The 72,089-nt window shown below is 42.7% G+C and overlaps 1 protein-coding gene across 1 annotated transcript; it reads right to left on the reverse strand.

Annotated features, from left to right (window-relative positions):
- Nucleotides 1-27,983: 27,983 nt before the first annotated feature.
- HS3ST1 (heparan sulfate-glucosamine 3-sulfotransferase 1) lies at nt 27,984-55,940 on the reverse strand. The gene is made up of 2 exons (XM_061191244.1): nt 55,751-55,940; nt 27,984-29,205 (listed from the first exon to the last, which is right to left on the reverse strand). The coding sequence occupies exon 2, from the start codon at nt 29,094-29,096 to the stop codon at nt 28,161-28,163; it is 936 nt and encodes a 311-aa protein (XP_061047227.1). The 5' UTR covers nt 29,097-29,205; nt 55,751-55,940; the 3' UTR covers nt 27,984-28,160.
- Nucleotides 55,941-72,089: the final 16,149 nt, after the last annotated feature.

Consider the following 72,089-nt stretch of genomic DNA (forward strand, 5'->3'; position numbering starts at 1 on the left):
TGGGAGGGAGATGCAAGAGGGAGGAGATATGGGGATATTTGTATATGTATAGCTGATTCACTTTGTTATACAGCAGAAACTAACACACCATTGTAAAGCATTTATGCTCCAATAAAGATGTTAAAAAATATTTTAATATTAATTACATATTTATTTTAATGTGTATCTTATATGTTTATATATAACACAGTAAGCCCTTAATTATATATATTGTTTCTCAAGACAACTCTAAGTAAAATTAAATCAGTTTAAGGAAAATATCAAATACAAAGGAAATACAAGTGGTAGGTATATGTGGCCCAGACTGTGTAGGTGATACAGGAATTATTTGGGAAACACTTAGGCAGACAAATAGCTCAATGGAAGATATTCAGTCTCCTCATTCTTAAAATAGGACATAATAACTACCTCATGGGTTTTTATAAGGTTGAAATTAGATGACAAATGTGAAACCTCCCCAGTGTTCTCAGCTTAGGCGTACAGATGGAATCCCGTAAGCATCATTTACCTAACTTTCCAGCATAATCATATGACCTCAGTTCCCTTCAAAGTGCCCCCTATGTTGCAGTATTATTTCTAGGAATTTTTTGAACCACTGACACCCAAGATGGAGACATCGTCCAGGGCATCTCAAACCTATAAAACCCTCAAGTGCCCAGGTGGGTTGGTGCAAACTTCCAGCCCTCCAACAGGCTTCCAGAGAAGAGTTCCCTTTGGCTTCTGCTCCAGATTCTTCGACTTCTAAGTTTGGCCCATAGTCTGTGACTATGGCCATAGCTATGACTCCCCCATTGCCTATTCCTCCTCCTCAGACTTCAGCCAAAAAAGGAACAAGTCCAGTGTGAGCAAATTGATGCTTGCAACCCAACCCACTCAGCCCCTTTTAGATAGAGCCAGGCAAACCTGAGTTCCCCATAAGAACAACTAGAGTCATACTGGCACATGGTAGGGGCTTACCAAAAGTTCTTCACTTCCCTTATTAGGGTTTGAAATCCAGGTGCCCTGACAACCCCTCCAGGGCTCTCACACGCATGAGGCATGGTGACATCTCCCTGGCCTAATACCCATGAGTAGCACTTGGGCAGTCACAAAGTACCTTTCCATATATCTTCAAAAATTCTCATATACCTCCTGGGAGGTTTGTAGTATGAGCTTCCTCTCACAGATGAGGCAACTGAGACTGAAGAAAGGTCAAATAACTTTGCCATCACTAGAGATAGTCACTGGAAATGCCAGATATTATAAGCTGAATTGTGTCCCTCTCCCCCAAAATCCATATGATGAAGTCCTAACTCCCAGCACCTCAGAATGTGACTATGTTTGGAGATAGGGTCTTCAGAGAGGTAATTAGGTTAAAATGAGGTGAATGGAGTGGGCACTAATCCAATAGGACTGATATCCTTATAAGAAGAGGAAATTTGGAGACAGGTATGCACACAGGGAGAATGCCATGTGAACATAAAGGCAGAGATCAGGGTGATGCTTCTATAAGTCATGGGATGCCAAAGATTGCCAGCAAACCCCAGAAGCTAGGAGTGGGGCATGGAACTGACTCTTTCTCACAGTCCTCAGAGGGAAGCAACCCTGCTGATACCTTGATCTTGGACTTCTGGCCTCCTGAAAGGTGAGATGATACATCTCTATTGTTTAAGCCCTTAGTTCACAGTATTTTGTTATGGAAGCCCTAGCCAACTGATACAGCAGGATTCAATCCCAATTCTCTCTTTTTCTTTTTTTTTTAATAATGATAATTAGAAAGTCAATCTTTTTTTTTTAATTAATTAATTTATTTATTTATTTATTTATTTTTGGCTGTGTTGGGTCTTCGTTTCTGTGCGAGGGCTTTCTCTAGTTGCAGCAAGCAGGGGCCACTCTTCATCGCGGTGCGCGGCCTCTCACTATCGTGGCCTCTCTTGTTGCGGAGCACAGGCTCCAGACGCGCAGGCTCAGTAGTTGTGGCTCACGGGCCCAGTTGCTCCGCGGCATGTGGGATCTTCCCAGACCAGGGCTTGAACCCGTGTCCCCTGCATTGGCAGGCAGATTCTCAACCACTGCGCCACCAGGGAAGCCCCCAATTCTATCTTAAAGCACAGCACTCACCACCCACCTACAAGTAGGCTGAGAACAAAGAATACACATATGTGCACACACACACACACACACACACACTCCTTTTAAACCACCAAAAAATTTCAGAAACTAAAGTTCATGTACAGCTTTCAAAGGACTACTACTCAGGCCAGCATGTAGCACCTGTTAAATTTTATTTTATTCACAGTTCTAAGTAGTTTGACAATATATTTTCCAGCCAGTTAGGAAAGAGATGAACTAACATGTACCAGGTACTGTGTTTATGGTTTACAGTTACTGTAGACCATTTGCATCTAACAAAACTCCTCTGATTTAAAATGTTTATTCCAACGTTTATGATAAGTTGTGTCTAAGCAGAGACAGGAATTCCAAAAAAAATAGTACCCCAGAGTAAATAAAGGGAAAATCTTACGTACATAAACATATCCTCAGGGGACTACGCATTTCAATGCAACTTAAGGGTACATACGATGATTGTACAAATATCGTGAACATGAAAATAATTTTCCAGGAAAAAGTTTTTCCATCTAAGAACAAAGGAAAATGTGCTTCATTGCTATGAAAGAATCCATCAAGAATAGTATCATTCTAAATGTAAAAGTTTAAAGGAACCAAGTTTTACCAATACCAAGAAAATGATTCACTCTAGAAAAGGTAGTTTCCTGAGATTCAAGAAGGTAAGCATTGTGTGAACTCACATTACCATGTTCTCTCCTGCAATATTACTTAGGCATAATCACCTGGAGAACAAGGCAAAAGAACTTAAGTTACAGCGGTGTAAACAGTGTTCCCAGGAAGGTCTCACGCTCCAAGGTCTCCAAGATACCAGAAAGGATATCTCCTCCAGTCCACCATGGTATTTGGAAATAAAACATAATTCCTCTAGTCATCTTTTAGAAATGTTCCCTATTTGATGAGTTATCAGGAACCAAGTACAAAATAAAACAACAAAGACCCAAGAGAGTGACCTGAAGAGACACTAGGATGAAACAACACAAGACAGGAACAACTTTTTTCAGTACATAAACTTGGGTGCAAAACAGGCAATTTTATTTTTCTAGAAATCAGCTAAATCTTTATACCTTTGCACCTGGTAGCTGAAAACTCCAGCTAGGCACTTCCAGGTAAACATTGTTGTGTTAGTTTTCTGTGGCTGCTGTCAAAGTACCACAAGTTCCTTTCATTTTCTCATAGTTCTGGAGGCTAGAAGTCCAAGATCAAGGCATTGGCAGGGTTGACTCCTGGCTGTAAGGGAAGTATCTGCCACAAGCCTCCCTCGTTGGTTCGTAAATGGATGTTGTTTGAGTGTCAATTGTATCCCCCCAAAATTCATATGTTGAAGTCTTAAACCCCCAGTACTCCAGAATGTGACTGTATTTGGAGATAAAGAGGTGATTAAGTTAAAATCAGGTCCTGTGGGTGGGCCCTGATCCAATAATACGGCTGAAAGAGGAGAGTAAGAGATAGACACAAACGGGGAGACCGTGTGAAGACACAGGAAGAAGACAGCCTTCGACAAGCCAAGGAGAGAGTCCTCAGAAGAAATCCACCCTGCTGACATTTTGATCTCAGACTTCTAAAACAGAATCATGAGAAAATACACGTCTGTTTTTCAAGCCGCCCAGTCTGTGGCACTTTGTTACTGCAGCCCAAGCAGACTAATAGAGTCATCTTCTCCCTCTGTCCCTTTACATTGTCTTCCTTCCACATGTGTCTGGCTCTGTGTCAAGAATCTTTCTTTTTACTGGGATAACAGTCATATTGTATTAGCGGCCACACTGATGGTCTGATTACCTCTGTAAAGACTCTGCCTCCAAACAAGGTCACGTTAAGAGGTACTGGGCATTAGGACTTTAACACGTACCTTTTGGGGTCACACTTCAACCCATAACTGTTATTTCAGCTTTAAACGCTGTTGAACTATTCTTTTTTTCCAAACTACACAACTTGGCCAATAAACATCATAGGAGAGAGGGCTTTAGTTTCTTCATCTATGAGGAAATGAGGGGAGTGAACACGTGACACCGAGCTCTGAATTTCTATGACCCGAAGCCACCGTGACTTTCCTTGAATGCCTGCACTGTTTCTCTTCAAGACAATGAACCTGATTGATTCCAGCTAGATTTAAGGAAATGGCCTCTGGGTTTCCCTTAACTTTAATTTAGAGTGATTCCAGTGTGGTAAAGGCCCCGTTCATATTAGTGCTTTGCTGAGGGCTACGTACAGTATGCTTGCTCACGGGAGGAGGACAGGAAAAGTGCCAAGAACAGTATCACAGGCGGCAGGTTTGGGCAGTGAGTCAGTGAACAGAGGCTAACGCCTGCAGGAGGGATTTGTTGTAGAGTTTGGCTGACATCCTGCCATCAGTTAGGGCAGTTACCAGTGTTAATATCTCCGCTTGGCAGGGTGTAAGTGAAGGAAACCCAGGCTTCAGAATCAGACAGCCCTTAGTCACGTTCCTGCTCTGAGATGCTTGAGCCCTGTAACTCTGTCCAAGCCAACTCCAACCAAAATGGGTTAGTGATTCCTAACCCATTAAATTAAATTAAATGAGGTATGCTCATTGACTTTTAGTAAATGTCAAAAACATACCAAAACCCAGCAAATCAAAAGATACTGTGTCCTTTCCCTGTCGTGCAACTTACGTGAGTCTTCGCTGAATAATCAGTACAACTTTAGGACAGTTATAAAGAAAAGGAAAACACACTAGCTATACCTTCCTTGCCTCCATGTTCACTGTTCCTGTATTAAAAGTCTTCAATGAGGAAAGATCAGTATAATAAGCCATTCAATTATGAATTCATTTTTAAAGCAGGGAAAGCTGATTAATTTGTTAATGAATGAATGTACTCACTGGTTAATGAATTTTATAACTTGGTTAAATTCTGTACCTGTTTAATGAGTTTTTATTTTATGCATATTCACTTAGCACAGGTATTCCTTTTGTAAATGGCATTTTATGAATATTTAGCAGAGTTTCACTTTCCAGCATAGCAATGTATTTAGTGCCCCTGTATGAATTTTGCCATTCTATGGAAGCAGTAAGAACGGGAGTTGTGATGCCTGCTCTGTGCCTCTACCCTCAAATTAAGGGCTCTGTTTTTCAGAACATGGCCTGTTTCGTAAAAACAGAAACAAAAACAAAACACAGTGCAAGCTGACTATTATAGGAATGAAAGAATGAACATCAGCAGCTAGGCACAAAGGTGGGATTCTTCAGAGAGCAGACCCAAAATACTGTGGGTTCAAAGATTTATATAACTCAGTTTTGCATACATTTTGATATAAATTATTGAGTAGCAAAGCTGCAGGGGAATTTTATTAAACACTTAACATGAATTAGCTCACGTAATCTTTACACTACCACTAATGATGGTATGATACCCCTTTTACAGATGAGATAAGTAAGTTGCAGATGAAATAAATTTCCAAAGTCACTAAAAGTGGTGAGGCTTATAGCATGACCCCATGAACTCTGAGCCAGTGGGTCAGTCATTCTTTGTACAAGAATGGGGACAGGCTTGAAGCAGAGTAGATGGATTGTGACTCAGTAGCAGGGGCCACCTGGAGGGAGAGGAAAAAACAATAATGATGAGAGTTTACATTTATTGAGGGATTATTATGTATCAGGCACTTTACATGTAATATCCTGGTTAGTCCTCAGAGTAAACCACTGAAATGGGTGTTATATTCTCATTTTACAGAAGAGGAAACTGAGGCACGGAGAAGTTAAGTAACTTGCCTAAGTTCAAAGAGCTTACAAGTGATGGAACCAGGATTCCAGGGTCACTTCCACTCTGCTAGACTCCCACTGGAGACTGGGGCTGAGGCTGCAGACACGTTTCCTGTCCTGAGCGGACATAGCTCAGACACAGGGACAAGTCTTGTTCTTAAAGGATGTCCTGGGGTCCATTCAGGAGCTGGAGTGTCACAGACTCAAAGGTAGGGCTTACAGATTCTTCTCAGGAGCTGAAAATATTTTATTTGCCTTTTAGTTTATTTCTCACTGGAAGACACATGTGGGAAGACTGTCTAAAGTGGCATACTATAGTATAGAATAGTATTGAAAAGCAATTAACACAATCGTATGGTTCATGAAAGCCACCGATTATCATAAGAGCCCAGAGCCCTTGCACCCCAGCCATAAGTCCGCCTCCCTGTGATGCAGTCACCTACTCAAGACCCAAAAACTCCCATACACTTAATATTATGAAGGAATCATGGCACATCACGTGCATATACCGATGCTTGTCAACATCAGAGCTTGCCATGCAGAGAGATACATTAAGAAGTAAGCTAGAGAGCAAAAAAAATTTTTAAGGTTTTTAGAAATCATGACATATTCAACAAAATCCCTTTTAAGAAGATAATTCAGTAAGATGCATTGTTCTTCAGAGAATAGTATAATTCTTCCAGAACTTATAGGAACAGGAAACAGTACCTGCTGTCTGTATTTCACAGTGCAGGTAATACCTGAGGGACCATCCAGTGGGACTTTCCAGGTGTTCTAGTATATTCCAAAGGATCCCTTTAAAGACCAGATAAGCAAAGAAATGGACACATCCGAAGGAGTACTGTGTGGGACCTAAAATTTGATTTCTCAACAAAACCTATATTTGATGGAGACAGTTAATAATTATTTTAATTTAAAATAAACAACCAAAGGAACAAAAACCTATAACAGTCTATTAATTATATAAAACACGAGTGGAATTTCCAAGTTCTAACAGGTCATCCTAGACTTTCTTGGAAATAAAAACAGTGGAAATTCTTTATTAGAAGTTCTTGAAAACCCTGAAGAGCTTTGAACACTTAACAATATGGAAAGAGAAGAAATGGGTACCAAATTAATGAAAATATCATGCACAATACCAACAACCATTTATTTAGGTGTTTCTGCCTGTCAGCAAGGAGGCACTTCATTCATAATTTCATTTAATCCTCCCAAGAAGAAATCCCAAGAGAGGGAACGTTATTATCTTTCTCCAGTGGCAGGAAACAAACACGGAGAAGTTAAGGAAAATGTCTAAGGTAACACAGCTCGTTATCAGTACAGCCAAATTCTCACCTATGTTACTCTAAAGGTCATTCCAGCCCCCAGGATAGCACCCCGCTTCTCGTTTTCGATTTTCAAAATGGCCTAAAAATTGTTTTTTTTTTTTTTTAACTTTTTAAGATGGATTCAAGTAAAGAATGATTAGAAATAGTTGAAAGTACAGTACTTTGTTGAAGATCAGATCATAATGAGAAAAAATTACCTCCATGACTCACTTTTTTCCCTTAGAAAAAGCAACTTCTGCCATAAGCTGAGACTGTAACTCAAGTGCTTGTATGAACTTGATTATCAGGTTCATAAGATGTTCTGGGAATGAGATAAACAAGTGGGGAAATCAAAATGAATTCTCTTGAATCCCAGGAATATAAGGGAAAATGTCAAATCTAGACAGAGCTTCTGAGTAGGGTGTCCTGAGTATATTCATTGGCAATTTCATGAGGGGAGGAGTATTGCAAATGATAATATCGTATGCACTTGTGGGCAATAGATTCAAGAACAATCAATTTAAATAAATCAAAAAGTGGGTCCAAATAGGGGAGAACCGTATTATTTATAAATAGCTTTGTGGATCAGCTAGTGTCCTAGACCCTTAAATGTTCACTGAATCTTCCAAGGAACCCATGAGTTGGGAATGGAGATTCTCATTTTTTTTTTTTCAAATAATTAAACAAAGCCTCAGGGCAGTCAGTGTGTCTGAGGTTTCACAGCTGGGAAATGTTAGAACTGGTTACATTCACATCTGTCTAAGTTGCCTCAGGAGAATGAGAGTGAAGAGGCATCTGAACACTGCTCCATCATGAGGAATGAAAGAAAGTACCTGAGGTGTTTTCCTGAAGTGCAGAAGTCTCGGATCAGATACAAGAGATGTCTGACTTCAAGTCAGGTGAAATAGATAAAGAAAGCAGAAATGCTTTGGTTAAATGAGGATAGAAGGGGTTCCAAAAAGGTGTTCCTAGGCAAGTTAAACTAGTCAGTAACACAAGAGGCAGAGTAGTAAACAGGTAGTTGAGTCCAACTGCCTGGGTTTGAGACCCAGCCTAGGTCTGTGAACTTAGGCAAACACCTGAAACTCCCAATGGCGCATGCGTTAGTTTGGGTCCACTGAGAACCAGATGTCAAGATGGGATTGTAGGTGTAAGACATTTATTGCAGGAGTGGATTAGTATCAGCACAGGCTGCCATAACAAAATACCATAGACTGGATGGCTTAAACAACAGAAATTTATTTTCTCACAGTTCTGGAGGCTGGGAAGTCCAAGATGAAGGTGCTGGGCAACTGGGTTTCTAGTGAGAGCTTGCTTCCTAGCTTTCAGATGGCCACCTTCTCGCTGTGTCCTCACATGGGAGAGAGAGCGAGAGAGAGAGAGAGAGGGAGAGAGATTAGGAACAGGGGAAGGGGATACAACACAGTCCATAGCATGGAGGGAGCAGAGAGTAGGCAGAGCCTTCCCCCTCTGTGGATCTGATATCTGTGAAAGAAGAAAAGGGAGGAAGAAGATTTGAGTAGGAAGGATCTTTTACTGCAGCACACTTTCAAGAGAGGTTTGGCCAGGCTAATAAGTAGGGTTTTTTTTCTTTTTTTAGCTTTATTGAGTTAAATTTGACATATAAAACTGTAAGATGTCTAAAGTATACAATGTGATGATTTGACATACATAGACATTGTGACAGCACCCCCATTAAGTTAATTCGTACATTCATCACCTCACATATATACCTTTTTAAATTTTTTTTAATTTTATATTGGAGTATAGTGGATTTACAATGGTGTGTTAGTTTCAGGTGTACAGCAAAGTGATTCAGTTATACCTATACATATATTTATTCTTTTTCAGATTCTTTTCCCATTTAGGTTATTAGAAAATATTGAGCAGAGTTCCCTGTGCTATATACTAGGTCCTTGTTGATTATCTATTTTATATATTGATATAATAGTGTGTATATGTTAATCCCAAACCCCTAATTTATCCCTCCCCCCCCCCAACCTTTCCCCTTTGGTAACCGTAAGTTTGTTTTCTAAGTCTATGAGCCTGTTTCTGTTTTGTAAATATGTTCATTTGTGTCCTTTTTTTTTAGATTCTACATATAAGTAGTATCATATGATATTTGTCTTTCTCTGTCTGACTTACTTCACTTAGTATGATAATCTCCATGACCATCCATGTTGCTGCAAATGGCATTATTTCATTCTTTTTTATGGCTGAATAGTATTCCATTGTATATATGTGCCACATCTTCTTTATCCATTCATCTGTTGATGGACACTTAGGTTGCTTCCATGTCCTGGCTATTGTAAATAGTGCAGCTATGAACATTGGGGTGCATGTATCTTTTTGAATTATGGTTTTCTCCAGATATATGCCCAGGTGTGGGATTGCTGGATCATATGGTAGCTCTAATAGGTGTTCTTGAGATAGTCACTCTCTGGAGGAGTCTTGCATCTCCCTGTGCAGTACAGTGTCCTGTCATTGGGCTGGGAGTAGCCCAAGGGAAGTGTGGTTTTGGCACACATGGTAATGCAAGCAAAGGGGCAGTAGCTGGGACTATCAGCCAATTGTGCTCTTACAGAAGAAATCTTAGTGGTACATTTCCTTGGCTGCTTCTGGGCACAGATTGGAAGATACCAACAACAGTGCATAGTTCAAACAACGCTTGGCAGGATGAAATGAGTTAATATAAAGTACATGGCTCAATGCCTAGTGCATGGTGGCCATTTAATATTCATCAGCTCTTATTAAAATGTGCTTCTCATACACCCTGGTCTTTGGGTGACAAATGTAAAGAGTGCTAATTACATATTCATCCCAGGTTGTGTTTGTTGATCATCAACACCCACACTTCAATTAAATATATCATTGGTTTTATTGCTTTGTAAAAATCTTCCAAAGATAATCAGTGTGAATGCTGAAAATTGTTATTGCTCTGTAAAAGGAATAAAGAGCTCAATTTTCCTGACTTGAGGCTGGTGATCATAATACACAATTGCAGCTGCATTGGTTATTTATATGTTTCTAGTTCAGTGGCGATACCTTAGAATTACCAAATCTCAGAATTAAATGGAAAATTTTAAGCCATCTGGTCCAAACACCATGCTCTGCTTGGATTTCCCAAAGAAATGATCCTTCAGCCTCTCTTCACCAACAGCAATGATGAAAAACGTACTCTTTGATATGGTTGGATATTCCTTTTTTGACATGCTTTTCTCCATGAGGATGATCTCTATGGACCGTATTCTTGTTTCCAGTTAGATTCAGCCAATAAATTTAGCCAACATCCAGCAGGATATTGGTGGGTGAGAGGAGACAAGTCAGGCTACTTCTTTCCTTGGGTCCTGTCCTAAGGGTAATGTAGGACAAGCGAGTCCCCGATTGAAGTCACCGCTCCTCTCAAGCTAGTGGGTGCTGATAACCATCTCATCCTGCTCTTTATTAGCTGTGATTATCACATTATCCTTTGTGGTTCTCCCATACCTCTGTAGTTGGCTCCATTCATAAGCCCATTTCAAATAACCCCAGTTTGGATTTTCCATCTGTTTCTCATTGGTACCCTGACTACCACAGACTGTTTGTAACTAATAGAAAGGCCTCCCTTACCAAGGTGATGGGACCCCTTGTTCCATTCCTTGGAGTCAGGCAGAAAGGGTCTCATGTATCTTTCCAAATAAAAGTTCTTCAAGTCCACAAGGCAGATCTTAATAGAAACCTAAAAATCTGGACACGTTCAGTCTGAGGCTTTTGTGATAAAGATTTCAAAAGCATTTCAGGAAAAATCAAATTTGAAGCTAAGTACTTTCCTTAAATATCCTGCTGAGCTCAACAATCCTTTGTACACCTTCCATTCAAAAAATGTCTAAGACTTTTAATAGTCTACTTATATTTCCAGTCTTCACATCTTAGGAAAACACATTCCCTTTGCTCATTCTTTTGCGATGCTAGATGCTTTCTCTGTGTTGAATACAGTATTATAGCCTTTAATTTGCCCTCAGTTGAGTATGCAAAAGCTTTCCCTGAAGACAAACTCTACATCTTTAATGTTATTATATGTTTTCATTTGAAGAGACCAGTAAAAATCGGGGGTGGGGAGAAAATGGAAAAACAAAAAGAAAGAAAGACAGAAATCTACAACCTCACTATGCAAACCACCCAGTTAATAGTTTCCTGAATAATTTATAGTCCTCTGAATGTACAGAGGAGTATTTTTTACATATAGTAATCACATATTTATTTTTAGCCTGAATTTTCTATTTAACTTTACAAGCATTTTCCCATATTTTCATGTAGCTTTCTGAAAAGCTGCTTGAAGACAACATAATACACCATTGCATGTCTAGGTCACAAGTTACGTGACCATATTCCACCATTTGATAGGTAGGTTGTTCCTATTTGATTTTTTAGAAGCTTTGAGTATTATAATATTTGTTACAGTGAATATTTTTGTAAGTAAGACTTTCCGTTGTTGTTGCCCATATTTTTAGTTTTCTTCCTCAGGTTTCATTCTCAGGATTAACCCTAAGTACCAAAATGTTTAACCAATCATCCATCTCTCCCTGGGATGTGTAAGACCACATCTTGGCCGGCAAGATGTTGCTATCAATGCAAACTCTGCTAGTGTTTCAATTCCACCATTTCTGGAATTGTTGTGGTCTTGGCTAATACTGAGTCAGTTACACAAATGATTACTGACCCAGAAGCTTGAAAAATTAATGGTTAGAGAGTGTTTTCTTCACATAAGGATTTATTCAGACCTTATGCCAGGTGGGCTGATGTTTGTAAAGTGTTCAAGCAAGATCTCTCATTTTATATATTTTGTAATAAATACATTTTAGATTGATAGATAGCACATGTGTGTCTTAATAGACACAGTTGCTTTCAATATAACTTTTACAATATCTGTATTACAATATCACTTCAATGCAATCTTTGTTTATAAGTCTTTGCTTCAGATATTGCTATTTTCTTAAAAGAGATTTATTGCAGCAGAATTAGTGAGCAGAGGACTCTACTCATTATTAAGGACCTTGATATATATTGTTCAATTGCTTTCTGGAATGTTTTCACCATTTGAACTTGAGATTGTATGAGCATGTCCTAATCTATCCACAGATCTTTATCAGTGTTAAACATTACATACATATAAATTATATATGCACATATATATTTAAATATTTAATAATTTGGTGGGTGAAATCATCATTCACTTTTATTACAATTAATTTAAAACATATTCCTGGAGTGTTGGAGCAATTATCTATATTTTTGTTTAGTAAGTATTTTACCTTTAGGGAGTATACATTTTTCCCTCCTGCTCCTGGAATTATAGGTGGACCTTGATAGAAAATCTCCTTACTCTACATATACATTTCTTAAATTTGGCTACACAGCCCCTCAGTTTCTCACTTTTCAAAATGAAGAGAACAAATAGCATAGGAGCCCCAGAAGGACAATGTCCAGCTTGCAGCTGGCTGGTGGTTATCAATGCATGTCTTGCTAATATTCTAATTCCTCCCTCTCTGGTGCTGTTTGTGGTTTTGGCTAATGCTTGTTCACTTACACAAATGGTTACTGACCCAGAGGTTCAGGATATCAAGTTTTCAAGTGTAGCCCATTGTGGGCTTGGGATGCCCCTGGATTCAAAAGCAGGTCCTTCTCTCAAAGTGGAGAAGGAAAATAATAAATGAAGGCAGGTAGAAGAACACCAGTATCTATGAACTATCTATTAACTATTCAGATATTCTTTCACCAAACCTTTTTTTAGCACTTCTGCTATGAGGTCGTTGCTGTGTGAGGTGCAAGGGAGACAAGGTAACACAGGAATATTGATGGACTTTGTACCTGGTCAGGGACTCGGGCCCAGAATTGACCATGACACTGAATGGTCAGGCCTGCCCCACAGACAATATTTTTAGAAAGTGCTTTGAGGATGCCATGGAGGTGCTAAGTCCTTCCACCAATGAGGACCAGGGGAAGTTAAATCCAAGAGGTGGCATATCAGCAGGGCTCTGAAAGCCATGGAGGCCATTGCTGGGTAGCAAAGGGAGGAACATGTTTTGAACAAGGCATAGAGGCATGAAAAATTGTGGCCTGTTTGGGAATCTAGGCTAGGGTGTCTGGCACTCTTGTGTCTTAAAATGTGGCCAAGTAAGTAGACAGGTAGAGAAAGAGGACAAGAAGGTAAAGTTGGACCAATCTTGCAAAAGGCTTTAAATGCCACATTTAAAAAGCAAAAAACAAACTTACCTTCCATCAATGGGCAGCCATCAAGGTTTGTGAGTGGGAAATAATTAATACCCCTCCAAAGATCACAGTCAACATAGATAACTTGAACTCCATGCAAATGCCAGCCAGCTACAGAAATGGAGCTCCCAACACCATCCACCTGCTTTCTGCATAGAGGTTCCCATCCTTTTATTTACTGACTTTTATCTAAACCTCAAAAACACATTCATGTTTATTAATGACTGTCTATAGTATATCACAATTGTGACATTTGAAAACCTGAAGTCATTTGAATTATGAGATTGCCAAGGAAACAACAAATTCCTCTACATTTGAAACCTTCCCAATTCTATCAGCCCCCATGGTGTTGGAACAAGAGCTTAAGGGTTTTCAAACTCCAAGGATGTTTCATAGGAAGAGGAACCAAGCATGAAGTATTTCAAACATTAGTTGTTGTTGGTTTTTTTTACACTATGAATATGTCAAGGTCTTCAACAGGAAAGGTCCATTGTCTTTAGTGTAGTGATAGTAAAATACATAATGTGATATGATTATGCATACATTAAAATGATGCATGTGCAGGACAGGGATGAGAGCAGAGCAAAAGGGAAGACAGACTCAGTGCTGTGTGATGGGGAGAGTTGGCTTAGGGTGAGACAGTCCTGGCTTAAACCCCAGCCTCAGTGTCCTCTCCTCTAAGGAATCATTGTCAAGGTTCAAGGGGACAGAATATACCAAAGACATTAATGCTGAATCCAAGCAAGATCTCATTTACATGCAATCTAAAACCACGGTGTCGTGAACCCTACTGACTTGATTACAGGGTCTCATTTCCTCTCATCAGCATCTTCCAATTCTTTATTGGATCCCCAAAAGGAGTATATCATACACTCACAATTATCAACTATTTACCACAGCCCGGTGGGTTGTTTGTCTGGTTAAGTTTAGGTTGTATCATATAATGAGAGGTTTCTACAATAGCGACACCCCTGAATCTCAAGGGCTTGACACCCACTGTCTGTATGGCTGGGGAGGAAAGGGCTGGCATGTGGACACTGGCCTCCCCCCCATTCAGAGTCACGTTTTCACTGGATCCTAAGAAAACCTTGCTCCACCCAGAATTCCACAAAATCTCCCATGAAATCAACTCCTTCAGCTACCCTCTTCCATGTCTCCTCTCCTGCATGCAAGTCTCAGAAAACAAACTTTCAAACACCACCTCCATCTCTCCAATGATAAGGTATGGTTTGCAGAACATTCTAAATCCATTTCCTCTCACTAGTCCCTTGCCAGGCTCCAACTCTAGACCAAGACAGCCTAACTGAGCCACTCACACCTCACCAGTGACTGACCAACATAACATGTGAAATGGAAAATGGATTTGCATTTCCAAACCCATGCTGAAATCCTGTCTCTAAATCCTATCAGGATGGAGGGGTGACTTTTCAAGAAATAAGATTTGTAAATAGATGCTCTCAGGACAGAGGCAGCAAAGTTGTCCTCCAGATTCCTCCTCTAAGAGCATAACAAAATGGTTATGGTTTTTAAGTGATTATTTTTCTGGCTGCTACCCAGGACAATTTCAAAAAATTTAAGGTACTAATTTCAGCCAGAGCAGCCTCTTACTTAAAATCTTGGCACAAAGAAGAAGAAGAAAAGACAGAAAAAGGAAAAAGAAAGAAAGGGAAATGAAGGAAGGAAGGGAGGGTGAGAAGACAAAGCTTTCTTCTTTTTCTTACCTAGGAGAAATTATAGCATTCTAGAACTTGTCAGGAACATAGAGATCATCCAGTTCTATGACCTTTTTCAAAGAAGGAAATCTGAGGCTCAGAGAGGTGAAGATATGTATCTAAAACCACAGAACCAGTGAAAGGATGAACTGAAATTTTGTACAGCAATTTCCACAGCCCCCTGTTGCCTAGATAAACAACAGCTTAGGTTAAGAGGTGATTTTCTGGCCCAAATTTGAATTGCAGAATCCGGCCGCCCATTTGTATAATGGTACTTTATTTTTATGCTCAGAGAACAGTGCTTGCTTGAGCTCCTGGTCACCCGCCAGAGGAGCTGGGCTCTGAACAGGCATCACGGGGACTGCAGTGAATGGGAGGGAGGCGCCCAGCTGGGAGGAGAATCTTGGCTCTCTACTGAGGAGTGTGTAGGAATCCGGCACAAGAAACTATTGAGAAATCCCTTTAGGATGGTAAACAACATCAAGTGCAGAATTGTAGGCCAGGATGAAATACCGATGTGAGCAAATAGTCAATTAAATGCCCTACTTTGTTACTCTCTTTGTTCTTCCTTCTCTTCTTCCTCCTCCTCCGTCTCCTCCCCACCCTCCTCCTCCTCCTTCTTCTTCTTCTTTTTCTCTTTCTTTCATAAACACTGAGGTGATTTATACTTTCAGGTATCTAAACCTTAGCTCTTTAGACGTCAACTTTACATGGAATGTGTGGTGGTAGAGTGTAGAGAAACTGTGTGTGTAACTGAGGTCTTTGCCAATCCTTCACTCTTTCTTTTAGTCACTAATCAGTAAGCTCGTGCTGCTCTGAACAGATACAGTATATAGAGCATTGAACTGGGGGTCAAATAGACTCTGTCCCAGTCTAGCTGTGTGTCATTGAGGAAGTGATTGGATGTCTCTGATTCCCACTTTCCACATCTGACCATAGGGACAAACACAGACCACAGGAAATCATGAGGGTGAAGTATGAGATGCTTCATTCTCTACCTGTCAGAGATCTTCAAAATTTGTCCCCCTTTTCTCCCTGGGGTAAATTTCTATGTGACAGATTTGAAAGATCATTTGTTTATTCATTCACTAAGTGTTAACAGTAGGGCTCAGGCACTGTTCTGGCTCTGAGGGTTCAGGAATAAATGGAAGATGCAAAGTCCCTACTCTCATGGCGCTGGGATTCTAGAAGGGAAGGGCGGTAAACCAACACCAAAAGAAAGCTTTATGATGGAAGAAACTATATTTTTTATCTACTGTGGCATTCCCTGTCCCGTGAACAGTGCCTGGCCCACTAGGTACTCAGCTAATATCCATGGAATAATTGAACAAATTACATTTGGCACAAGAACACTGAAATAAGAGAGATGAGTAAAATATATATATTTAACCTACAAATAAATGTATATCATCTCCAGTAATGATCAGTTCTATGACAGACTTCTAGAGCCCTGTGGTAAGCTGAATAATGACCCCCAAACATGTCCACACCCTAATCCTCCAGAGTCTGTGAATATGTCACCTTCCACAGCAAAGTGACTTTGTGGATGTGATTAAGTTAAAAATCTTGAGATGAGGAGATTATCCTTGGTTATCTGGGTGGACCCAATGTCATCACAAGGACCCTTGTAAGAAGGAAGCAGAGATCACCTGAATAAAAGGTGAGGTGATATGGGCCTGCTCGTCAGGGAATGAGGACAGTCTCTAGAAGCTAGAAAAGACAGTTAAATGGATTTTCCCCTCAAACCTTCAGAAGGAACAGGTCCTTGACAACAGTTTGATTTTAGCTCGCTGAGACTGATTTTGGACTTCTGAGTTCCAGAACTCTGAGATAATAAATACACATTGTCTTAAACCATTAATTAAGTTTACAGTAATTTGTTACAGCTTCCATAGGAAGCAAATATAAGCACCTTGATGGGTCTTCTGGCTTGACCTAAATCCACATGTAGGTGAACAACCCATTCCTATACAAGGTAGACACTCTGATTACATATATCATGGGCTATTGCTTACTAAGGAGCTTTTTTTTTTTTTTTATCATTTATTTCCAACAGTTTGGTCAGTTAGGCTCAGCTCATGATGGGAAATTTTTGTCAAACAGAACTGACAGAGTCATGGGTTAATTTTCACTCTGGAGAGATCTGATTGATGATGCTGAGACCCCAAGTTTGTGATGTTGAACATTTCACAGGTAGATTGGGAACAATACGATTTAGAGAGGCAGTAATGTACTTCTCAGGATGGGAGGAATTGAAAACTGTACAGTAGCTTAAATTATAACTGTAAATAGTTTATTTTGTCTGAAGGTAAGTCATAAGTTAGGTACATGAAAAGTGGGGGCAATTAGGTCTGCTTTACATTAAGTATCATGTTTATTTTCCATCTATAAACTGATAAATAATGCAGTAATTGGAAACTAGAATTGTCATGCAATTGTTGGTGACACGTGAAGTTAACCCTTTATGAAGGTCCTTCTGCATTAACTGCAGATGAATTAAGAACATAGCTGACTTGCTTGCAATTAAGTGAAAAGTTAACATAGAACCTAAGGTTGGATTTGTATCCTTTTCTATATGTATCTATATCTATATCTATCTATATCTGTCTATATATATATGTTTATCTATATCTATATATATGTGGTAAGAAATATAACAAAACATAAATTTTAACCATCTTAAGTATACAATTCAGGAGCTTTAATTAAATTCAAAATGTACATCAGCCACCACTGTCTATTTCCAAAACTTTGTCATTACTCCACCAGAAATTTTATGTTTATTAAATAACAATTCTTCATTTCCCTCTCTCTCTTCAGCCCCTGATCACCTCTAATTTACTTTCTGTCTCTATGAATTTGGCCATTCTAGTTATTTCATATAATTGGAATCATACAATATTTGTTCTTTTGTGTCTGGTTTATTTCAGTCAGCATAAAGCTTTCAAGGTTCATCCATGTTGTAGCATGCATCAGAATTCATTTGTTTCCATGGCTGAATAAATTTTCATTGTATGGATAGACCACATTCGTTTATCCAGTAATCTGTTTATGGACACTTGAGTTGTTTCTATCATTTGGTGATTGTGAGTGAGATTAAGACTGGATTTTAATAAATAGATGGGCATGGCTAAAATATCCCTTGAAATTTAAAACTCTTTCAAGTTTCCTTTTCAAATTTGCCATACCCACTGGGGCGGGGCGGAGGGGGGGAATTAAGCAGGACATTGTACATTGGGAGATGGGAGAAACTGAATTTTAAAGGAATGATTTTGGTACAGATGAAAGAAATGACAGTTAATTGAAAAACAGTCATTTTATGTCCTTGGCAAATAGTTAGGAGCCTTCTCTCTCAAAACAGGTAAATTTACAAACTATTTAGTGGACTATATTTTCTTTTTAAATTACCTTTAATCTGCATCTGTCATGTATAGAAAAGAAAGGAACAAAGAGGCCATTCAAACTTATCTTCTTCATTATTTGAATATTTCAGGAAAACAAATAGACTTTTATTATTCAGATAATTGTCTCAAAAGCTGTGTTTGCTTGTCAATGGCCTGGATTTATGTGAATGTTTATGTTTAGAGGCACAAAAAGATCTCACTGATTTTGGATGTGTTGCCCTTGATGTTCATAATGGGCAGTGATACCCCAAGAGCTGTTCTATTCCAAAAGCCAGTTCTTTATCACAGACCCTTTGGAGGGGTCCACAAAGAGGGTATTAAAAGAACAATGAATGCACATGTGTTGAATGCCTACTATGCACCTGGCTGTGCTCTTGGCCTTTAAGATAAATAAATAAAAGGCTGTGCTCTTGGCCTTTTACTTAAGAATTCCTTAAATAAAAGCTTATTCCTATCTAACATATGAGCAAACTGAGCCTCTAAAATAGTTAATTGAATTTGTCTAGTATTACTCACAACTAAAGTCAAGATTTAAAACCTAGTTTTCTTACTGGGAAGCAGGTAAACAGATAAACAGAGGAAAAAAAAATGTAAATCACAGCTGAGGTAGAGTCTTTAATTGTGTGGAAAATGTAAATTGTTACTAAAAATAGAACTTCCCAATTAAAGAAAGTAGAAATGGAATCTGCCATGCATTCTTTTCTGAATGTTATACACAGTTTCTAATATGCAGTGTTAAATGTCTCAGCAACTTTCTCTTGTGTTTGACAGATTTTCTAAGAGGTTCTGTAGGTCTGCCTACATTAGAGGACAAAATTTTCCCTGCTGCCCAGAGTCCACAATTTGTTCTAAGTATATCTTTTTCTCATATGATTTCATTGGGCTATAATAAAAATACAGTGTAAGCAACATGGAACAAATGATTCATGCAAAATCACTTAACACCATCACATGTGATCAAAAGATTGGACTGAAAATAGGCAAATGCTCTAGGTCAAAATTGCTGAAATTACATAGTAGGCCCAAGGACTTGTAATAATGATAGCTTACATTTGTACAATGGACTCTAAGGTTCATGAAAGCTCATACCTATATTAGTCTCCCTTTTAAATATGACCAAAAATCCATTAAGTAGGTGTTCTGTCCATTTTATTGTCAAGGAACAACCAAGCATGGCAGCCAGTCTCCAAAGAAGTCCTCCCCCCCCCTCCCCCCGCCGTGAACTAGACCTCCTCTTATTCAGCTCCTTATGTAGTCTTGTCCTACAGAATCTGGGCTGGCCCCATTGGAACAATACAATGTAGCAGTAGTTTCACTATGTAACACTTGCAACTTTTGCTTCATTCTTCTAGAACACTCACTCTCATGGGAAAGTCAGGTACCATATAAAACATTCCACCAATGACCTTAAGTCTGTCATGCTATAAGGAAGCCCAAGTTGGCCACATGGTGTGTGTGTGTGTGTATGTGGGAGAGGATGCCCAGCCAGCCCCCAGGCATTGTAGTCATTCCAGCTGAGGCATCAAACATGTAATTAAAGACGCCATCTTGGACCTCCAACACAGTCCAGACTTCAGGCAACTTCATTCCTAGCCACCATCTGACTACAACTGGGTGAGCACCCAAAGAAGAACTGGCTGCCCACAGAACTATGAGTGGTAATAAATTGTTGCATTAGGCCACTGAGTTTTAGAGTAGTTTGCTACACAGCCACGGGTAACTGTAATACCACGTCTACCTAGCTTTTATTGTTTTTCCCATTGCACTAAAAACACTGCTAAATGAGGGCTACAACTTTAGTCAGCCACTCTCACCTAGATATCAGCTTCCTGCAAAACACTGTGAGGCACTGGTTTCATAGGAAGCGCAGGCCTTCACCTGGGGAGCAAACTGTCTGGTGGGGAGTTAGACATCAAACATACAGTGTGGAAGGTATTAGGAAGTAGTTCTGAGTTCTCATATAGATTCAGCATGAACAGTGACCTGACTCCTCCAAACCTCACATCCTTCTTCCATAAAACAAGAAGATTAGCTTAAATGACTTCTAAGATCCATTTCTACTCTATCAATGGATAGGTATCAGCTGAAGTTTACTCTCAGGTTGCTGAGTTATCAAAAAGATGTAATTTATTTTTTAATACACACACACACATTCATGTGTTGGAAAAATCTGAAACTATACAAATCAAAATGTTGACAGTGATTATTTCTGAATAATCTTACTTGCAGAATCCGGTTTTCATATAATGGACATGTATTCCTTGGGTAACAAAAAGTCATGCATTTTGTTTGTTTTCAAGAGAGAGTATAGAAAAGTGAGTATAAACTGAGAAGGTGGCTAAAAAGTAGATTTAAGTCTTTGTATTAGTTTCCTATTACATAAAAAATTACTACAAACTCAGCAGCTTAAACCAACATACTTCTACTATCTCAGTTTCCATAAAACAGGAGTCCAAGCAGGCCCTCACTGGGCGACAGTCAAGGTTTCAGCCAGAAGTGTTTTCATCTGGAATTTGGGGCCCTCTTCCAAGCTCACAGCTTGTTGGAACACTTGAGTTCTTTGCAACTGTAGGACTACGGCTTTTGTTTCCTTGCTGGATGCTGGCTAAGGGACACTTTCAGTATTGCTGGCCACTGCAATCCCTTGCTAGTCCTCTCACATAGCAGGTGACTTCTTCAAAACTAGTAGGAGAATCTCTCTCCCTCCCCAGTCTGCTAAGTTGGAGTCTTAGATAACCTGATAGGTCACATCCCATTATCCTTGCTATGTAATGTAACCTAATCAAGAGGGTAAACATCCCATCTTATTTACAAGCCCTGCTCACATTCAAGAGGAGAAGATTACATAGAGTGTGTATAACAGGGGCTAGAAATCTTGGGAAGACATTCTTGAATTCTGCCTACTACGTCTTTTATCTTAAGTTCCTAATCTCTATTTTTTTCTTCTTTGTGCTCTAGCTCTTTTCATGGGCAGATATGTTGGAGAAAGGGTTCTCTTTTGCACTGAAAGGTAGGGTAGCCAGGAGGCTAAGTATGCTAGCCATGAAGACAGACAGCCCAGGGAACAGATCTGGCTCTGCTATTTACTAGCTAAGTGACTTTGGGAAAATTACTTAATATCTCTGTGCTTTGGATTCCCCATCCATAGAATGAAGTTAATAGTAATATCTGTCTCAGAGGTTGACCTAAAGATAAAGTGAGATAATACACACCCAGCTTTCATTAATACTCAGTAATTATCCCATTACCCTCTATAGGGGATGACACCAGTCATAAGATCTGAATTACTTTTCAATATTAGATGAATTTTTATAGAATTATGATCTCTTATATTTATACATTGGTCACTAACCATGCAATACTCATAGGACCTCTGTGAAGAAGGCATGATTTATCCTGTTTTGCAGAAAGTTACAAAAATTTCAGAGAAGCTAGGGAAATTGCCCAAGATCACATAGCTATGAAAAATCTCTAAGTTCAGGACTTCAGAATCCAAGGCCAGTGTTTTATCCAGTGTGCCAACATGAAAAAGTGGAATGAGACTTGTTCTTCATGACGCCCTGTGGTAGAACTCATTTCTATTGGAGGAAGCTATGGGAATAGAGATTTAGTTACAGGAAGTGTGAATTTTAGTAGCCAATTTGGAGATGTAATGGGTTGCCTTAGAGAATACTGGATTCTCCACTAGCGCTATGTTCAGGAAGTGGTTGTATAGTACTGCATAGTGGAGAGAGCTTGGGCATTAGAATGATTCATTTAGTTAATAAATGTTTGCAACTCCTATGTCAAGCATTGTTCTATTTGCTGGGGATATGATGGTAAGAAAAAAAACAATGAGCTTGGATTGATTATTTCCCTAGGGTTTTCTAAGGATTAAATAAAGCGGTATATTGTGAAGTGCTAGCAGTGCCTGGCCCAGAGAAGGTGTTCCCAGGAGGTCAGATCATGAAGCTGGGATACAGTAGAGGGGATTTTCACATCAGATTGACAACTGGGCTAGAATTACAATTCAATCCACAAACAAGTACTTTCTGTCTACCATGTGCCAGGCACTGTGCTAGGTGTCAAGGTGTTGCAACCAAGAGCAGAAAACATTCATGCACAAGCTCGAAATGAAATACTTATCAAACAATAGAGATACGATATCCTGTAACATAAGATAGTGTGATGCCCTTATATTTGTGAGAACCAGAAATCTTTCATGAAGTTAAAGTTTGATGTTGATGCATGAACACTATGTTGATAGTCTGATAAGCCAAAGAAGAGACAACTATTGTACTTGGTAACAATTGTGTCTATTATTGTATTTAGCTCTTTTATGTGTCAGAGAATAAAATGGACTCATTCTTTATTGTCTGTTATTTAACTGGAAAAATTATAATAACCCTGTGGGCTGGTCATATTCCTCATATGAAATATAGAGAGAATAAGACATGTATGCAAGTTTACTATCTTAGATTGTATGCCCTAGAAGCAAACCTGAGATGGGGATTCCTGTATTCTTGGGCAAGTCATTTACTAAGAATGGGATTACAGAAGAGATGGGTAACAAGCGACACAGGATAAAGTAGAAGAAACTAAGCTAAAGTGTGGTTTCAGAAGTCTAGCCTCAGCCTGATCCCAGGAGGAGTTCTGGAGCATAAGTTGTACCATAGAGGTTGCCCTGCCCAGAGACCAGGAATCTGGGCTGCTTCCCCAAGACCCAACTCCCCATCCCACATCAATCAAGTGTTACTCACAGGCAACCCCAAGGAGAGTAGAGGAGAAGGGTGGGCATAACTTCCCAGGCACCTCCAGGGAAGGCAGCAGCTGACAACTAAGAGAAATGCTCCAGAACACAGTACAGGGTGAACTTTTAGTAGCCAACTCTTCTGATGGGGGGGAATGGGGACACTTCCCTGGTAAATGGGTTCTGGATGGTGCACCAACAGCAAAGGCTACAGTCCCGAAGCTGGGAAATGGATGGAGAAACCAAGGCAGTGGGTGCCTGCTGACTGTTTCAAAACCAGTTTTGGTCTACTTCCCAAAATTCTAAACGCTCTTAACCACTAAGCCACATACCCACAGATTTTACAGTTTTTACTTATCTCATTGAATTCTACCCAAAACAGAGTTAAGCCCATTTACATTGAGAAAGAAATTGAGCTTCTGAGAATTTGAACCTAAAAATTGGTAGAGGTGGGATTCTCATCCAGGTCTCCTGGCTCTACTTGATTTTTCTCTCAGGTCACCTAACTGGGAAATTTGAGGAAAATGGAGTAAAGATATTGGTATCAGGGTGAACTGAAGAACCAAGGCCATTTCTTACATCAAAATACTTCAGTCAAGCATCTCAACCAGAGACAGTCTGTAGCTTTGGTCCTCACCCCTTGCTTGCCATTTGGAGAGCTCCATTGTGTTGCTTTGGTCTTTAGCTCAAGCTTAGACTTTCTAAATGAATATCTGCCGGTAAGGAACATGCTTTATCATGTGTCCCTTGTATCAGGTCCCAGCCACTCTTGGCTTGAAGATGATCTGATATAACTCTCTCTGTGCATCCTGGCATTCTGGATGCCCATCATTCTTCCAGGCTCTGCCTAACAGACAGATGCTTATGCTTTATTTCTTCTTCCCCGGCCCCACAATTGCATAGACTGAAAAGCTGCAGAGCATGGACATTAGACCCTAAATTCCATTTGTGGCAATCAGTGGCTCTGGCATCGTGGGCAAGCCCTTTAGTGTCTGAGTTTGAGTTTCCTCCTTTGTAAAATTAGTGCTATGCCATTTCCTGCTTCTCAGAATTGTCACATGGATTAGAAGCAACATATTTAAAATGCCAAGCACATAGCAGGTATGCAAAAAATGGTAGTTACTTTTATATGACAGATACACCTGCACAGGAGACAGACACATGGGTGCCTTCTAAGCAAGCTTCCACCACTTGTACAGCAGATGTCAAGGCCACAGAGTGAGTTCCCAGTGTGCTTAACTCACTCCCATGACCAGTAGACAGTCTCTTGCCTGCATCTCTCTATTTCCTTCCCCCTCCTCATCACCACTGTCTTGATTCCTCAAGCTGCCCTTGTTCAGAATGCCCTGCTCTGGTTATATCCATTGCCTCCTGTGCTCCAGCTCTATGGCAATTTCTCCAAGAAGACTTCCTGTGGAAAGAACAGGGTCCTGTGGCCCACAAAGTAAGTGATCTGGTTCACAGCTTTGCCATGCGACCTTTGGGAAGATTTCCCATCTCTTCCTACTCCTGAGTAATGGTGTAATGAAACAGGTCTCTGTCATCTCTCACTTTCTGTGTATGATCCTTAATTCCAACATTCCCCATCTCTGGGACAACCATCCCCCTATTGTGAGTAGTATTCCTCTATTTCTTCTAAAACAATGAGTGCAGGTCCATTTCTTATGCCCAGTTTAGTCCTCTCTATCACAGGGCTAGTTGATTTCTCCCAGGGATGTTCTTGAATTCAATGAGAATGACTGCACTGGTCAGTCTACACACAGTTAATACTACCTGCCTTTCTAGCCTTTCCATGTGTGTTTTTTTGTTTGTTTGTTTTGTTTTGTTTTTAATTTAAACACAGAACAGCCTTCCTAGCCCTTCCATATTGCTGTTGTTGTTTTTCATTTAAACACAGAACAGTTAATGACTATTCGTTCTTGCATTAACATTTTCATACTCCTGAGAGCTTAATACCATGCTAAGAACATAGTAGGGGCTCAAAAGAAAAACACAGTTTTAATGAATACCTGAACTCTTGGCAGTGATCTCTGATTCCGCCTCTGTAAGTAGCAGGCACCCCGAGCGATGGCCTCTTCTGCCTCACATCTCCCTTCTGCTGAGTACAGCCTCCCAGGATAGAAAGAGCAAGGCACTCTGCTCAGAGGCACATCATCAGTTTTGCTAAAATGGCAAATTTTCAGGCTGTGAGCTGATAACCAAATAGTGTTACCAGGGTTTCAGCACTGTCTAATTCCTGGAGGATGGGAGGGGGCTGTCCTGACTCAGAAGCATCAAGTGAAGTGAATATTCCAAATATAATAGCTGGGGCCCTGCTCAACTGCCCTCAGCCACCTCTCTGGGAGGCTGTCATCCAAAGGCCCCCAGGCTGCCCCTGAGCCTGGACCAGTCCAGGCAGCAACCTCACTCTCTCAGCATCTCTCTCTTTGTGAATAGACTTAGTATTAGGTGTGTTTGGAGAGGGATCAGGTGCCCACCTGGCTCCTGGCTCCTGGCTCCTGAGTCATTGCATTTGGCTCTCTGTGCAGGTGGTCTACTGCAGGACCTCCTCTGTCAACAGAGCTCAGATGAGATCTAAGTGCTTGGGCTAGGTCTGGAGCGATAGGCTCATACTGTTTCTCTCTTCCAAATGGCTGGCTCAGGTTGTACCATAAATAGATGAATAGAAATAGCTACTAGGGCCCCTGACCCCTTGCCCATGGTGGACCCCATGAATGCATTTTTAGTCAAGACCCATACCTCCAAACCAACAATTACTGAATTTATACCTTCTGATCATTTTAAACTGGATCATCCCCTACCAACAGCTGTGTGAGCCGCAGCAGCTAGATGTGTCTCCAGTGCTTGGGCCTCCCCTCCTCCATCCCCACCCACCACCTTTTACCCCAACAGTGCAGGCTTTAAGCACACCATCCTTATCAGGGCACAGGCATGCATAGGTATTTTGCACAATCACCCTCTTAGGAGTCAGAAAACACACATTGGAGTCTCCACTCTGTCACCCAATCCCTGGGCAAACTTGATAACTCAGTTTCACCTTTGTTAGTCTCTCATTTTTTCAGTCTTGAATGAGTGTGATAAAAGTAAGATCCAATGATTTGCTACAGAGAGAAACACTCTGCAGATGGCAAAGTACTATGTCAACAGGAAACCTGCTATATTTCTGCCACACCCTCTGGGGAGTTGGTTGTTTAATGACAACCTTAATAAAGGAGGAGAGAAGACATTCTCTGCTGTCTGTGCAAGGCCCAGGCTGGGGCATGGGCCATGCTAAGGTCAAGCCAGGGTGCAGCTGCAAAGCATAACCAAGGTGACTCATTTCCCTGATAGCACTGCTGAGAGAACCTCAGGCTCATTCTTGCCCTCTTCCTCTGGCTCAGGCTCACCTCTTGGGATGGAAGACATTTGGCACCAGGGAAGGAATATGTCAGGAAGAACTGTCTCTGAGTCTGGGCCTTTCCATTTGAATTTAGAAAAAATTGGGTAGAAAAAACAAAAAAGCAAAAACCAAAAACCCTGTGCTTTGGCTCTAAGTGTACTCTGAGCTCTGGCTTATAGCCAGTGTGAACTTGGGCAAGTTCCTTATCTTCTTCATGCCTATTTCTTCCTCTTTGAACTTGCTGTAATAATTCCTTCTTCCTGGGGTTGCTTGGGGGAAATTTCAATGAGTTCCTATATATAATGTCTATTTCACTCATAATAAGAAAAAAAATCTGATTTATTGAATTCTGTAAAAGGCTGACTGAATGAAGAATGCATGAGAAAACTGAGGCACAGAAGGGCTTATTCTGTCACTTCTAACCCAGTTGTTCAGGGCGGAAGTGAAACTGAAATTGGGCCTCTGGCCTCTCGAGGCAGGTGCAAGGGATTCTTTACCTTTTACCATTTGCTTTGCACTTTTCTCTTTTCAATTTCAACCCCTGGGAGTTTAAGTTTCCTTTCACCTTCAGGACTCCAGAGTTGATTTTTAAACATACATACACCTATGTCTCAAAGTATATGGAGTATAATATTTATATTTCAGGAAATAGATTAATAGACTCCCAACTCAAGGAAACAGTTACCCACCCCTTTAGTCAGCTTTTTACAAATGGGGACATGCATAGGTTTTGCAATTCCTCTTTTCTATTCTAAGTGGTTCTCCAGAGACCCACTGCCACCTGGGGCAAAGTACACAGCCCCAAGATCGTTCTGAAGGCCAATGGTTTAATTCCCTTTATTGTAGTTTCACATATTGCTGCAGTCAGAAGTAAGTGCGAGCACTCTCTGAGGCAAGCCTGTTGCTGGTTAGTAACTACTTCTCCAGCTTAATTTCTTTGTTCACGTGGAGTTTACATGGGGTTAAAATCCACATTCAGGTACTTGCTGAAGTTGGGAATGGGTGAGACTATCACCTCCAAGAATAATAGGGGATCTCAATGAAGAGAAATCTCACCATGCAAGTAAAAAAATAAATCTGATGACCACAGCGAGCCATTAAAATTTTTAAAAGGTAATGAAGAAGGGAGAGAAGGGGAGAGGAGTATAATAGCTATGAAAAACCTTTTTTTTTTTTTTTAAAGTAATAAAGGAATACGTGCAGTGAGTGAACACAGACAGCTATCTTGAGTTGGGGGCAAGTTAATTACATTCAAAAAAGACAGCGTCTCCAGAATTTTTGTTTTTCTTTTTTGCAGTGAAATATTTTAGTTCCTTCATATAGAGACATATTACACATGTTAACAACCATGAAAAACAATACAAAATGCCCTCAATTTAACAAGTAGAAAAATATAACTAGTATATATGGCAATTGTGAATCTAATACTGTACAGAAGTAATTTATGGATTTTACAAATAAATTATAGCTTAAATGCCCTTTTAAAATTCTTTTTCCCCCCTAGATGTACACTAGAACTTACAATAGGAAAGGTTCCGAGCCTAGCTTATCGCAAATCAGTGCCAGTCAAATGTTCTGCCGACAAGCTCGAAGAATTTCTTATTTGGCTCGTGAAAATATTCATGCAGTTTATTGAGGAGCTTGGGGTCGACTTGGGGGTGCGCCCGGCCTTTGGACTCGTGTAAGCAGCGGTCCCGGCCGCTGTCCCGCAGGCAGTAAAAGCCCTTGGTTTTGTTAAAGTAGAAGTTCGAGGCATTGATCTGCGGCGACAGCCTCAGGAACCTCTCGACCTTTTGGATCTCGGGGAAGGGGTCCCTGATGAGGCGGTCGCCGTCCACGATGTGGATGCGGCGCAGCGAGAAGAAGCGAAGCCAGTTCTGCATGTGCACGTGGTACAGGCTGCGGTTGAGAGCCTTGTAGTCCACGTTGAGCCGGCCATCGCGCACCAGGAACTCCTCGATGGACGGGTAGGGCTTGTGCTTCTGCACGTGGTTGTAGAACACTTGGGTGTAGTCGGACAGCACGCGCTCTGACGGGTCCCGCAGGATGAGCAGCAGCCGGATGGACGGGTTCATGCTGTGGACCCGCTCAGGCACTTTGGGCGACGTGAAGTACGCGGGGGTCTTTTCCACCGTGAGCTGGTGCGGGGAGGAGAAGGGCATCTGGCTGAGGTACCAGCCCAGGCCTTGGCTGTAATGCTCCTCCCAATCGAAGAAGTGCACCTCGTTCTCGGCGGCCGCCACGTCGGGATGCAGGCTGAGCATCTCCAGCAGCGCGCGTGTGCCGCCCTTGCGCACACCGATGATGATGGTCTGCGGCAGCTGCTGGGCGGAGCCGTTGGGGGCCGCGCCTTCCCGGATCTCGCCCTGCAAGGTCGCCGCTTTCCTCACAAGCTCCGGCTGGCCCAGCTCGGCCCCGGGCACGGCGGGGCGGGAAGGCACTAGCTGGAGCTGGGCCACCAGCATCACCGCGCCCAGGAGCAGCGCGGCCATGCTGGACACCACGGTGGCTTCACTGGGCGGGGCGCCGCTGGGTCATGAAGCGCTGCCGCGAGGGATGCCTCCAGATCACTGACACATGAGTGTCGCCGGCTTCCGATTACTAGGAAACAAAGGGGAGAAGTATTAACCCCACATAAATACTGGGCTTAATCAAGCTGACAACTCTGTCGTCTTGGGCACGGCATTCACCTCCTGGGGCTTTATCGGTTCCTTTATCCTATGAAGCAGGGGCGGCAAACAGTTTCTGTACAGGCAAGAGAGTCAATGTTTTAGGCTTTTGGGGACATATAGTCTCTATGGCAACTCCAACTATGCTATTTTGCTCTAAGCACCCATAGACAATACATAGAGAAATGGGTGTGGTTGTGTTCCAATAAAACTTTATTTATGGACACTGACATTTGAATTTCATATAATTTTCATGGGTCATTAAATATTCTTCTTTTATTTTTTTTCAAACATTCGTATTTTTACTGCTTTGTTGGCACTAAAACCAGGCCAAGCTTTGGCCTGCAGTCATAGTTTGCCAACACCTGCTCTAAAGGAAAAGGTTGGGAAGGACTTTTGGAGCTCGGCAAACATCAGAGAATATCTACTAGCTGCCAGCCCCAGGCAGAGGGGCAAGTGATATGGAAGCAGGCATTGTTTCTGCTCCCCAACCCACTAGGGGCTCCTGATCTAACAGGGCAGGTGAACCTGTTTGAAAGATTGAATGATTAACTCCAATTCTTTACTCTTCCCTGCATCCAATTCTTTCTATAGCCTCATTGTAGGGGGAATGTACTTCCCAGCAATTTGATTTTGGGTTTTTTTATATTTGCCACGAGAAGAACATACCCTGGTCAGCCAGCTGCTGGTCCCAGGAGGAAGACGAGAGACACCTGCAGTAGAGCTGCCCCATCAGTCCCCTGTGTGCAGCCCAGCCATCTCCCTCAGGAGTGAGAATGCATGCTTGTGGTTTTAAGCCAGTGAGTTTTGGGGTGGTTTGTATTATAGCACAAATTTTGCAAAGGTTAATTGATACAACAAGACTGCAAGCATCAGTGTGATATACGTTACGATTATAATTTAGGCAGAGTACTGTGAGGGCCTATGTTCATTCATTTTGCCTGAAATGATTAGAGATGTCTTCCTAGTAAAGCAAATGTTTGAAGTGGGCCTAGAGGGATAAACAGGCGAGGTTACCGGAAAGAGCAAAAAACCTTCATGCATGCAAAGGTTTACTATTTATAAAGAACAGGTCTTGCAGTCTGCTCAGTGGATTGTCATTCTAACACTACAGTGTAAGGCAGAAACGCAGGACAGTTATAGAAACACAAGGACACAAAAATTTAGTCCATTTCAAAATTCACGGTCCAAATTTAAAATTCTAAATTCAGGGCTCTTCCCGTGAACTGCCTGCTTTATACCTTTTTCTCTTTAACTGAGATTTATCACATTTGGGCATTAAAGTCCCTCAGGAACACGGGCACTGCTGGGCTAGATGGCATGGAGTTTCCAAAGACACACAAGCTATGGTGGTTGTTTTTAGGGGGCTGATAAGCAGCAATCCGTGTTCGACCCTCTCCCGGAAAGAGCAGATTGGAAACTCTCTCTCTTTTTTTTTTTTAAAGTTTATTTATTTATGGCTGTGTTGGGTCTTTGTTGCTGCGCACAGGCTTTCTCTAGTTGCGGCGAGCGGGGGCTCCTCCTCGTTGTGGTGCGCGGGCTTCTCATTGCAGTGGCTTCTCTTGTGGAGAACAGGTTCTAGGTGTGCGGGCTTCAGTAGTTGTGGCTCGTGGGCTCTAGAGCGCAGGCTCAGTAGTTGTGGCGCACGGGGCTTAGTTGCTCTGCGAAATGTGGGATCTTCCCAGACGAGGGCTCGAACCCGTGTTCTCTGCATTGGCAGGCGGATTCTTCACCACTGCACCACCAGGGAAGTCCCGGAAACTCTCTTTTAAGTAATCTCTGTCTAAACACAGTTCAGGAAGAGTTGCAGACAGGCCCAGTTTGGGGACTATGGGATTTACAGAGCCAGAAAAATGTTTTCTATCAAGAGGGCCCATCATCTCCTTTATGCCAGGTTTAAAATTCACTTTATTAGCTTAAAACTTGTCTAGAATGTGTAAATAAAGAACAACAGGCAGGACTTCCATGGTGTTTTTTTTTTAAATTTTTTAAACTTTTTTTAAAAAAATTAATTAATTAATTTATTTATGGCTGTGTTGGGTCTTCGTTTCTGTGCGAGGGCTTTCTCTAGTTGCGGCAAGCGGCGGCCACTCTTCATCGCGGTGCGCGGGCCTCTCACTATCGCGGCCTCTCTTGTTGCGGAGCACAAGCTCCAGACGCGCAGGCTCAGTAGTTGTGGCTCACGGGCCCAGTTGCTCCGCGGCATGTGGGATCTTCCCAGACCAGGGCTCGAACCCGTGTCCCCTGCATTGGCAGGCAGACTCTCAACCACTGTGCCACCAGGGAAGCCCCAGGACTTCCATGTTTATGATCAGATCAATTGATCTACCTCCCTCAGATATTAACTGTAATAGCCACTTTGTAAAATGTACATTAAAGATCAAGCAATCAAAAAGCTGAAACCTTTAGAAAATCACAGAACACTAGAAAAGGGACTTGCCAAATCACCTGACATACTTATTTAGGAAAAAGAAAGAGAAAAATTTAAGGAGGGATGGCCAAACAAGATGGGGCTCAAGGTTGGTCTTACTGGTTGGACGAGCCCAATTTAATGGGCCATTTGCTTCAGTCAAATGAACGTTTTAGTATGTTTCAGTGAAATTCTATTTCCTTCTCAACTGCCCATGTGGGTTGACCAAAGGGACCAGCTGTGCCTGCCTTTTACATGTTTGGGGTATGTGTGTGCATGTGCAAGTGTATGCTTGTGTGTGTTTGTGTATGTATGTGTGTACACACGTGTATGTGTGTGCACACGTGTGTACGTGTGTGTGCACACGTGTGTGTGTGCGTGTGCAGGGGGTGGGGTGGGTGAAGTGAGGGAGAGAGTAGCTTCTCCACACTAAACTGCTATACTCTCTGTGGTGGGTATTGTCATCCCCATCACACAGCTCTGCATCCAGACTTAGGAAGCAACCTGATCCTGCAACATCTAAGGGTTAGAGTCAGAGCCCAGATCTGAGATTCATATTATCTGACTATTCAAGCTCTTTCCATTCTGCTATGAGGCATCTTGATTAGCACAGTGCACATCTGAGATCTTTTTCCTAAAGGGAAATTACCAGCAGACAGCAGAAACAAGAAACTAAATATAGTTTGTCCTTTACGAAAACAAAGCAAAAAACAAAAACAAAAACCCTCCAAAACAACCAAAAAACTGGGCAGTTTGTAGTTTAAAAGCTCCTCATTTATAATGTAATAGATTCTAAAATGTATATTTACTTATTCTAAGCCGTCTACATTACATTCCAAAAATACTCGAGGTATATGGAAAAGAAAAATCTTAGCTAAAGTCTCATATGTACACGTGTGTGTGTGTGTGTGTGTGTATGAAACTTTAGCTAAGTTTTATGTATATATATACACGCATATATTTGTACATCTAAATATATATAAAATGTAGTTACACACACACAGTGGCCATCGAGAGCCAAGTTCTTCCTGTTGTAGTTTGACAATGTGAATTTCTCAGTGGTACAGAGAGAATTTTTGTGCCTTTTAGTAACATTCTCAGAAAAGGAAAGATCCCCAAGCTCAGGTGAACCTGTAAGCCAGGACATCTGGGCCAGCTGATCTTGACAATGGAATTATGAGCATCAGAGCATCATGTCATTAAGTCCCTGCTTTTCATTTTATGGGTGAGGAGGCCCTGAGGTGACAGGCCCAAGGTCAGGTAGAAAATCAGAGCCTAGAACTTGTGGATCCTGAGTTCCAGTTCTGTACTCTCTCTGCTATTATTGCTATCTCCCTAGTATGCGGTCTTAAAATAATGGCAGTGTTTTGGGGATCCTAAAGAAGAAAGCCCCCCCAAAAAACCTACCTAGCAGTGACAAGCCCTGGCTGCCAACTCCAGAATCAGCTGGTACACAGGGGATATACATATAGCATGTGGGTGAAACTCATTCACTTGTTCTACTCAGTAGAAGAGTTAAAGGAATCACACAGGCTATGGAGTCAGGAATCCTGTCTCCAGTTTTGACTTTGGTCCAAGTGCCTTAACCTCTCTTAGCCTCAGTTTTCTCATCTGTAAAGTGGTAATAATTCCATTTGCCTCAAATGGCTACTTTGGGACTGAAGTGAGATGGGTTATCAGCACTGTCCTATAGAAATGTAACGTGAAGCACATATGCACTTTTTTTTTCCATTTATCAAACAAATATTTATTGAATTTATGCTGCATAGCTAGCATTTTAGCTAAGCTATGAGATGAATTCCCCACTTTAACCAATACTTTCTCCCCTCCATTATGCCAACCATGGTGCCTTCCCCACAGGAGTTATGCAGCAGATGAGTTGTGTAAATAAAAAGTGTAACACACAGTTTTACTACATTCTGAGAAAAAACTCAAATCTCCATAGGTGATCAAGAGATGCTCAGGAAAGTTAACAGCAACCCCCCTCAAAGGTGATAGCAGCCACTATTTATTTATGTCTCTGACACTTAGTCATATCTTGCCCTAAGACAGATCATGTCTTATTGTTACTTTTATTATAGGTGTTAAAATGACCCACATATGGACTTGTACGTTTTCCAGGAGCCCCTTTTTAAAAAGGCATCTTTCATGTAAGCCAGTATTTCCAAAATGTTATCACTCCAACACGTAATCACTATATAAAATTAAGGAGATATTCTGCACTTTTTTTGTCTTCAAAATCCAGTGAGTATACATTTCCTCTTACAGGACATCTCAAGGCCACATGTGGCTACTGGCAACTGAGGTGGACAGCAGAGAGATATTAGAACACTGAGCAGTGTTGCAATTCTTACTCTGAAATCTCTTTAACTGTGGAAAGTGCTTTCTTAATAAGTAAGATACTCTACCCCATTCACAACTTAGGAGCTCCCCAAACAGGAAAAGGACCAGGAAGGCAAGTTTGAACTTGTAAGCAGCACAAAGATAAATGGATTATTCTCCCTCCGGAAGTAAACTAGGTACTATCAAAGGAATCTTCTGAAAGTCTGGAGCCCTGAGCTGGCATAGGCACAGACAAAGACTGTTCAACAGAACCTCTAGCCTGAGCCACATTCCTCCCAAAAGCAACCATGGCAGCTGCCATCTGCGGCCCTCGCTACTAAGCGGACGCTAGGCTGGCAACTTTGCACACAGGACCCCTGTGATGCTCACTGCATTCTCGATAGAACTGGTATCATTATAAGAAAGTGAGGCTCAGAGAAACAGAGTGGTTTGTCTAGAAAGTTAAGAGACAGAACTAGGATTCAAACTGAGTCTGAGCAGGCAAAGCCAGGAACCTCACCACCCCTTACACTAGGTGGCAACACCCAGAGTTAGTGTATAAGTAGTTACTGGGCTCCTTGGTTTGTCTTTGTTCTTGTTGAACCATCATGCCAGGCACTGATTCTTTGATGAAGAACAGGATTCCTTGGAATGGGCCAGACTTGCTAGAATGAGCATAAAATGAACCCCATCCTTCCCTTTGTAGATGGGTTAAAAGGTCCCCGAAAGAGATCCAGCCCACTCTCTGTTCACTCCCTTTTATCCGGGAGGCTGTCTGCTTCCTCCTGCAGTGATAAACCAAGCTCTGAGTTTCAAGAATTCCAAAGACAAGAGTCTTTCCCATCAGCAGCACTAGGCATCCTTGGGCCCCACCATGAAGATGCTGACCACACACCAGGCATTGGGAACACATGGGAGAGGACACAGGATTTTCCAGATGGAGATTCCCTTGCATTAAAAATTAAATCGAAAAAAAAAAAAAAATTAAATCGAAACTCCTCTTCAGGTCAGGGAGGAACCTAGGATGGGACCTGCCTGCCCCTCCCACCTCACTGCCCCTTTAAGCCAAGCCCTGATTTTTCTGTTCATTTGAACACACCAAGCTCACACCAGCTCTGGGCCCTGGCATTTACTGCTCCCTCTTTCCAGGATGCTAGCCCCAGGCTTTGCGAGGCTGGCTCTCTCTCGTCATTCAGATTTTATTTCAAATGTTGGCTTTCCCGCAATGTCAGCCCACCCACTCTCCTTTAATCACTTTCTTTGCCATCATCTTGTTTTAAATTCCTCATATACTATCCAAAATTGTTTGCTTGTTTACTGTCTGCCTCTCCACCCAACAATGTTAATTCAGAGCTTCCTCATTGGTGTCCTGTCTCTTTTTGCTGCATCCTCTGGGGCTGGCATGATTGCTAGTACACAGTGGGTACTAGAGATGCTATTTGCTGAATGAGCACATCGAATGCTGTGGAAAGTCAGGCAAATGACTGAAGGCACTGAGAAAGGCTTTTAATTGAGCAGAAAGAGAAACTTAACAGTCTGACAATTTATGAAAAAGACTGTGTCAAAAAGTAGTGAGTTTTCCCTCCCTAGAGGGTCAAGCAGAAACCAGATGTTAAGAGGGGGACTCAAAATTTCTCATGGCGATTGGAAAAGATCACCTGAGAGTCTAAAACATATTTTCATTACAAAAGAAGGGGAAGCAGTGAAATAACCCTTCAAAAATATTTTAATTTTCTCCTTAAGTCTTCTTACTACATAATTCACATCATGACCTAGATTTCAAATGTAACTAATACAATATATTTGCTCTCAGTCCCACCACTGCAGTATATTCGTGGATAAAATGAAATAACTAGAATATTTAACAGGAGGGAAATTCAGTGCATCGGGAACAGTGACACCTGCGGTCCCTGTGTCTGCAGGAAAAACTTCCCAGCCTCTCAACAAAAGACAGTGACCCAGCTGGCACAGGTGAGAATCTCCTCGGATAACAGGGACGATCAAAACATGGGGACCCAAGTCGTCTAAGGGATCTGACAAAAGGGTTGGAAAGAAATAGATTCCTCCCTGGGTGCCCACTGTGTTTCAGGCGGTAGGCACTCGTGTATAAATTATCTCCTCTAATACTTGTAACGATAGTAAGAGGTGGTTAGTCTCCTTTTATTTTATATATTTTTGTAAGCAATGAAAAGGCAGTGTGCAGTAGTAGAAAAGCAAAGAAGCTTTTGTAATTGGACAGACCCAGGCTAGAATTCTTATGCCTAACTGACCTCAGGTAAGTTTCTCACCTCTCTGGGGCTCAATGTGCCGTTCTGCAAAATGGGCTAAAATCTACTTCATAGGGATGCCATCGTGACTCAATAAGATTACCCACGCCAAAGAGATAGTGCAGTGCCTGGCACTCAGTGGGCATTCAACGAATGTTAATGGCCTGTCTCTCTCCCCAAGGCAGACATGGAAACATACTATTAAGGTTAAATGACCTTCTCAAGGTCACAGAACCAGCAAGTGTGATGACTAAAATTCCGCAGGCCATCTGTAAAGCCCATTGTGCTGCTTTGCCTTTGAATGGAGATGCCTTCTGTGGGCAGTGGCAAGTGCATTCCAGGCAGAAGGGAGAGCTTACTCCAAAGAATGATAACATAGCAGGAAGGATAAGAGCTCTTGTGCTGCTCTACAAGAATTGTTTCTCTCCTAGCATCCCCGAGTATTGAGTGATTTAATTTTCTGGAATGCACTGATACCTGAGCCAAGACAGTTTGGTCAGAACTGTCATTTCCATATCCAACCAAACTTCTGAGCAATTAACAGTATGGGATTTTTTGTTCATCTTTAGGAGAAAAAAATGTCTTCACTTTTACCTTTGCAATGCTAACTTACGAGCGCATGGCAGAGCTGTCAAATTTCCATCCTTGGCAGATCATCTTGGAAACCAAGAAAGAGGAAACAGATTTAGCTCATGCCTGTCAGTCTACAGAAGGACAGTGAGATCTCAAGACTAGCATTAATATTTATTTTCTTGAAATTGCCTACACATGACACTTGTCATCCAGTGTTGACATTCACTTTTGTTTGGATTTACTTATTGTAATTGCTGTGAGGTAGGATGGGGTGGAAAGAGTCCAGGGTAGAAAAGACCCCAGGTCAGTCCACATAATGTTAGTAAGCTTCTCTGGGCCACACCGGCTACCTGGGAAAAGGAGGAGTAATTGGCCCTGTTTTCCCCTTGAAAAAGATCAGGACTCTTCCAACACTCCCTCTTCCAGACTTTCTATGCTCTGTTGCTTCCATGGCACGGCTGGGAGGTTCCATATATACAAAAGGTTACCTGCATAATGAATGTAATTCTTCAGGATTGAAGGAAGGAGGGACCTGGGCCAACCAGAGAGGGCAGCATGGTGGGGCAAGGCTTTAGGGCCAGAAGATTTCATTCACAGCGTTTTGCCGAGCTTCTGAGAATTCCATGATACAATGAGGATGATAAAGGCAAACTGCCCCATAGGTAGTCTGAAGTCAACCCATACAACGTTGTTTTCCAAATTAGTGAGAGATTAGGGCTGAAGCATCTAGAAAGAAGTTGCAAGTGGGAGGTGACTAAAGCATCCCCCCAGGAGCTCTGTCTGCCCCATGACAATCACCAGCAACAGTGCTTTGCAAACTTATACGTGCACACTGATCCGCTAGAGATCTAGTTCAAAATGCAGATTCTGATCCAAGAGTTCTGGGGAGAGGCCTGGGAGTCTGTGTTTCAATAAGCTCCCAGGAGAACTGGTCTGCCCACCCATAGCCCTCGGAATGGCAAGAACTCAGTGAGCTTGGAACAACTGTGTTCATTCACATTCAGATCCTGATGCCCTTGGCCTTGGGCTGTGGAGGCTGATGTGCCTTTGGATTTTGTTTCTTATGCTTGTTGGGGCAGTTTGTTTTTAAATCCAGGTTTGGAACCACCTGCGGTAGACAAAATAGAGAGGGATCAGTCCGGTCACAGAGGTGGTGTTATCTGTGGAGGGGGGCAGAGGGGAGATGTTGGAATTCAGAGGATTTAGAGCCAAAAACCCAGGCTCAAATCTCAGCTCTATAACTTAAAATCCACAAGACAGTATTGAAATCTCAGAGCCTTAGATTGAATGCCTTGGCCCAATATATACCAATTTTGAGGATTAAATAGAACAGTCTATGTGGTGCTTACGAAGTTGCCATATTGCCTGGCCCAAGGCAAGCCCTTCAATCGTGGTAGCTATTTTTGTCCCTAAAAAAAGAAGGCTGTGTGGTATAAATGGGAATCAAGGATGATAATTAGTCAAACGCATTTGTTCATGATCCAAAGTACTGCAGTGACTCAACCAGACAAAGGCTTACAGCAGAAAGGACAGTGACACACAGAAGCAATCCAGGCTCTCTATCTGGGGAGGGGGCACCCAGAGGGTCCTCCGTGAATACCCCCTGCCTGAGTGATGGGCAGCCATATGTGTGCAGTGGGGAGGCCCCCAGGAGGGCTGAGGAGGAGGGGCTACTTCTCCTCAACATGTTTAATCGGCGGTGCTGTGCACAGAAGGCAGCAGTGACCTAAATAAATCCTTCATTAGAAGCAGAAACACACTGGCACAGGCAGAGTTCTGTGACAGGAGGGCGGACAGGGCCTCTCTTATTACTCAGTGCAGCTGAGTGGAAAAGGGGGCCGTGCTAGCAGACAGGAGACAGGAGCTGGGCTGCCTCAGTGCACTTGGATATGCATGGCTCGATCCCTGCCCCAGGTGTGACCCAACCTCCCAACAGGTACCATCTGACTGTGGGACCCTCCCTGGCTGAGGTGGACGGCCATCATCACCCCACAGATGGCCAGCACCCATGAAATCCATACATTTCCCCAGGAACGGCAATGAAAGACACACAGAGCATCAGAGGCCGAAGAACCCTGCGCTGTCATCTTGTCCTGTCCGTATCCCTGTTGATGGGGAAACAGGTGGGCACAGAACGGGAACCCCAAGGTCAAGTGCATAGGGGCTGAAATGAATCAGAAAGCAAGGTCTCCTGATTCCCATGCCACTGGGGCCCAAACACATGGGAATCTGTGTATCTTTTATGTTGGGACAGGGAACATTAGAATACTTTGCAGCTGAAAATACGTATATACAAGCCAAAGTAAATTCTTCCCCTGGGTGGGCAAAGGTAGAGGGCGGATTTGTCTCATTTCTTGAGCCAGACTGTACAGAGTGAATTTTGTTTCCCCCCAAAATTCAGAGGTTGAAGCCCTTATCCCCAGTGTGGTGGATATTTGGAGATGGGGCCTTTGGGAGGTAATTAAATTTAGATGGAGTCCTGAGGATAAGACCCACAATGGGATGAGGGTCCTTATGAAAAGAGGAAGAGAGATTGGTACTCTGTCTGCCACTTGAGCACACTAGGAGACAGCAAACATCTGCATCCAGGAGAGAGCTCTCACCAGGAACGGAATCTGTTGGCATCTTGGTCTTGGACTGCCCAGACTGGAGAGCTGGGAAAAATACATTTTTGTTGTTGTTTAAGCCACCCGGTCTATGGCATTTTGTTACAGCTACCTGAGCAGACTCATACACAGCCCTTAGAAGAAATAGTAAAGAAAAAGAGTCTGCTTGCGACTGCTTCCACTGTGTAAGTTTTCCCAGGGGTAGCACACAGCGATCTCCTGGACCAGGCAAGTGATATCAACCTAGGAAGCCTGCTGGCCAGTGGGGACGGCAGCAAGCAGCCATGTGTGTACGTGGTCTGTCTAAGGAGCCAGCTGCTGCCAGCTCCGGCAGATGTGGCCGGAGACAAGAGACCCGTGTGGGCTGATCTTTGGATTTTTCAAGATTGAACGATGGATATTTATGTGAAAACTCCTGATTATTATTATTTATGAATGTAATAAATGGCTGTCAGTTGCCAAGACAGGTGAAGATGAAAAAAAGAAAAGATTAGAAAGCAAGTCTGCAAAGACTGATGCCTCAGGTCTATACTTTGCCCACAGGTGACCCCTCAAACTTTTACAAGGCACCTATGATGTTTCTAAGATTATACTGAGTTCCCGGGGACACAGAAATAACCCAGTGACCGTCCTCAGAGCACCCTGTAAAGTAGAAGATACGGGTGGAAGGAGACCTATTACCGTGCTCAGTGTGGGCAGGAATCGGGCACAGTTGCATCAGAGCCCAGGGGAGAGAGGCCACACAGGTAGAAGACCAGGGAGGGCCTGGTGCTGTTCCACCAAAAGGTGATCAATGGCCGGGTATAACCCAGGAGGAGGCTTGGGGTCTGCTCAGCAGGCAGTCCCCCAGGGACAATCATCCCAAATGGAGTCTGTAGCAGAATCAGGGCAGGGCAGGGCAGGTTGCGGGGACTCAGCTTGTGCTGGGGTTGGCTGTGGAGGTACAGTCTATGGGGGAGGGTGACACATACGAGGCTGCAGGAGCCAGCAGGGGCCACGACTTGAGATTCGGAAACACAGTGGAGGGAAAAAAGCCATGGCAATGGAACAAAGCAAAAAGTGCTGAGCTTGAATCCCAGCAATGCCACGCACAGACTCCAAGATGGGGCAAGTTAATGGAAAATCTTGGAAACTACTGCTCACTTTTGGTCCAAGAGCTTGTTTTTGTCTTTGCTTTGGATATGCATGTTCTTGGTTTAATATGATCATTTAAAGGCAGACATTTAAGTGAGAGCTTAGTACTGACCTTGAAACACACCAGGGGTCCAGTGAGGACTAAGACCTCCCTGCCTGCAAGTCGCTGAAGGGGAAACAGGCATGGACAGAATTAAAGCATGGTGCCATGGCTGGTTTTGATTTCACATTGTCTGTATTTTTTTTTTTTTTCCTTTTTTGAATTAAATTGCTGCTGTTCCTGTAACAGCACTGAATACAGCAATGGTGGTGCACGGCTTTTTCCTCCATTCCCCCGCATACACATAGGGCTGTGATTTCTGTCCATCCCTTACTTAAAAATTTTTTAAAAACACTATTCAAGTTAAATATTCCTTTATTCTTAAGCTTCAGGTTTTACAAAATGAATTAGTGTCTCATTTGCCTCTGATTTGAGCTTGAACTTATCTATAATGAATTTACTTTAAACAGGAAACACCTACCTTATTATCTCAGTCATCTTGAAATCTTTAAATGCCATTTAATCTATCGAAAAGATCTTGCACTTGACACAAGCTTCTCTGTGATCTCTTGTTATCTCTTGTTATAATTTCAGTATCTTCAGAGTAAATATAACACTCTACAATAAGTTCAATCATCGTCAGCCTGGTCATTTATTCTTTCTGAATGTTGCTGCAGAGTGATTTATGGTTTCTTCTTTTAAAATATTTTCAATTTATTATTACTTAAATAACATATTTGAAACGATCTGGCATCTGAGGGAGACATCCAGGAACCCTAAGATGAATTACAAGAGCTCAGAGGGGGCAGGCTGGTGGTTAAGAGTGTGGGTTTGAATCCCATCTCCATCCCTTACTCCCTCTGTGTGACCAAGAGCAAGTTATGTGTTCTCTGGGTGCTTCGTTGTTTTTTTTTTTTTTTTACCTGCAATGTAGGGATGGTTACAGTATTAATTTTGTAGGATTGTCATGAGGCTTAAAGGAGATATTTACTACATGAGTGCTAAGAAGAGGGCCTGGCATATAGAAAACTCTTACCAAATGTCATCATCAGGCCTGGCAGGACTCTGTTTTCCACTGTAGTGGCTGATAAAGGTCTTATTCAGGTAGTCAATATTGCTAACACCGATCATTTCAGGCAGATAAAATGCATCTCCACAAAGTCACCTTTGCTTGAAAGGACCAGTGAACAAGAGTGAGAATGGTGCTGAGCTGGCGTCAGGAGCTGGGGTCTAGTCCCAAGTTCTGTCCTGACTTCTGTGTGACCTTGGCCAAGACAAAGAAATACTCTAAGCCTCTTTTACAAAAGGAAACAATCGGACCACAAATGCTAAGAACATCCGCCCTCTTATATCTATCTACAACGCAAAGCCTTTAGAGAATTAAGAAACATTCTTGACTATCAAAGCAAGATACTATTATCCAAAATTCCAAACAAAACAATTACTGTTAAAAATAAATCATAAAGTTTTGTCACTTGGCATCAGTCTAACATTTCATGGGTTAAAGGTAGCAACATGTCTTGAATTTCTACACTGCTAAAGTCCTTTTGATATAAGGGAAAATAATACAGCTTCTAGCAGGAAAGACTGTCCCCTTGGGTAGGGTCTCCCAAACTACCTGCTGCTCTGGTTCTATTCAGATCGTATTCAGCGTTCATTCAACAAATATTAATTTAACGTAGCACCTGATTAAGAGGTAGATCAGGTAGATTAGAGAACCATCTCCAAAGGATGCTTAGTCACCACCAGAACAAAACAAGATGAAGAAAAATAGCATTATATAAAAGGCTTCTCAGTGATTAGAAGATATACAATTAAACCAAGCCCTTCAGGCTGGGGTAGGGGCTGAGGGGTTGTGTGCGGTGAGATAAGCCTTCCCCACACCCAACTCCAAAGGGTCAGCTTCAGGACCTTCTCGGCTGGATAGAAGCAGTGGACTCTAAGGCTTTTGCTTGTGTAAGAGAGGGATGTAAGTTTGGGAGTGAGCAAAATTGCTTAAGACAACAGGAAAGGGCTGAGGGCTGCCACAGGGGTCCATTTTCTTGGTTCTGACCACACATAACATTCAGTCTCTCCCTAAATAAATGAAGATGCAACTTTTGAAGAATAGTTGGACGTGCAAAAACCCAATTATCAGCCTGCTCAGCGTAGCCACAATTCAGCCAAGCCCTAAATAGACTTGCTGTGTATCAGGCACTGGAGAATTGGAGATACAGCTTGCATCCTGTTCCTTCCCTCAAATAACTCAGGTACATGCAGGGGTGTAGGGTGTACTGGGAGGCAAATGGAGGGAGAGGAGGCAAAATATGTGATGACTGCACTAAGGTTAGGGCTGAGAGATGGCTACAGATATGTTGCTTAATAAGCGGAAAGATTCATAGATAACAATAATGGGTAGACATACATCACACATCAAATTATTTTGGTCTTATTAATGTGTCAAGAGATAAGAAGAATTGTAACAGAGTTACATTTAGAAATAGTTTGTTTTGTGTTTCAAAATCAAAGATGGAAAGTGGGGTGGGAATGAGTTAACATGTCCCAATAATTGTATTTCTTTCTCCAATTCTTAGTGAACAAGAAGGAAAAAGCAAACGCATTGGAAGAGGGAGTGAACAAACAGGAGTCTTCATGTGATTTTCTACATTGCTCTTTGTTTTCTGGTGTTGATTAGATTTGATGGAACTTCAGCAGGGCTCATCCATGGGATTCCCCATTCCAGTTCCTTCTGAAAGGAATCTGCTGCATAAAATTGTGTGTGTGTGTGTGGGGGGGAGAGAGAGAGAGAGAGAGAGAGAGAGATAGCTCCAATGATGAACTAAGTTTTCAAGACTTCCTGCAACTTTCACACCCTCTCAAGGCCATCAATGCACGAATGAAGCTAACACGTGTCCTGAAGTCCTGCCCATGTGATGCTTCCATGACAATGAGTTTCCAAAGTTGTCAAAGAAAAAATCTGACTGTGTCCCCCTTGATCATTGAGCCACATTGCTTTCCCATTTGACAACTACCTTCATTCCCCCATCAGCTGGTTGGAACATGCAGGCCTGGCTTTGTACTCCAGATTAGGACCAAACTCAAACTAGCATTGGTGTCCAACATGCCAGGGAAAAGGAGGGGCTTGGCCAAAGCACAAGGGTTCAAATTAAATGAGGTTTTGAAGATTGTGCTGAAATTTATGGTTTGGCTTTCCACAAGTCTCCTTCAAATGTTTAGAGTCATAGGGAGAAAGACATTTAGGGTGAGTCACTAAATTAGATTTCAAGAAGATTTCTTCTTACACATATTACTCTCCTTCTTCCCTCAGACACCACACCCAGGAGTCTATGTGATTCGCTCAGGACACAGACACCAGGCCTCCTGAGGGCAGGTCCCTTCCGGGCATTGCCCAGGGATACAGGAAGGAGACAGGTCCCCTCCTCAGCCTCCAGGAGACCACTGTGGAAGGGGAAAGATGGATGTGGAAATATATACTTACAGCCCAATGAGATGGAGGAGGCTCTGGGGTAGACACTATTTTAGCAACTTAAAGGAGGCCAGGAAGGGGAAGTTTGTGACATGTTTCATGAAAAAATACCTAAGAAACATTCAGAGGTCTGATGAGGACAAAAGCCAAGCTCAACGCTTTTAACTGACATCCAGGGTAAAGTATATAAACAGAAAAATAGAGAAATAAATAGAACGGTGTGGGAAGATCAAAGCAAGTGAGTTGATATCTGCCGGGGTTTAAATCCTGGCTTATTTATTTGATCACGGAAAAGCTACATGCCTCCCTGGGTCTTATTTTTTCCCATCCAAAGATAGGGTATGCTTCCTACCACGTTGAGTGGCTATAAGAATTAAATGAGATATTGCAGAAAAATACCTTAGTCCACCTGACACAGGGTTAGACCCTCAGTACATAGAAGTTCAATGAAATTAGTTCAATCAACAGTAGTATGATGAATTAGCTTGAAGAGAAAAATAAAAGGACAATAATAGCAATGAAAATTCAGATTTTTATAACAACTAGGCTGCTCAATAATTGTCGTAAGTAAAGAAAGGAATTGCAACATTCCAAAAATTGACACGGAAAAGCATTCTTCGGAAAAAGTGGAACATTTTGAGTGTTGAGAGCTGTGCAGAGAGAGACAGATGACAAAGAAAACAGCAGGATGCAAAGCACAAAGTGGCTCAATCTAATGTGTTTAAAGGACAACAATTACGAGATAATTACCCTTTGCACCATCTTTGCAGAGGACCGTAAAGAACTATTTAAGTCAGAAAAGGCAGCAGGTGAAGGCAATTCTGAACACATGCGATTGTTTAAATCAGCAGGGCCCGGTGGCTTGTGTAATCAGAATCCTCACTAATGGCTCCATGCCAACCCCAAGCCCTTCTGCTGCATCTGCTGGAATTTGTGTGATGGAGGAAGCGTGGCTGGGATCACAGCAAGGCCAAGGCCGGCTCCACTTTCAAGACTAAACAGTGTAGAGCCTTCCCTGGGACAGGAGCCTCCCAGGCTAGGGGAAGGCTTATGCACACAGGGCTGCCAGCAGTGAGAGGGCTCGGGAAAGGACAGAGCGCTGGGCGGCACTCACTTTACCCAGAGGACATTTTCTGGGGTCACTTTCATTCCTTGGTGGGTCACTAGGGACAGCTGCCCATCTGAGCTCAAAAAATCTGAACTAAAACATCAGGCTTCTCTCCAAGCCTGACGTTTCTGTTTATGATAACGGTACTTTCACTTCCCAGCGGCATATTCTGTTGAGCGATCCTGCACTGAGATGGGGGAGCAGACAGGAGCGGGTGCAAAGCTCTGAGAGCACTGGTTTATCCTGCTCTCTGGGGGCAGCTGTTTCCTGAGGGATGCGGTGAAGCCCACAGCAATCATAGCAACGTCACGGCGCCGGAAGGAGCCAGGAGAACTGAGAATCGACCCCACATCTCAGTGCCTCCTCCCTCGGCGGCTTGTCCCACTCAGGTTGGTGGCAGGACTCTGCCTTGAGGCTCTCAGAGACCTAGAAAGACAGTGCAGGCCATCACGCCAGAGTGGGGAGAAACTGCACAGAACCTCAGCTGGCCCTTCAAGCTCCAGGAAGTGACACTTCGCTTCCTCTTACTTTCACTGCCCACAGCAAGTCACAAGGCCATCTGATCTTCAGATAGGAAAAACGCAACCCTACTCTGTGCCTGAGAGAGAGAGAGCCGCAGAGCTGCCACATGCAACTGCCACATGCACGTTATTTATTATGGATGGGGCTGGGGGGTGGTGGTTGGAGAGCATCCAGGACAGACCTAAGGGAAGGACAGAGCCTGGAGCTAATAAAAAAGGGGGAAGGGCTTCCCTGGTGGCACAGTGGTTAAGAATCCGCCTGCCAATGCAGGGGACACGGGTTCAAGCCCCGGTCCGGGAAGATCCCACATGCCACGGAGCAACTAAGCCCGTGTGCCACTACTACTGAGCCTGCACTCTAGAGCCCACGAGCCACAACTACTGAGCCTGCGCTCTAGAGCCCACGAGCCACAACTACTGAGCCCGTGTGCCACAACTACTAAAGCCCACGTGCCTAGAGACCATGCTCTGCAACAAGAGAAGCCACCGCACTGCAACAGAGTAGCCCCCGCTCGCCGCAACTAGAGAAAAGCCCGCGCACAGCAACGAAGACCCAACTCAGCCAAAAATAAATAAATTAATTAATTTTAAAAAAGGGGGGGAGGCTGTCAGAGGGAACAGCATGGGCAAAGGGTGGAATGTCCACGTTCCTGATTTATCTGGGGAAACAATGGGCAGTCCTGTGGTCAGAACACAAGGTGTGTGTCAGAACAGAGGATGGTGAGGGACAAGGCTTGAAAGATTAGAATGTGAATGCCATGCTGCAGGACTTGAATTGCATCATTACTTGTATTATAGTTTTAAAAAAACCAAAACAGCAAAAGAAAAGCTAGGTTTTGAGCACCCACTCTGGGCATTAAATGTTCCCTATGCACCACCACATTTAATCCTGACAAATCAGAATTAAAAACAGAATATATTGGGTTCTTAGGTTTTTTTAGTCAACAGTTATTTCTTGGGTGCCAACTGCCTACCAGGCACTGGTTCAGAATTGATCCAGGGTTGAAGCCTCCATCCTCCTATGATTTAATCTACTGGAACAGATTAAACATTAAATAAGTGTATGAAAAAATCCATAATTAAAAATCACAGAGTATGTGAGGTTTAGAGAGACGATTATCATGATGCATGAGATTCAGTCCATGGTCTCTGTGACATGACATTGAGTTTGCAATCTCAAGGTCTACACTGCTTTCTTTTGTCGTCTTATTAATAACATTTTTTAAAAAGCTGACTATGAGCCAGGCACCATGTAAATGCTTGACACTACTTATTTGGTTTAATGTGCACTAAGCAATCCTCTGCTATAATTTTAATTATGCCCATTTTGAAGATGAGGAGACTGAGGCTTAGGGAGGGGAAGTAACACCTCCTTACTGCATGGCCGAGAAGTAGCAAAGTAGATCTAACCAGATCTCTCTGGCTGATTAAGACTACATCCTCACCACCATGCCGCTTTGTCTTCTTTCTGGTCCATATTCCGTATAAACATAATGCTAGTAAGCAGCTCAGGTTAAATGAGGAGTTAGTAATATCAGATGCAACAGAAACTGATTATTTTGGCATGAGCAGTATCTCACTATAGAAGAAAGCATTAAATTCTGCTTGGGAAAAGTCTACCGGCAGCCAAAGTCTTGTTTATTGAGTTCCCCAGCAGGTTAGTACCGGAAATGGAAACACATTTTCATGGCCATCCTCAGAACAACATATTCCAGCAGTCCTGGGGAGATCTCGGACTCAGTTCATAACCTGAGTTCATCTACTTGGGAGGAGCGGGTCTGAAAGGCCCTCTCACTGTTTTATGAGCTTTGGATTCATCTGATGAAGGAGAAATTGCAGGTGTGAGTTTTCAAAGCACAAAGTATTCCTTCAGTGTACTCAGTGGAACCCTTGTGTGTGCCTTGTAGTTCCAACTCCAGCCCTGCAGTAAATGAGCTCGGAGCAATATTGTTGAATAATGTGCTGCGTTAGCGGACTGAATGCTCCCCTGGTAGCCTCATGGGATTAAAATACCTTCTTCCCAAAGGGTATTGGGAATAATCTGGTGCATGCATGGGAGATATCTGACTAACTTATTAAATGCACTCAGAGATCTGACTTGTCCACAATTTTTCTGCTTCTTTTAGCAAACAAGTAAGCTTGCCTTGGTTTAATCTGTTGCTAAGCTCATCAGAGAAAACAGCCCTTCCTGCTCTCCTTGGATCCCTGGCTAAGTCATTTCACCTCCAAATTACTGTATTCTCCCCTCTGTAACTGCCTCCAGCTCTAGAACATTCACCAAAGGCATCACCCAGAACTGTCACTGCAAGAATAGAGATGCTTAATAAAAATATAGGACTTCCGGTTAAATTTAAATTTCAGAAAAAACAATCAATCATGTCTTAATATTGAGTATCTGGGATATACCTATACTAAAACAGTATATGCTGTTTATCTGAAATTAAAATTTAACTGGGTGTCCCGTATTTTTATTTGTTAAATCGGGCAACTCTGCATAAGAAGAATATAAGTTTTCTTGAGCACTACGCTAGGCATTTGATATGGGCAATCTCTTTTGATCCTCATTAGAATGTTGAAAAATCTGAGACCCAGAAAAACTGTCTATGTCTCAGGGTGATACAATCAGTAAGGAGGGGATCAGAAATGCCAACAGACATGACTTCAAAAGCGATGCTGTTTCCACCTCAAGAATAACTCCGAAATCTAATCCCAGAAACCTGTAATTGACACCTTTTCTGTCCTTCCTATCCGGGACACTGCGAAAAATCTGGTTGAAGACGTTATTTACATCAAGTGCAAGTGAGTTTTCCAGAGACAGTGCCAGCCTGCTTTCACTCCATGCCACTTGAGTACGTATTTTTCTGAGCACAGCTAGAAGAGCATGCCTTTTCATTTCAGCTGCATCTGCAATCACCTTTCTCCCACTGTATTTTAACTGCTGATGCAGGACTCTGATTTACTCTCCTAAACTAAAGAGTGAAGACATTTACATAAAGCAACCCTATTGCAGGGTGTACCTAATCTGCAGAATTCTAGGGGAAATTCAACAAGACACAAAACGCATCTCAGAAAGTGCTGAAATGGAAGTTCTTAACGAATCAAAGGAGACGTGAATGTTTGAAATCTAAATATATTTCTTCGCTTATAGAAAACTCAGTCCTCCAGGGGTTTAACCAATCTCCACCTTGAGCGATCTGCTCACTGCAAGCGGAGAAGCACAGCCCTGGATCCAGGGTCTGCTGCCTTCGTTCTGAGGATCTAAGGAAAGTCGCTTCACTTCTGGACCTTGGTTTCCTTAAACACAAAATGAAGATGCTAAGAGCTCCCTGTCTCCCTTGAAGGACTGGGTACAGAAGAAAAAGGAGACAGTGGGTATTAACGTACTAGATGGAAGTAAAGAGTTATCATTTTCACTCTTTTCTTTTTTTTCCCATTTTTTTCCGTCTTTTTTAATCATTTTCATTCTTTTCATGCCAGAGTGCTTTGGAGCTGCCAGGATCTAATCAGGGAAGGGTTTGTGTTTAGCATGTCAGCTCTTCACCTGGGCTGACCACACTGGGAATCCCTAAAACCGAGAAATGAGATCGCACCTAGGGCTTGGGGCCATATTTTGATTATCTTGTATCATCATCGTTCTTTGGCTTTTCTCTGCAAGCCTCTCTCTTTCCCCCATGAAGCCTTTCCTAATTCCCCCAGGCAGAAATGTTGCCTCTTGTTTCTTTTCTGAGCAACTACTTGGAACCAGACACACTGTTCTGGAAGCTGGTGGGAGAAACAAGCCTGCACCTCCAGATGCCTGCTCACACAGGGTGCATATTCTGATGGGGGCGTGAGCGATAGTGAGCAAGTGAAGCAATGAAGTAATGAGAGGACTCCAGATAAACATTATGGCTACAAAACCACGCTGTGGGAGAGAGTACTGCAATGCAAGAAATAAACAGGTTGATTGTAAAGGTGTTCTCAAGGACAGGCTTACCTGATGACACAGACAAAGGCTCAAACAGGATGCATTTCTCAGCTCATATGTGGAAAAAAAAAAAAATGCTAATTTATCTGACTGCCATACGAAACTGTAAGTTCCTCAAGAACAAGAACTATTTTTTTAATTTTCTGCACAACTGCCCTGGCAACAACAGTCACTATTAATGGCTGGGCCGACTGGGGAGAGGGTGTACTAGAGTTTCAAAAATCTTAGAACAGATTTTTTAAATACTTTGTTTTCTTGACACAAAATGAAATTTGGTAATAATACAAAATGTCATGGCCAGGTAAAAAAAGCTTTAAAAAAAATCTTTCCTGATGATGGGGTCCAGGATTCAAATAGGTTGAGAAGCACAGACCTAAACTGTTCCTGACACATATCAGATGCTCCATTAAAAAGATGCTGAATGCCAGCATTCTGAATGTCAAAACTCAATAGTTATGACACCCTTTCCACCCTCCTTGCTCACTTTAGCCATCTACTCTTTTGCTATCATTTATTCATGTCTTCCACGCTGGTCTACAATTTCCTTGAGGACTGTCCCTTGATTGGTTTTGTCTGTTAGTGGATTCTAGCACCTAATCCAGTGCCCGGCACCTGCTGGACACTCAATGAATGGGCTCAATAGTTGATTTCATTAAAATTAAGATAACAGTCTGTTATTAGGGGTTTACCCACAATAGCAACTACCAGAATATAATCCAGGGTCCAAATTCCCACACCCCAAAATCTTTTATTTCCGACAGTGAAACTTGACTTTGGTTATGCTGAGTCAGAGACCGAACTTGGAGATTCCTGCCCCCCCTGCCGAAGGTTTTACCCCAGCACCCTTACACTTCCTCTGATTTATTTTTATTCTTAGCACATCTCGATCTAATCTAGGATAGATTGTCCTTACCTATCTTGCTTTTACCTGTCTCTTCCACTAGAAGACAAGCAGAAGGGCAAGGCTTTCCCTCTGTTTTATTCCCTACTGTGTCACCAGTGAGAAGAACAACTCTTGGTACATGATTGGAACTCAATAAACATATGTTAAAGGGATAAATGCAATTGGTGTAACTGCTTACAGGACAAGGAAACACAAATTCTGTAGACATGAAATTTAACTCACTGGAGCACTGTCTACACTACACTCCCAGCGTACCCTTGCCTCAATACTCCCGAGAACTGATTTTACTTAGCCTCATATTCCAACCAATTTCTTTTCTGTCCCCGGAACCCAGAGGCCATAAATTGGAGGCCTGTGGGATATAGATGAGGGGGCCTACCTATAGAATTGTTTTGAATTAGCGGCTGGTACTTAAAAGTCAGTAGATTCTACATAAAATTGTGAACTTGCAGCCTATCTTGGAAAAAAAAAAAAATCAGATGTGGCAAGACAGGGCCTGAGGTCCCAACTTGTGTGCTGGGTCAGAGCTGCAGCCCCCCACCCCCCTTACCCTGATTGTTCCCAGGCCTGTTTTGCTCAGGCTATTCCTTGCCTGGCTGCTGAAGGCATTTGAGTGAGCGACCCCTGCTGGAAAGTTACCAAAAAGCATGTAACATGAAAAAAAAAAGAAAGAAAAGAAAAGATGCCCACTGGGATCTATTTCCGTTATGTTTACGCTATTTCTTGGAAGAATAATGTATTCATTTTTCTAGAACTCTGGTGGTATCACATAACAACTGACAAACTATGGCCCAGTAAATATTATTCTAACGGCCTGAAAAAGCTATGAGCTTAATTCCCTGTGGGTAGAGGAAGCTGAGAATGCTTCATGCCAGAGGCAGGCCTGAAGACAAACTGTGAACGGCTGAGCATCAGCTGGTTACAATTCTGGCTAAATCAAACAGAGAAAGAATTTACTTGAAGACTATGAGTTACCTCTAGGAATTAATGAGAAGCTGAAAAGCCAGGCTTGGAAATGAAAAGGAATGGAGGGAACCTGGCACCAGGGAGCGTCAGGATAATGCCATAGGAATGGCATCCCTGGGACATCCTGTGACATTGAGGCTGCCGCTGACACCATCTGATTCATGACCCACGGTCATAAATAAATGCTCAATTGTCCTTTTGTCCTTTAGTTAGTCCCTCGAGATTCCAAGTCTCAGGTGGGATCATCCAGCTGAACCCCAATTCAAGGCACGGAGATGTGGACACAGAGAAAGAGCCCCACCCCCCTATGGAAAAGTCCCTCCGTGAGGGGAGGGTGGTACTCCCTGAATAAGAAGGGTGTTTGGTTGCTGGGAAGCTTCCAAAATGCAGAAGTCCACTATGGATTAGGAGGAGATTTTAAGTGATGATGGGAGAGAGAGGGCAACACAGGCAGTACAGCCGAATGGAACTCCAATCTGTAATCCTCTGTACCCTCAGAAAATTAATTAACAGACCTGAACTCCAATCTGTAATCCTCTGTACCCTCAGAAAATTAATTAACTTTTCTAATCAGCAGATTCCAAATCTTTAAAACAGAAATGATGCCATCTGCCTGTGTACAGCACGGGGTTGCTGTGAAGATTCAGTTCAATCGTTCATTCACTCACTTCAAAAATACTTATCGAGCATGTATTAGCCACTTAGCTAGGTCCTGGGGACAAATTTTGAACACCAAAATGCAATAGAGAGACACTTTATGCTGATGACAGAGGTAGACAAGGGAAACCCAGGTCATCTCCTGAAACTGATCATGTATCACTTTTCCCCAACTGATACACTCATCTGCAAGTTCCTCCTTTTTTTGGTTAATCAATATCAGGGCCCTTCCTGAAACATATATTTCCTAAAGACATAGGAAATGCATTAAGCTAAAAAAAAAAACACTCAAAAATTTAACTCTGGTTCTACAAACAAGAAACTAATTGTTCTCAAAAGCCAGGAGCCCTGATGCTGGTGAATTTCAGGTGGCTTAATCACAAGGAGATACTGGTCCATTATATGAAACCCTCTCCCTCATTTAATGTTTAGCATATGTAATTCACACAGACATTCACAAACTATAATTAAATTTAGCATTAAAATAGACCAAATGAAATTGGCAGGAGAAGCAAATTAAGTAACCTTGTATATTTTTCACCAGTGTTTTGAGAACTGCCCAAATGCTCTTCACATACATTTCTCACTTTTCTCATAATCTTTCAGTCTCTATTTTGCAGAGGAAAAATCTGAGGCTCAGAGAGTAAAAAATAATTTGCTTAGGGTCCTGGGGCAAGAAGCTGGCTCCAAATTCAGCTAGCACTCTTGCCATTCCCCACTGGAAAACGTTGGCCTTGCTAAGAAACACCGGGTCATTAGTGAGGTTGAAGGAAGATACTTACATCAAAGTGATGGGGAAAAACCCAGATCTTTTCCAACACCAGCTGGAAAGTTACTGCATTTCCCACAGAGCAGCTAGAAGGTTGCTACTCTCCAAAGTTGCTACAGGCCTTTACTCCTCCAAGACTGTCTCTCACACAAGGACCCTGGCTTAGAAGCGTGCCCTGGAACCTGGATTCTCAGCTGTGACCCTGAAAACAGGCTCAGTTCCATCAGGACATCATTACCTTTTACTGTCCCTCTCTCCAAACTGGCCTCAATAGAGAGAACATGACTCTGTACTCCCTGTGGGTATGGGCCACCCTGGGTAGATGCCCTGTTCTGGGAAAAGCACTGTTTACCCATCAAGCAATTTTACATCAGCCAGTCCACAAATTCTATTCGCCATCAAATTTTAGTTCAAGATAAGAAAAGCTTCCACTTTGTGTTTCCCTTCAAGGAGCACTCCAGACTTTTTCAGTAAGAGGATTTCTTCTTTTCACAACAAAAGTGCATCCCCAATTATATTGTGGAGTCCAAGGGTTCCTGAGCATCTACAAAGTGGAGGACTTGAAATTTCACACAAAGCACACAACACAGCTAAGAACCATGGACTTTTCCTGATGCCCTTTGCAAGTTCAAGGTAGCACTTTCTCACCAGTTTCCCGAGCAAAGAATTTCCCATCTTAAAGCTACGGTGCCCTGAACAGCCCGCAGCTTCAGCCTGGATCTCTAGCCCGGAAACACCGCTCAAGATGCCTCCGTAAGGGAGCCTCACTGGATGTCACCTCCGTAATTAACTGCTTCGACTTAGGAGTGCTTAGTCACGAAGTTGCTGATCCCAGTCAAACTCGGCTGAAAGAGTTAGAAAGGACCCGCTGAAGCCCTGAAAAGCTCCTTGAGAAGCTGATCTTTCTCTGCCTAGCGCTGGAGAAACCTTATGTAACACAATGGTCCATTTCAATGTTACTTCTACAATCCTATGGGAGGGGGAAAAAAAAAAAATCTAAGCACTGGAAACACAAAGAGTAACGCGGGGATTTGTAGCAGAAGCGTCCATCTCCTGGAATTTCACTGGGTCACGCTCATTCGAATCGCACCCAATCGTTACTGAGAAAGCGGAAGGCAACAATAATTCCGAACGCCAAAGAAAGGGCTTCAGAAATGCTGGGAGGCAGAAGTTGGGTTATCTCCCCCTCCTTTTTCTTTTAACATGAAATTCCTGAAATTAACACTTGAGTGGAAGTTGGTAATTACACTTCAACAAAATAAGGTAAGATTCTGCAGCAAGGCGAGAACGCCCGTGTAGGACCCAAAGGATCCTGCATGTAAAAGGGCTGTGGCCACTAAAGTCGGTCAAGCACCTGCGCCCGGGCCCTAAGGAACTCTCCGGGGATCGGCTCCCGCAGCGAGCGGCGGGCGGAGCAGCGGAGCCGCTGGTGCCGGGGCTTCGAGAGCTCAGGCTGCAGAAGGAGGAGTGGGGCGCACTCCATCCTCATCCCTTGGCTGCTCCGCGCGGCTGCTCCCTGCTAGCAGGGGACCGCTTCGGGGAGCGCAGCGAGAAGACAGTAGATTTGGAGTCGCCTCCCCAGAATCCCCCCAAAAGCATCTCTGTACAAGTAGTGGATAAAAATAGCCGGCGGACAACGCTGGGGGGAGGAGCGAGACTCGCGCAAGACAAGGAACGGATACAACTGGTCCTGCAAAGTGGAGGGCGGAGGAAGAGGGATGCAATCCCCTCCCGAGAGAGGGGCCTGGGAGTGCGAGGAAGCGTGGACTCCCGCCCGGCGGAGGGGATGAGATGGAAGACTCACAGAGCCGGCAAACGTCCGCGGAGCAGAGCACACCTCACACCCCGCGCGCTGCATCCCAGCTCTTGCCCCCGCTCGCTTCTCCATCCCATCTTTTTTTTTTGCCGGCTCAGGAAGCGGCCCTCCGGCTCCCGGCACAGAAGGGGGAGCAGCGCGCGGTCGGCCGCCTGGCTCGGAGGGCGCACCTGGAGACACCAGGCTCCGTGAGTGTGCCCCTGGTTCTGAGCCGGGTTCTACGCGTTCCCACCGCGGGTTGGCGCGCCTCCTCCCCTCACCTTCATCTGCCGTCACCACCCAAGGTGCTCGAAATAGAAACAGATGCAGGAAAAAAAAGAGTAGAAAGTAACACGAAAAATCAGAACCGTGCATAATTGGCATTAGGGGAAAAGGGTACTTAACTGTCTGTCGCCTCGACCTCTCTCCTCCCGAGCATCCCCGCCCCTCGGGAAATGCCCCATCTCTGCTCCGCTCCAAAAGCAAACCAGACCAAGGTTTCCCCACCCTGGATGCTCCCTCAACAGACTGACTTTTTGCTGACTGTATCCGCGCCCCAAGTTCTCAGCCAGAGTGGTACCCGGGCTCCGCTGCGATTTGCGCTCCTGCTACCCCTCACGGTCGGTCCTAGGGAGAAGCCTCGGGCAGGAGTGAACCTCCTGACTCTGCTAGGGAGTAAGGGGGAAAAAAGAATCCAATCCACCAAATCAGAAACCCGGATACCTGCCTGTAAAAACCAGTCCCTGAAGACTTGCACAGCTGAGGGACCAAGTCAGGAGGTTAGGAGGATGGGAAAACCTCTGGCCTCTCCTTCCTTTTTCCCCCAGTGTACACTCCACTTGCTCCAGTCTCAGCTCACCTTGGGCTCTGCTCTTGCCCTAAGTCCGGGCTGCCAGGTCAGGGCACCTCGACGGCCCCTGGTCTCGCCACTCCCCAGACTGACGGCCCTCGCCTCGCGCGCTCCTCACTCACCTGAGCCGCGCCACCTTCCAGCCGGTCTGGCGCCCGAAGTCGGCTCTCGGGCTTGGCCATGGGCAGCGCCGTGGAGCACCGGCGGCCGGCGAAGCGAGCCTCGGGACGACCTGGGCAGGCGGGTGAGGCACGGGCGCAGGCACCCACTGAGACCCGGCAGTGGCGAAGGTTCGTGGCTGCCCGCGAGCCGGGGACTTTGCAGGCGCGAGGCTAGGCTATCAGACCCGAGGAGGGGAGGAGCAGGAGGAGGAGCCGGAGAGGGAGGAGGGGACGGAGGAGGCCGGGTGCTGAGGGAGAGCGCGTCGGGCAGAGGAGGATCGCGAGCGCCCACTGCTGCTTGGCCCGCTCGGGTGCTGCCCCGAGTCGGGTCCTCTCGGTGACCGGCTAGCTACTTAGCGCTCGGGGCGGCGGGGCTGGGCTGAGGACTCCCGCCGATAGGTATTGAAAGAGTCAGTCCCGCCCACCTGACACGGCAGTTCCTCGGGTTTTAGTCCCGGGAGGCTGGGGGAGTGGGGATGGGGGCTTGGGAAGGGGACCAGCGCTACCGGGAGGGTGGGGCCTGTTGTGGGTTGGGTGACTCTGCCGTCGCTGCAAACCTGGGAAGTCCTGTCTACTCCGTCACTCTTGCTAGGGAAAGGTAGGTCCGAACCCCGAGCCCGCATCTTCCTCCACTTTCCAGCCTTGCAAGGTCCCCGGTACCTGCGCTCCTCCCACGTGCGTCAGCACCGCCGGTTTCCTTCCCGGCAGGTGCCCACTTTAGGCGTCGGCGCTCCCTGCGCCGCCCAGGAAGCAGTGGGAGCCATCCTCACACACCGCAGCCCAAGCGGGACGCTAGTGGCGGGGCACCCCGGGCCGGGATTAGCGCGAGGAGCCGGCTCCCGAGCGCTCCGTGTCGCCATTGAACACGCCCTCCAGCTTCGGTTTCGCGTCCGCGAGCGGGTGCCGGTTCACCCGGGGAGCGCAGAGCGTTCAGCTCTGCCTTTGCTAGTGCACCAGGATTGCAAATGTCAGCTCTGAAATTAAGCAGGTCTCCCTGCCCCCTACCCCGCGTTCCTGTAGCTGGGAAGTTTTGTGCGAGAACTAGACCGGCCTTCAGTTCAATTTCAGATTTAAGATTTCCAGGGGCCTGGAGTTGGAATCTCCTTGGGGAAGCTGGGCTTCCTGCCTAGCCGAGCCAAAGCAAGTCGCCCTCAAAGGCAGATCGGCAAACACGTAAAAAGAAAAAAAAAAGAAAAAAAGCAAAGAAAGAAAGAAAAATGCCAGATGAGCGTCAAAGTAATTTATTTTAGATGAAATTTCAGCAGCTCTTCCATATCTTAAATATTGGAAGATAAATACTTGGAAGAATTCGAATTTGTCCTTTAAGTTTAAAAAAATCTTTAATTAACTTTGCTTAGATTAAAAATACTCTCCCATCTAAGTAATGAATGCTGTAGGAAATTGACCCCTTTCTCACGTACTGTTACCCAGTGCCCTTTTACAATAGAAAACAAGATAACGACCAACATTATCTGGCTGTCTAATAAAGCTAGGAGCATCTGGGAGGCCAAGGCCAAGTCTTATTTTGGAAAATAAGCTTTTAGGGGTTTTAATGACCCTGGTTACTTCTTTGAGCCAGACTAATTTTGACATGCCTATTTTAGGTTGAAAAAAAAAGAGGAAAAGAAAAAAGAAAAAGAAAAAATATATATATATATTTATGTTCTAAAAAGTCACTTTAATCAGACTTGTGGTTAGGGGCTGGGATTGGAGGAAGGTGGTCAAAAAGTACACACTTCCAGTTATAAGATAAATAAGTACCAGAGGTATAATGTACAACATGATGACTATAGTTAACATTGCTGTATGGCATATAGGAAAGTTGCGAATAGAGTAAATCCTAAGAGTTCTCATCACAAAATGAAGTTTTTCTTTCATTCATTTCTTCTTTCCTTACTTTTTATCGTGTGTATATGAGAAAATGGATGTTAGCTGAACCTACTGTCGTAATCATTTCACAATATATGTAAATCAAACCATCAGGCTGTATGCCTTAAACTTACACAGTGATGTATGTCAAACTTATACAATGATGTATGTCAGTTATTTCTCAGTAAAACTGGAAAAAGTGAAGTCAGTTTAAAGCCCCACTTTGAAAAGCCATAACATTCAAATATACATTAGCTTTAAAAGAAGTGCTTTTTTCCCCCTATTCTATGAAGCTGTGTAAAATCACGTATGAGGCTGTGCGGGTCAAACGGTAGTTTAAGATATACCCTTGCCAATTACTGGTGTCCCTAAGCTCCTACCAGAGGCTAAGCCCAGCACAGATCATGAGTTCTTCAAAACAGGGAGCGGCTTTGATGTTCTAAGTTGGCATGATTACTTTTCCTTAAGAGTTCAAAGTGCTTTTGTGTCCATAGTCTGAATTTCACAACTCGTTTGTAAGATGCGAAGGGAGGCTGGCAGTGATTCCATTTGCACCCTGGGAGCCAAAGTCAGGTTAACTGATCTGCTTAGTTCCCCACTACAAGTCCAAAAAGGGAACTAGAACCTCAGGCCCCAGCCTTGAGTCTCTGTTACAAGCTTCACTTGCACCAAATGACTCAAGGCAGATCTGGCAACTGGCAAGAATTTGAGGACTGGAATTTTAGCTTCTTTCATTTTTTGATTTTAGCCAACATTCACTGATCAATGGTCAGTTTTCTTGTGCTTAGATAACTAAGAAAGAGTTAACTGGTTATTTTGTTATTTAGCATTTTTGTCTTTGCCAAAACGTTTGTCATTTCTCCTGAACAGCCTTCCCTGACCTCTTCTGGGCCAGAGTTAGGTTTCCTATCCAGGTGTTTATGTATCACCAGAACTCAGCTCTGCTATAACAACACAAACACTGTACTGAAAATATCTGCTTAGAGATCTGTCTTCCCCACTAGATTAGAAGTGCTTTGAACATGGGGAGTGCGATTTAGTTATCTCTTCCAGAGCCTTGCATGGTGTCTGAAACATAGTATACTCTCAAAAAAGCTTGTAAACTGAACTTCCCTGAAGGAGTCAGGGGTTAGGTCAGACGTGGTTCCGTTTTTCCATTTCAAAGCTATCACTGTAAGAATGGATGGTCATAGGAGACACTGTAACAGTCAACTAGAAAAGTGGGTGTCACTCTCAGATGGGTGGCCTAAGACCTTCTTACTCAGTGTCATCAACTAGAAAATGAGAGGGTGTTAGTAGGTGATCTCTCAGCTGCTCATATTCTAGGATACCAAAGTCTTTATAGAGCATCCAGTAGGTATGTGTTTACTACTATGCCAGGTACTCAGGAAGAGATGGAAAAGTAAGACATCACCACTGCCCTAAGGGAGCAGAAAATCTTATCTCAGGGAGAAACAAGACTGACACAACCCATTTTTACCGGGACTCACTGGCATCAGTTAAGTTTCAGACTGTGTCCTGCAGAAGATAAAGGCTGCAGGAAAGAAATGGAAGCGGAAGTAACTGGCCTGTGTGTTGGATCAAGAATCAGGAATACCCCCAGCTAGGACTCATCCAAGGCTTTTGTGCCAGGTCCTGTACAAAGTGAATGATATGAATGAACCTCACCACTTGTTCTTTCATCGACCTTCTTAGAAACCATGATGTCCACATTTTACAAAAAAAAAAAAGGCACAGAAGTTTCAAGTCATGACATGAGTGAGTGGGAGTAATGAGGGCACCAGAGGAGGAAGTGATTTATCCAAGGCAGCTACCCTTCCAGTAAAACTTAGACTGCTAGCCCATGCTCTCTGCACTTGAATAGTTTGCTTATGTTTGTTTTTGGTATTTGTGGTTGTTTACTTTCCCCCAAATATGTGATGGAAGAGAGAGGTCAGGAGAAGGGGACTTGGAGAGAGAGAGAAAGAGAGAGCTTGCTTCCTCGGAACACCTCCAGGACCCACGGTCACTCTACTTGCCTGGGCTCAACCTGATTTTATCTGTAAGCCTACCCTGCACAGCCTCAGCCTTTCCTCCCTTAATGGCCATTTGAATCTTTCAGGTTAATAGCATGAATATTAAGGAGTCCAGTGGGATTCTTTATAAGCAGAGGAAATTGGGATCAGGTTAAAAATCCAATTTTAATAAACTTTTCAAGTCTTGATTTAGATGGGGCTCTAATGGCTCTCAGTGCTGAATCACCTTAAAAGTCAATGTATTTTTTTTTTAACATCTTTATTGGAGTATAATTGCTTTACAATGGTGTGTTAGTTTCTGCTTTATAACAAAGTGAATCAGTTATACATATACATATGTTCCCATATCTCTTCCCTCTTGCATCTCCCTCCCTCCCACCCTCCCTATCTCACCCCTCTAGGTGGTCACAAAGCACCGAGCTAATCTCCCTGTGCTATGCGGTTGCTTCCCATCAATGTATTTTTTAAAAGGTCCTTGCTGTATAGAAAGTTTGATGGGTACTGTTTAATTGTAGATTGTGCGTTCCTGTCTTCATAGGATAGATCACATGTAAAACTGATAAGAGCAGGTATGAAATGCCACCATCCACGGAGCTGGTTGGGTAGAGGAGAGGGAGTTGGGTTTGAAAGATAATTTTCACTCATTTGACCAAAACAAAGAGAGTATGATTACACTGTGCGGAAATGGTATCCTCAAATAACTCCTCTAATTTGATTGTGCTGAGGTCTAGAATTGTTTCTATTTCTTTTGACTTGCTAATTAGCTGGAGCAGACGGCTTGTGAGAGAGAAAATGAGGGTCATAGCCAGAAAACATGTAGGATTGTGGTTCCTTCCAACCAGCACACCCATCACATGCCTCCCCCAACAGCCCGTCCAATTCCCAACTTTATCTATAAGTCCTTGAAAACGTTTCACGCCTCTGTGATTAATAGATTATTGGATGTTTTTCTGAAAACAGAACTTTCATCCCCTTCCCGATACCAGATGTATTCTTGGCACATGTGGTTACAGGGTTTAGTTCTAACTTTTGCCTTTATAGGACCTATCCTTCACCAAGGTGAATTACTTAATTAATTAAAAATTAAAATTATATTGCATGACTACATTGGTGTAAAGAAGAGTATATTATTCTCACTTATTTAAATATTTTCTGAGATATAAAGCTTGTTATTTCTTCTGATTTTAAAAGAAATTAAAACTTTTTTGAGAAGCACTGAAAGTACCTGGGGCTCTCATGACTTCTAATGGAGAGCTTGGCCCTGTGTAGATGGTGATGTTGCAAGGGATGAATGCTTAATTGATTCTGGTGAAGAGTGTATGATAAACCCAATTTCATACTCATACCTTACGGTCCATTTGTTGTGTTGGGTAAACAACTCTAGACAACATACTGCTTTTATTTCTGATCCTGTGTCAAACTTTGCCCCAAATTACACACATCAGTGCTGCAAAAATTGCAATATTGCAGGTCCAAAGTGGTCCCCTTGTTCAAATTATTAGACCCTGCTGAGTGCTGGAAAGCCTTCAGGGCAATGGGAAATTGTGGCACTCTCTTTGATTTCAGGTTTGCTGGGACCAAAGCTGACTGATGCTTTGATGAGCAGGTCTTGCTGATTCTCTCTTTCAGGTCTTATTCAAGGATCCTGGGAGGTTCAAACTCTCCAGGAAAAAAAAAAAAAAAATGGACCTTTTCCTCTCTCTTCAGCCCTGTCAGTTCAGTGGAAACATTTACTGGGTAAATCCTATATAGCAGCCCTGTGGTAGCTACCTGGGCTGAGATTTATAGAGAAGAATAAAATGTAATCCCTTCCCCGAAGGGGCTCACAGATGAGCAGAACAGAAAAATTACAATTCAGTCTGACGATTCTCATGTGCTCCTGTTCTCTGTATACTAGGAAGGTCAAAGGAACATTTGGGCTGTGATTCTCACACCCGTACATCCTACCCTGAACTCCCAGCTTCAAGCAGCACATGCTATTTCTAGCAGCTCTCTCCTCTTGGAGTCCCCACTGAAGTCCTCCAGAATGTGGCCTATTGTCCGTGAAAACCGACAGGGCTGCCTTCTCACTTCTAAGCCTTGTTTTGATTCTATATTTAAAATAGAGCCAGAGCTATGAGAAGAGTCTTGAAAGATGCTCAAGTTCTCTTTCTGACTTTTGCTATACTTTTCTTATAAAGAGTTTGCAATGACACTCAGAAGAGCTAGCTATATTTATATATTTTTTCTCCTTTATGGTAGCAATATGTATTTGAAAGAACACTTTGAAGCTCAGACAACTTAGCTCTAAATGAAAAAAAAGCATTTTATATTTAAAATGATCAAGCTGACATCTCAATATATTAGTAACAATATTTATTATAAAATGTAAAAATGACTAACCTGCAAGTATGATACCTCAGTTCCTTTTTGTAACTGTCCTGTGACCATGAGAGACCTCAGCAGGGAAACAAAGTCTGACCTCTGGTACACAGAAGATGTAAAAACAAGTGGATCAGAGAAGAATTAAGACAGAGCCCTGATCAAACCATGCTTGAAATCCATGTTAAAAAAAATGGTTAACTTGTACAAAGTTAGGAAAATAGACAACATGGGAAATAAGGAGGAGGTATGTAGAGGTAAATAAAAATCATGGCATTTATTCATATGCGTTATGCTAGGAGATTCGAATACATTCTCCTTTTATCCCCATTTTGCCCATGGACATAGAGAAGTTAAGTACGTTCTTAAAGGGCATACAACTAGCAATGCTGGATTTAGGACCAGGTGAACATCAAGTCCTTCTATGTTTTTTTCCTGTCTCATGATGTAATTCTCTCTTTCCTCTCTTACCTGCATGTATGCACTTTAAAAAAGTAGAAAGAAGAGTCCAGTGGATTTTATGTCCTGTCTCCAAATGAAGAAGAAGAGATCTGGGGTTCTCTTCATGCCTAGAAAATGTACTTACATTCTAGGAATTATCCATAAGGTATTTAAATCCAATATTCATGCTGTAATTGCATTCAGTAAACTCACTCTAGGCTTAAAAGCTCAGTTCTCAGTGTAATTGTTTTTCTCACCCCACATACAATCAGCCCTTTAATATAGTAGCTGTTATGGAGATGTATTTCCTGCAAACTTTATCTCACATTGGGTCCCTTGATTTCATGTGGTGCTTCAGATCTCAGCTCTGGTGTCTTATGGTCGTTAGTTCATTTATTCCAGCATCAGGTAGTTTTCTAGCTCTTACTCTCTGCCAGGCACAGGGGTGGGCCCTGGAGATACAGGGTGAAGTGGAGACAGCACCTGCTGTCGTCTTAGAGCTGAAAATCAGGAAGGTGTCAATACATCCCTTGGAGGATTGAATGCGCTTGCCAGCTCTTGCTCTTTATTTGGAGTCAGCCTGCCTTTCTGAATTTATTTCTTCCTGGAAGCTGTTCTGGTTGGTAGGGACACTCTGCCTGTCTAGGGAAATGGATGGGCTGATTTGTGAGCAGATCGCAAAGAAGAATAACTTCAGATGCTCCATCAGCTCTGCCCTTCTTCCTCATGGGAGCAGGATGCCTGCAGGAAGCATCCAACCTGCTCGACTCCTCTGCTGCTTCTCTGGGGTCCTCCCCTGTGGGAGAGAGGTCTGTTCTGGCCTGGGGCTGTCTCTTCCTCCCTACGTAAGTGTACCCAGTTCTGGGGTTCAGCTAGCAGCCCTTTTGGCTCTCATGTGGTACATTCTCCAGCGTAACTTCTCTCAGTAGTGAAGGACTTATTTAGCTTTCATCTGTCTTTATTGCACAGGCACAGAAGAGGGGTGCCACTTATGGAGGTAAATTTAAAATCTCCCAACTGATTAACCCTCTTTCTTTCCTGGTCCTAATTCACTTATCCCTTGCCCACAATTAGCACTCATTATGTACTGCCCTGTTCTCTAATTGTTACCATGGCCAAGGTCATTTCCTGGGGTTATTGTAAGTCTATTGGGCTCATAGTCTATGCCTTTTAGGCCCTACTCATACTTAGAAAGAGAACATGAAGTGAACTCCTCCAAAGTAAACATTCAGGAGATACCGCAAACCCCAGGAGAGCAGGTTCCAGAACCAGATTGCTGGGGTTCAGATCCCAGCTCTGCAGAATGAACTCTGTGACTTCACCCAAGTTATTTAGCCTCAGTTTCTTCTCCTCTAAAATGGTAAAAATAGAAATGGCCCCCTTCTCTTCTTATTACATGTAAAGCATATAGTACACGCTGAATGCAAGCACATTATTATAAAAGGGAATTAAATCAGACGGTCCCGCCTTTCTTAAAAAAAGTACAACAAAACCCATCTACTTTCCTAAGCACCCTAAATGGCCTCTGGATTACAGACCCTTTAAGGGAACAGTTCTTCTTGTGAACTGACAACGTCTGCCCCAGAGGTCATTGCTGCTTGAAAATCATAGCAGTGAAGGGAAGGAGAGTTCTCAAAGAGCAAAAGCTTGGGAGTCAGACAAAGCTAAGTATGATTCTCTGCCTTTCAAATCTATTCACATTTTCGCCCTGAACCTCATTTTTTCTTCTATAAGATAAACACAATGGTACTTAGAAGACAATATTTTGAGATTTAGGTAAGATGACGCAGCTGACAGCCACTGACAGCGCATGGCACATATATTTTGGTTTTACTGAATACAAGGAATATTCCTTCTGTCACTGATTTCAAATAGTGCCATTAACCAGAGCTGATGTTGCTTCCTGAGTGGACTTGTATTCACTTGAAAGGCAAGTGACACGGAAAGGGTGGAACATAGCAAGAGGAAAAGACCCCAACCCCATGGGAAATCAAACCGGGCCATTATCTTCTAAATGAGCGAGAATGGGAGGTGTTTCTTTTGCAGAGCACAACATTCTAAGTTTGCTAGCTGTACTCCACTCACAGGTGTGGCATGCTGAAGCATAAAGGAAACTCTCTTTCATCATCCACCCTTGATATATGCAGAATAATGGCCTCCTAAGATGTCCACATCCTAACACCTAGAGACAGTGAACATATGATCTTATGTTATGAGTTGAGTTGTGTACCCCGACTCTCAAATCCATATGTTGATGTCCTGACTCCCAGGACTTTAGAAGGTGACTGTTTTTGGAGACCAGGTCTTTACAGAGGGAATTAAGAGAAAATGAGGTCATTAGAGTGAACCCTAATCTGACTAGTATATTTATATGAAGAGGAGACTAGGCCACAGAAATGCACAGAGGGACAATCATACAAGGTCACAGGGAGAAGGTGGTCATCTACAAGCCAAGGAGAGAGACCCTTAGAAGAAACCAACTCTTCCAAAACCTTGATCTTGGACTTCTACCTTCCAGAACTGCGAGGAAATAAGTTTCTGTTGTTTAAGCCATCCAGTGTGTGGTGCTGAGTTAACGGCAGCCCTAAAAAATGAACACAGTCCCATAAACACTTTGTTGTTGGTTTGCAAGAGAATAGAGAATTCCTGGTCATTACTACAAATAAGGACATTGACTTTGTGAAGTCCCATTTATACCACAGTGCCCTGTTTCTGTTCTCTTTGCATATATACTATCTTTAAAAAAAAAAAATTTATTGGAGTATAGTTGCTTTACAATGTTGCATTAGTGTCTACTGTACAGCAAAGTGAATTAGCTATACATATACATATATCCCCTCTTGTTTGGATTTCCTTCCCATTTAGGTCATCACAGAGCATTGAGTAGAGTTCCCTGAGCTATACAGTAGGTTCTCATTAGTTATCTATTTTATACATAGTATCAATAGTGTATATATGTCAATCCCAATCTCCCAGTTCATCCCACCCACCCCCTTCCCCCCTTGGTATCCATACATTTGTTCTCTACGTCTGTGTCTCTATTTCTGCTTTGTAAATCAGATCGTATATACCATTTTTTTTTCAGATTCCACATATACGCATTAATATACAATATTTGTTTGTCTCTTTCTGACTGACTTCATTCCAATGAAAATTCTTAGTGTATTTTTAAAAGACATTTTAAAACAATTATACTCACCACATGTACTTCAAATAATGATAACACTGAAGTGATGGCAGTTGGGTGTATTAGTTATATATTGCTGTGGAACAAATTAACCCTAATGTTAGTGCCTTAACACAACACACATTTTTCTATTGGTTTCTGTGGGTCAGGATGGCTAAGCTGGGTCCTCTGGCTCAGTGTAGCTCAGGTTCTAATCAAGGTGTCTGTCTGGGCTGCAGTCATGCCTAGGCTCAGAGTTGGAGGATCTGCTTCTAAGCTCACTCACTTGGCTGTTGGCAGGATTTAGTTCCCCACAGGTCATTGAACTGAGGATCTGGTTCCTCGCTGGCCATTCTGAGGTTTCCCTCAGTTCCCTGCCGTATGGCCTCCCCATAGGGCAGTGGGCTTCATCTGAGATAGCAAAAAGCACACCCCAGATGGAAGGCAGAATCTTTTTATAACCTAACCTCGGAAGTGACATCCTGTCACATTTGTCACATGCAATTTGTTATAAATAAGTAGCTAGGTCTCGCCTATACTGTAGGGGATGAGGTTACTGGAAAGTATGAAGTCCAGGAGGCAGGGATCATGACAAGTTTCAAAACTGACTGCAGCAACAAGCAAGTCCGGCAACAAGCAGGCAGTGACATCAGCCTCATGACACTGCTTGGCTGACCACAATGGCAAGATGCCATCAACTGTGGGATAATCCCAATTTCACAAATATTAAAATGTAAAAAAAAAACCTTAAAGTCAGTGAAATACAGTATGTTATTTCTTAAAATCTTTGAAACGGCACCCTTAAGTGATGTATTATAACATTTTTTTCCTGTAATTTTTCACATTACCTTTGTAATTACATGTTATAAGAATAAAGAGAGCCAAAACCATTGAATCAAATTTTGAGGTACTTAATTAGTAAATCATTCAGTCAGTCAAGAGGTGGATACTACTGTGTCCTATGCATGTGAACTAATCCTCAAAATGTTTGATGTACTCAGAGAAAAAGATCATTTTAACTTGACCATCAAGGGTCCTGCTTCCAAATGACTGGTCAGAGAATGGAAAGCCTCACAAAGAGGTGGGATCTGGGCCACATCCAGGAATCATGGGCTTGGTTTCTATAGAAGAGTTTCAAATGGCAAAATTCTCTACTGAATTTACTGAACATGTCAGAGGAGAAAGAAGCATTTACAGGGCCCAAGTGATACATGAATAAGGACTACATGCTACTTTTAAACTTCCACATCTCAGTATTAAGGGTTCAGCTAAATTTTAAAGTTTACTTTTGCATTTGTTTGATTATAAAGTAATACTTGTTCATTATAGCTAATTTGGAAAATCACAGAAAATTAGAAAGAGGAAAAAACAAAACAAAACAATAACACCACTACCCAAAGGCAATTCCTGGATTAAGACTGGGTAGATAATAGCTGAAATGAAAAATGAAATTGAAATTGCCGGTTTGTCCTACTAGGATATTTCTAAGTCTGTAGCATTTAAAGTTGTTTAGTTTTAACTTTATTTAACATAACATATATTGTATATTTGGATTTCTAATTTCTTAGGAACAGGCACAAACAGGGGCCAGGTCTTTGCTTTAAAAAAAATAAATTAGTGTGTAATACTTCAACATTCACTTCATATAGAAAATGAACAAATATTGTCTGATGATGCATGGAAGTCTGAAGAAGGGAAAGCAGTCAAACAAACTCACTTCCACCCAATTCATGAACCAGGAATGAAGAACTGGATTCAAGACGTAGGGACAGGTCTTGTTTACCTCCGCAAGGCTCGCATGCCGCTTTCTCTTTGCGCCACCCTCCCTCCTTCCCCAAAGCACCCACTCTCCTGACTTTTAAAATTAGAGATTAAATTTGCAAACTGGAACGTTATTTACATGCCATCATCCAGTATTCTTCTGTGTCTCAGTCCTTTCTTTCAACATCATTTATGCAGTTCATCTACACCATTGCTTGGAGATGAAGTTCATCGTTACTGCTGAATTGTATTATATCGTGTGAGTATCGGAATGTTCTTAGTCCTACTGTTGATGGTATTCAGGTTGTTTCCAGTTTAGGACTTTCCCAAATCACACATCTGTGAATATCCTGGTGCATGTGTTTTTGTTCTACACTTGGGAGTGGGATTGCTACATCACAGGACTTGCAAAAGTCCAACTGAGTGGTTAATACCAAACTGTTTTCCAGAGAAGGTGGGCTGACTCATTCCCCACCCACAGTGTGTGAGTTTCCATGGCTCTGCTTCTTCTCCAGCACTTGGTAGCACCAGTCTGTTTACTGTCAGGAACTCTGCTGCGTATGTAATGCTGTGCCATTTTGGCTTTAATTTGGACTTTTGTGATTGCAAATGAAGTTGAGCAGTTTTTTTCTATGTTTAATGGCTATTTGGATATCCTCTTTTTTCCCCCAGTTTTACTGAGATATTATTCACATATAGCATAAATAAGTTTAAGGTGTACAACATGATAATTTCATGTATGTATATATTGCAAAATGATTATCACAGTAAGGTTAACACCTCCATTCCCTGACATAATTACTGTTTGTTTGTTTGTTTTTGGGGGTGGTGGTGATAACATTGAAGATCAACTTTCACTTTTTTAAAAAAAATTAAAGTATAGTTGATTTTCAGTATTATATTAGTTTCAGGTGTACAGCATAGTGATTCAGATTCAGATTTTTGCAGCTTACACTTGATTACAGGTTATTATATGAAAATGGGTGTAATTCCCTGTGCCATACAATGTAATCCTGTTGCTTATCTATTTTATATAAATTTTAATAATTTATATCTGTTAATACCATACCCTTAATTTGTCCCTCTTTTATGAAGTGCCTATTTATGTCTTTTGCCCATTTTTCTGTTGTGTTTTTGTCTTTTTGTTATTGATTTGTAGAAGATCTTTATATGTTTGGGGCAAGTTACTGTGCCTCCGTTTCCTTGTCTACAAAATGGTAATAATAATAATACCTACTTCACATGATGTTGTCACAAGGATTATATGAGTTAATGCATGTAAACACTTAGAACCATATGTGGCACACGGTAAGTGCTCCCCTAAGTGTTTCCTATTGTTATCAGCCAGGTTCCCATGGCTAGCAGGTTGTGGACACAGAACTCCGAAGAAGCTTCTAACTTTCATTCACCAGACATTGCCTTGCCAACAGCAACTTTACACATCCAGAAAGATTGAAACTCACTATAGTCACCCCTAATTGGGCCCACCCAGGGCCCCAGTAGTAGCTTTAGAGGAAAATGCTGGTTGTGATTTTATTATCATTACCACACTATTTTTAAAATATTAAAATTGTGTTTTTCCTCTGAAGAGAACAAGGTAGCTTTTTAATTGAAAATTACTGAAGAAGCATTTATCTCACAGCCACTGCATGGTGCAGTTGGCATTTGGCATGTTGATTCCAAAAGTTTTAACAAACTGATTTTGCACCAGGAGGGTAAAAAAAAAAAAAAAGAAAAACTCCCCGAACACAGGAATTAAATGTATTAAAAATTAAAGGACATGCAATGTGAACAATGAAGTATTTTAGGCTAAGTGCCCATCCCGGCCTCAGACAACTTCCCTTGGTTCGCAAGCCACACTTAGGAAAAAAGGGATATTTTTTTCTTTTCTACTCTATTGCTCCCAGGGGCCATGGCAATAGAATTTCTTATAAACAAACAAATCAACAGGCTATAATCAGCCTGCCTTGGCTCCTTCCATTTGTGAAATGTTCACAGATAGATTAAATAAATTATTTTTTGAGGAGGGAAGTGTGCGGAGGACCATAATTTAGGCCTTTAGAACCAAAAATGACAATCTTTCATTTATTATTCCTCACGGAGAACAGCTACTAATATCTTCCTTCTAGGTCCCTTAACTAAATTCAGCTTCTTATATTTTTTTCTTGATTCACTCCCTTTCATTCCTAGATTAACCTAGTTCTTCATAGTTGTAATTTCTCAGCTGTTAAATTTCATTTACCTCATTTAAATTTCTGGAGATTTCTCTCCTGAGTGGAAACTGTTTATTTCTTCACTTCTCTCCCTAGGCAAGAAAACCATCCCACTTAGACCAGAGTTAACTAAATTATAAACATTCACACTGAAATGTATTATCCTATATAGTAAGTACATGTGTGAATATAGAGTGATTTTGGAAAGGGAGAGTGATTGGCCCAAGACTGTCAAGAAAAAAGTCTTCTCCATCCTTGAAGTCCCTTCAAAGGGTTACGTCTTCCACAAAATCTTGTCCTCTCAACTTCCATAGAATGACTGTGAGGGTACTATAATAAACTGTGTGGTTACTCCTGATATTTGCTCCCGCCTTCCTGTATAGGGTTATACATACTTGCCTGTTGCTGTGTCTTACAGGGCCCCCTGTGGCAAGACTGTACCATTTTGTCCATGGACATTGGCATTGAGCATGTGACATGCTTCAGCCAATGGGATGTGAGCAGATTAGTCTCATCTGAGGGGAAACTTTCAAAGGCGTCACAAGTTTCCACCAACACTCTTGTTCTTCTCCCGTCCCGAGTTCCTTCATTCTGGTTCTAGAATGAGCAGGCACATGGAACCCCAGGAACCGAGCTGTGGCCTCCTACATGGGACATGAGCAAGAACTGAATGTCTGAGGCTTGGAGGTTATTGGTTACTTCCTGTCTTTGAAACTGTTTATTGACTTGTCTTATTCAAGGTACGTTCCTTGAAGACAGGGAATGCATCTTCTTTGTTGGGTATCTGCATAGTTTGGTGCTTGGCCATCAGTAGGAACTAATAAAGGTTTGTTGAATAACTGAACGACTGGATGAAGATCTCCAGCAATAAGCACCTACCCTCTTCTATGGCAGCTTTGCCTTTTGGAAAATGTTTTGCACCCTGAGCAGAACTCTGATTCTCTAGGACTTCCGCTAAGCGTATCAGCTCTCTCCCCTGGGCTCACATAAAACCACCTGATACCTCGTCCATAAGACAGGCCTCCAGTGTTTGAAAACAGTGCTATTCTCCGTTCAAGAGTTTGTTCCTTTTGTTTAGTTATCTTCCATGCTTTCCACCTCCTCAGCCTCCTGGGGGCTCTTCTTTCCAGGTTCAGGGATGTCCCCAGGTCCCCTCTAGAACACGAGATCTGGAATCAGCACCAGCCTCTGTGTGTGGTCAGAGTAGCACAAAGTGAGAAAAGGTCATCTCCTCTGGGGTAATCCTCCATCTGGACTAATTACACTGCGTCTAACACAGCCTTTGCTGTTCTTGGCAGCCGCATCACACTGCTGATTCATATTGAGTCAATCAGATCCCTTAAGCCTTATTCACGAGTCTTTATGACCAAGTTCTGCCCCAACTTGTGAGGTAGGTTTAGGGGACCCAAATACTTTTCCTTGTTAAATTCTTTACCTCATTTCATTTGGTTCGTGGTTTCTGTCTACTTGGGAAAAGGAAAGCTTTGATTTCTGGGAATGGAAACTCAGCTATTAGCCAAGAGAGAGGAGAAACAACCTTGTCCCATCAACTGTGGAATGATTAGAGAGCCCCATTGTCTGGTCCTGCAGTCTGTACTGAACTATGTCATGTAGTTCATTGCCAAGCCTATGGTGTCTTCGCTGAATTTCTCAAGGAGAATGGAAGAATATTGAGATCCAGCACCAACAAGCAGCTCTACTTATGTGTGACAGACTCAAAGTGGCTCCCGTGATCCCCACCTCCTAGTAGTCACACCTCTGTATAATTCCCTCTGCTTGAGTGCGAGTGCATCCTCTAATTTGCTTCAGACCACTAGAGTATGGCAAAGGTGATGGGATATAAGTGACTGCATGTACACTGTTATATTACATGAGATTGTAATATTATCTTTCTAGGAGACTCTCCCCACTGGCTGTGAAGAAGCCGTGAATGTTGTGAGCTGCCCTGTGGAGGAAGCCACATGGCAAGGAACTGAGAATAGCAGTTTCTAACTGACAGTCAGTAAGAAACTGAGGTCTTCTGTCCTACAGCTTGCAAGAAATGGGTGCTGCCAACAGTCATGTGGCCCTGGAAGAGGATCTTTCCCTGGTCAAAACTTGAAGTGAGACTGCAGCCCTGGCCAGCACCTCCATTGCGGCTTTCAAATGAGACTCTGAAATGGAGAACTTAACAAAGTAAAGCCTGGACTCCTGATCCACAGAAACTGTGATATAATAAATGTGTGTTGTTTTAAGGTGCTACGTTTCTTGTAAATTGTTACTCAGGGATATGTAACTAATATACCATGAACTTAGGTGATAGAAACCAAATTCAGCTGGAAGCCAAGGATATCACGAAGCCCAGAAAACACACACCCATTGTCTTTTTTTGGTAGGGTGGATTGACTTATAGAATCTTTGATGAGCCCCATGTACCATACCACCAGGATGTTAAAAGGCCACCTTAATATCCAACCTCAGACAATAGAGATTTT

Source organism: Eubalaena glacialis, chromosome 5, assembly GCF_028564815.1.
Source record: "Eubalaena glacialis isolate mEubGla1 chromosome 5, mEubGla1.1.hap2.+ XY, whole genome shotgun sequence".
NCBI lineage: Eukaryota > Metazoa > Chordata > Mammalia > Artiodactyla > Balaenidae > Eubalaena > Eubalaena glacialis.

Coding starts and splice junctions, on each gene's coding strand:
- HS3ST1 (XM_061191244.1), bottom strand. CDS start 29,096: ATGGCCGCGCTGCTCCTGGGCGCGGTGATGCTGGTGGCCCAGCTCCAG.